At 38.5% G+C, this 71,281-nt stretch overlaps 5 protein-coding genes across 13 annotated transcripts; 2 read left to right on the top strand and 3 right to left on the bottom strand.

Moving 5' to 3' along the window:
- Positions 1–18,709: 18,709 nt before the first annotated feature.
- On the top strand, positions 18,710–21,136 carry LOC116192015 (reticulon-like protein B23). Of its 2 annotated transcripts, XM_031520405.1 has the most exons (5): positions 18,710–18,971; positions 19,088–19,229; positions 19,352–19,450; positions 19,576–19,645; positions 20,841–21,136. In XM_031520405.1, the coding sequence occupies exons 1-5, from the start codon at positions 18,802–18,804 to the stop codon at positions 20,951–20,953; spliced, it is 594 nt and encodes a 197-aa protein (XP_031376265.1). In that variant the 5' UTR covers positions 18,710–18,801; the 3' UTR covers positions 20,954–21,136. The 2 variants fall into 2 exon arrangements, with proteins under 2 accessions (XP_031376265.1, XP_031376266.1); XM_031520406.1 differs by lacking the exon at positions 19,352–19,450 and having other exon boundaries at positions 18,715–18,971.
- A 104-nt stretch (positions 21,137–21,240) lies between these two features.
- On the bottom strand, positions 21,241–24,102 carry LOC116192014 (probable mitochondrial adenine nucleotide transporter BTL1). Of its 2 annotated transcripts, XM_031520403.1 has the most exons (6): positions 23,656–24,102; positions 22,886–22,980; positions 22,605–22,659; positions 22,326–22,529; positions 21,880–22,117; positions 21,241–21,730 (listed from the first exon to the last, which is right to left on the bottom strand). In XM_031520403.1, the coding sequence occupies exons 1-6, from the start codon at positions 23,842–23,844 to the stop codon at positions 21,480–21,482; spliced, it is 1,032 nt and encodes a 343-aa protein (XP_031376263.1). In that variant the 5' UTR covers positions 23,845–24,102; the 3' UTR covers positions 21,241–21,479. The 2 variants fall into 2 exon arrangements, with proteins under 2 accessions (XP_031376263.1, XP_031376262.1); XM_031520402.1 differs by having other exon boundaries at positions 21,252–21,730; positions 22,326–22,659; positions 23,656–24,091.
- A 4,654-nt stretch (positions 24,103–28,756) lies between these two features.
- On the bottom strand, positions 28,757–33,386 carry LOC116209639 (ethylene receptor). 5 transcript variants are annotated; one of them, XM_031543374.1, is made up of 8 exons: positions 33,232–33,375; positions 32,522–32,602; positions 31,406–32,398; positions 30,726–31,094; positions 30,330–30,596; positions 30,118–30,248; positions 29,757–29,954; positions 28,757–29,529 (listed from the first exon to the last, which is right to left on the bottom strand). In XM_031543374.1, the coding sequence occupies exons 3-8, from the start codon at positions 32,312–32,314 to the stop codon at positions 29,172–29,174; spliced, it is 2,232 nt and encodes a 743-aa protein (XP_031399234.1). In that variant the 5' UTR covers positions 32,315–32,398; positions 32,522–32,602; positions 33,232–33,375; the 3' UTR covers positions 28,757–29,171. The 5 variants fall into 5 exon arrangements, with proteins under 5 accessions (XP_031399234.1, XP_031399213.1, XP_031399227.1 ...); XM_031543353.1 differs by lacking the exon at positions 33,232–33,375 and adding an exon at positions 32,692–33,224; XM_031543367.1 differs by lacking the exon at positions 32,522–32,602 and having other exon boundaries at positions 33,232–33,386.
- A 26,808-nt stretch (positions 33,387–60,194) lies between these two features.
- Positions 60,195–61,639, top strand: LOC116192452 (protein SMALL AUXIN UP-REGULATED RNA 10-like). The gene has a single exon (XM_031521007.1). The coding sequence runs from the start codon at positions 60,418–60,420 to the stop codon at positions 61,000–61,002; it is 585 nt and encodes a 194-aa protein (XP_031376867.1). The 5' UTR covers positions 60,195–60,417; the 3' UTR covers positions 61,003–61,639.
- Positions 61,640–62,163: 524 nt separating this feature from the next.
- LOC116192451 lies at positions 62,164–67,471 on the bottom strand. Of its 3 annotated transcripts, XM_031521006.1 has the most exons (15): positions 67,056–67,453; positions 66,812–66,876; positions 66,565–66,602; positions 66,195–66,285; positions 65,845–65,950; positions 65,269–65,339; positions 64,879–64,948; positions 64,409–64,471; positions 64,220–64,291; positions 64,022–64,123; positions 63,524–63,598; positions 63,250–63,363; positions 63,007–63,123; positions 62,813–62,869; positions 62,164–62,497 (listed from the first exon to the last, which is right to left on the bottom strand). In XM_031521006.1, exons 1-15 carry the CDS (start codon positions 67,239–67,241, stop codon positions 62,438–62,440), a joined length of 1,287 nt encoding a protein of 428 aa, XP_031376866.1. In that variant the 5' UTR covers positions 67,242–67,453; the 3' UTR covers positions 62,164–62,437. The 3 variants fall into 3 exon arrangements, 1 of the variants encoding a protein (XP_031376866.1); XR_004154079.1 differs by lacking the exons at positions 62,164–62,497; positions 62,813–62,869; positions 63,007–63,123 and having other exon boundaries at positions 63,290–63,363; positions 63,524–63,900; positions 67,056–67,471; XR_004154078.1 differs by lacking the exons at positions 62,164–62,497; positions 62,813–62,869; positions 63,007–63,123 and having other exon boundaries at positions 63,295–63,367; positions 63,524–63,900; positions 67,056–67,471.
- Positions 67,472–71,281: the final 3,810 nt, after the last annotated feature.

Here is a 71,281-nt window from a genome sequence, read left to right on the forward strand (position 1 = left end):
AAACCCTAAAACCCCTAAAACCCCAAAACCCTAAAAACCCTAAAACCCCAAAACCCTAAAACCCTAAAAAACCCTAAAAGACCCTAAAAACCCTAAAACCCTAAAACCCTAAACCCTGGGGTTTAGGGCTTTAGGGTTTTGGTGATCAATTGAAATACGTTTTTTATATTTCAATAAAATATCAGTATCTTGGATTAGTTTGAGTGATTAGACGCATATTCTCTTAACTAAGGTTTTACATTATTCAAGTATTTTGAATAAAAAAATCCACTCTCTTCGAATTCGACTTTTTTGAATGGAATAAATTTACAATTGAAATAATTTTATCCTTCTGGCTAACATGACTTGAATCTAAATGAGCAAGATTTGAATTCGAATTCCGAGCACATGTAAACTAGAAATATAAGTAATTTGAGTTAATTAAAATGTTAAAAAAGTGTTTAAAATTTACAATATAAAAAAAATGGCGGTTGAAAAACTCATCCACTTGCCACCACCATTTCACTTAAAACGAGAGATGATATGGTATAATATGATTTATATGGTATGATACGATTGGGAAATCATTTACCTTTTTAATATTACTCTTTTAATAATCAATAATAATAATTAATTAATTAATATGTAATTGCCATCACTAATCTTTTATGTCCTCAACCCACTACTTATTGAGAGTGAATTTCAATTTCGTTTTAAATTTATTATTCGATTACTCTATGTCACAGTAAAAGGACAGAATTGTGATGCAATATGGTGATCTGAGGTACAGTTTCGAGCCACCAACGCAAATTATAAAATTTCACTAGACTTATAAGCTATTGCGCTTATATCCAACTCAAAATCTCGAGCCAATAAGTTATATTACTTAATATCTTATAAACCCATAAATTTCTCTTTAATTTTTTCGTGTTGGACAATCACTGTCAGCACCCGCATTCACGTTACACCGTATTGTCTTTCTTACCTTTTACCTACACATGCCACATGAACAGTTAAATATCCGCCCTCAACAACTTACCTCGAATCGAGCTTTCCTCTCTTCCGAGCCCGACCCTTACTAGTCCTATATTTTGTCTCTATGTTGTGGACCAAGGAGAAAGGGGCTCACCGAAAAAGGGGTTGTCTCATGAAAGAATCAACGAGATCAACCTCTTCAAATATACAACATGGATTATGGCAATGCAATGATTTCTCTTCTACACTCAGGCAAGGAGAGTCAAACCAACTACGTTCCGAACTTCCACTTACTAGCCGCGAGTTCCACACTTAAGGCTGGCGTGATGTTAGTCTCCACACGGAAGCACGGAAGTCTAACTCACTTTGATGTCATATAAAATTTCACTGGATTTATAAGTTATTGTCCAATCTCTAACTTAAAAGCTCGAGCTAGTAGGTTATGGTACCCAATTTCTCAAGAACCCATGGTTTTTCTTTATTTTTTTTGGGTGGAACAATTACTCTTAACATCTGTCCTCACGTAACACCATGTGATCTTTCTCACTCTTTACCTACATTGCCACAGCCACGCAAACACTTAAACACAAAACCAAAAACCAAGGGAGAATATCCCTATGCTTCCAAATAACTCTCGTTCAGTTTCACAAAATTTTTTAACTCTACTCCATTTATATTCAATTCAATAATACAATTATTATTTTTCCCTTATTCTTCAATTTTTTTAACCATTCAATTTAATTTTCAATACTAAATTCTATCAACTATTCGTTACCTTTTCAACAATTCAACAACACAATTATTATTTTCTCTCAACTATTCATTACTTTTTCACATTTTTTCTCATAATTCAACAACACAATCATTACAAACTAATTAAAATCAAAATTTAACTTTAGTAAACTCTAAAACCAAACACAATCCATGAAAAGTTTTTGAACAGCAATGGCAACATAAAAGCTCAGGAAACATCCTTAAAAAAATTATTTAAAAAGGAAAACAACTTAAACATAAACATAATAGCCTAAAAGAGAAAAACTACCAATCAAGAAAGGGACATGGCAATAATCAGTACATGGATCTTTCCATTTTTGGGCCCTGCATAGATCTTATCGGCTTAATGGTAAGATGTCTGCTGCTTCCTGTGCACCTCTCACGTTCAAACCCCTTCATCCTTGTGTGTGTGTCTATGTCTACGAATTACAAACAATTCTTGTTCCTTCATTGCTTTTCATCTTCCCATTGCAGGAAATAACCAACCAGAAGGCAACTTGAACCTTGAAAGTCCACAATCAGGACAACAAACACTTCTCGTCGAGCTCCTTGGAACTTCGACACCGATTCCTAACCCTCCCTCCGCAATGATCGCGAGTAATTGCTCCAATAGACAAAGCATGGCCCAGCTCACCCGCCGCGAAAGTCATTTGCGTGGTCGCACCTCCGACCAAAGGATAGGCCCGGCCCACCTTCCACTGTGGCCACCAACTAGCCACCGGGGTAACACGCACACTCTTCCTCAAACTCTCTTTTGTTTTCGTTTAAATGCATTCCCAAACGAGCTCCTGGCATGAACGAACCCTTTGAAGGACCCTAAGACAGTCCCAGAGACGCCCTATTAGTTCTGTCGATTCTGTTCGACTAGCCTATCCTCATGAGACCCGACTCCTCGAGCCTTATCTACGACAGTTGCGCATGCCTACTCGCAACCAGGGAAAACATGCTTATGTAGCCCCCAGTCACGGTCTAACCACTCCATAGTGGTGATGTCCAGATTCCTGGAAACAAATGTCATCCACACGTAACATCCCATAATCGCTTAATACATCATCTTCTTTGTCATCCTTCACAAGGACATGTCGGCCACAGGCGAAAAGCGATGCGCGGGTTCCCACCTCCCTAAGAACTCTTATCGGGTCTTTCTTCCTATACTTTAGTAGGGAAAGGCTCGACGAGGAGGTACTCCCTATGAAGCCGAAAGCGGAAACATCCGAACGAGCCGCATACCTTCAGCGCAACCATCTCAATCAACAGACAAGCATGCCCATCGGCTTCGAGAGCACACCTCTCCAGCATACACTCGACGTTGGAGCCACAAAACACGATCGGGGATGACTATTGCACAATGCGCCCACCACAGGTTACATCAACAATTAAGACCGGGGCATTCACGTTCAACGTTCACACCGAGACCATCTCGAACATCATCCACCCACGATGACCATTTCCAAGCTACGTACACTGGGGCATCCCCGGTTAAAGCTCGCACCAACACATCCTCGGCAAGCGACGTACACTGGGACATCCCCAGTTGAAGCTCGTGACAACACAACCTCGACAAGCAACGTATACTGGGGCATCCCTTGTTAAAGTTCTCCCTAAGGTCACCATAGTAGGTCACTCTAGCAAACGACACCGGAACGCTCCCGGTCATCCACAACAAGAACGGGCGTCTTCCACAGCAAGCACCAGGACAACCTCGAACACACACTCCCTAGGGTAATTCTATATTTTCTTAGATAATAAGGAAATGCACCTGTAAAAGCTTGCAAGGACAAAGGACGCGAAGTTCGACTTCCGAGTGCACAAGAGTCAAACTTCCAAGAAAGTCAGCCCTCACAAAATAGGACTAGGACAACAACACACAAGAAGTCTCCATGAGGCGAAGCACACTAAAGCGACCTCAGCAATACAAAATCGATGAATCTCAAGCAAATTCAAGGGGCATAAAACAGACCCCAGCTGCATGAAAAAAATAAAACGAAAGGAAGTCGAAAAAACCTACCAACAAAAGCAAAGAAGAGAGAGAGAAAAGACGCAAGAAAAAACTCGCCAATGAACAAAACAAGGCAATGCCATGGTGTACCCAAAAACACCGGCATCGCTAATCCAAAAGACACAACTCATCGACGGAGACAGAGCACGACGCACTCGGAGGTTGAATCTTTTGAACCCTTCGCCCTTGCAAACTCAAGAGATTAAAGAATCGAAAACTCCTTTTGGGGGCGACCTAGGCAAAAGCTAGGGCAAAAGAGAAGCACGACTTAAAATCTCGTAAAGGAATGAGCCATGACAAAAGAAGAGTCCATCCCCTTTAGGTTGAGAGGTGCAGCCCCAAGGTGGGTGACCATAGCAAAAGGAGAGCAAAACGAGAGATAGATAAAATTGACCCCCTAGTCCTGTAACACACAGTGCGGACTAGCGATCCCCAAGGGAAATGACCAGGTTATCTACTCCAACACAATCCCTGATCGGCTCTCCTGCATTCCCCAACCGTCCAAAGTAGAGTCTCTCTCGAGCATGATAGGCAACCAAGTACGCCTTCCAAGCAGTTAAAGACAACCTACACTACAGAAGAATAGAGGAAAATAGAGTACATCTCACTGCAAGCGTAAACTCGTGTATTCTTTTAGCCTGGGGCAACATGCTCCCCAAGCTTTCTATTTTCTCTTTGTCAAATTAGAAACTCTAAACGGGTCATAGTCACCCTTCAATCGGCTACCACAAAGCTAAAATCTCAGACATTCCTTTCCGGGAGCTTAATCATGGCACTTTGGAAATTATTACACCGAGGTCTAACCAATTCTGGACATAAATTCTCATACGGGTTGCAAATGTAGCCGCCCTATGGTACCCTGTTGAGAAGGGTTCAAAGTCGACGGACGTGTTAAACAACCGATAGAGCTGTCGAGGCATCGTCAGGGAAGTCTCGATATGCCCATGCATGGCTAATGGGCATCCCCTGGAGGCCTCACATCTAGGCCTCCAAAAACGGGACCCACTTGCACTGTCAAAGCAAAATTCTTCACGAATGATTCAGGGGACTCGAAATTGAAGACTTACATGTCACAATGAAGCTCTTTTTAGTGCTTACCTGTGCCTATCTTACGTTAGTATTTCTCACATGATTTACTAGTAATGCCAAGATCACAGGTACTACAAGCGACAAGAACTACGGCGGACTCTGATTCCCAATTCCATAGGATACGTAGGCGCTCATCTCCAAAGCTCAAGTCGCACGTCGCAAAGTATCAATCTTCGGCAGATCAGCATCCTCTACACAACCTCTTCCCTATGGACACTCAGCGCTCTCCGTCATCACGACTAACGGAGAGTCGTGCCTACCTTTGCAGGTGAACTACCCGTGGTTCTCACTCTCCCATGCGACAAGACGAGTCATAGTTCCGAGAGTCAGTCCAATCCTCAACACTACTGCCTTACACCCACATTCGGAAACAATATAGGGTCATCCCGCGCTTCCTGCGCTCATACTTTAGGGTCATCCCGCTCTTCTTGCGCTCATACATAGGGTCATCCCGCGCTTCCTGCGATCACACTTTAAGGTCATCCCGCACTTCCTGTGCTCTCTGCTTTCATCATGCACTTTGCGCACTCCAAACACAACATGTGTCTAGCATGATAACTGCTCTATCGATTGCCCTTCCTGCACAACTAGAGCATAGTTCAAACCTAGCACAACAGTTGCTTACCCTCGTGCTTAGCACGATAACCCACGCTTCCTGGGCACACGGAGATCATCCTCACTTTACCTTTATGCTAATATGCACCTGGCACATCCGAAATCATCTCGGCATTGCTTGTCTATCAGCTTACTACTTGGACATCCGGAATCATCCCAACTGTTGTCCTTTCGCATCTGGCATATACGAGATCATCTCGGCCTTGTTTGTCTATCAACCTACTACTTGGACAACCGAGATCATCCTAACTGTTGTCCTTTCACCCACGCCTTGCACGACTTCAAGCTTCAACGTCATTCTTCCTGACGTAATCCAAATATGAGGAGAGGAAATGGCCAGCGGAGGTGTCATGGCAACTACCGGGGACCAAAAGAGAGTTCTTCTTCAAGTCTTTGGCCGAGTCATCTATCCAAGCACCCAGTCAAAGAGGGGCAACTGTCAGCACCCTATTTTGGCCCACCAGTTCAAACAATAGCATCAGCAGCGATTCAACCCACGACTTGAACATCGATACAGAATAAGGCTTGACAGAGCAGAAAGTCATCATTCATCCTCAAGTCAGCAAGGACAGACAGATGACCCAGACACACAACAGAAGAACTTCCTTGGTCATCAAGATCTATAGAGTAAATAGAGAGCCTGAATAGGTAGCAAACCGGCATTTTTATAATACAACACCGACAGTATTATTTTTTACTGGTTCACTCGACCATCAATATTGGGCTTAAAAAATCCCTTGCGGTACCAAACAGATGAAAAGTGTCTTCAACCATATTTCGCAGATCATCTGCTCTATACAGAGCAATTTTCTGAGTACAGACAACGTTTCAGAAGAAGTCCAAAAACGCCGATTCATCAGAGAAAAGCTAATGCCTGATGTCAAACACAGTTATACCCCGCAGTTCTACTAATCATGAGTATCGCTTCAGATTATTTCTCGAAAGTCACATAGACTTCTCGAATGACTCCCGAGTGACATAATAAGCATACCTTTTAGTAGAAATCCATAATCAGAGACTGGTTTGACGAAACATCGGCAAACGAAGTTAGCCATGTATTGTCCCGAAAATTACAGCAAACAAACGCAATTAACTAAATTAGACTACTTAACCCTTTTCAGTTTCCCGAGTAACTTCCAAGGAGCAGAAAATGTCGTTTTTAATGAAAATCCATAACCGGATGTCCCTTTGGCGAAAACTTGACGCCGGATGATTGGCCAACACAGTGCTACTTATCCCAAGGCTCAATGTGGAATTCTCAGATTGAACTGTATAAGTCATATAGGCCTCACAGTGGTTCTAGAATGATTTGAAATGCCCATTGATAGTCCTTCGAGATATGCTTTCGACAAACAAAGATCGTAGCGATCTCCAAATCACTCAAGCAATTCATGAAGTAATTTGAGAAATCCAGCTGCGAACTCATAGAACGTCTCCGACTTCACATTTGCAATACCGGCTTATTGGTCAATTATTCAGTCCGACTGACAATATAGGTCAAAACGACTAACGCGGAATACAGACACGAGATACGCTCTCAGAAACGGTAACTTTGCTCTGATCGCCTGAAACGAGCATTATCGACTTCTGAACCTCATGATCACCCGAACATTTCCTCATGCAAAGATGGTCAATCTTAGGCTCATTTGAATCGTTTTTGCACGCACATCGCCAATTTGACGTTTATTTGAGCCACGGGCCTCGAACGCGCGACCAATCGAGATTCGAAATATCCCCGACTCTCCCCCAAAGGCCCGTGGGACCAACAACCAACCATGATCAGCTTCCAAGCCATGGCCGCCTCCTTCCCTTGTCATCTTCTTCATCAAGCTAACAAGTCAATTTACCTTTGTCCTCTTGCAAAATATCTAGCCTACTTCCATTTCCATACTCAACCATCATTATCCATCCATTAATGCTTTAATCCATCCTCATCTTCATTAAGTGGCTGCCATCCTCTAATCCCATCTCTAATCTAGCTTTGCTTTCATTAATCAAGCCATTAGCTTTGCCTATAAATAGCCTAGACTTCATTATGCTACCACACACACGTTGCATCTTCTTCAAGCTCAAATGTTGAGAATTGGTGTATGCCCTAGAGGCAATCTGTCATCAATTCTGTAATATGACATATATTTCATTATAATACAAGGCATTTATGTTATTGTGTGGGTTGCGCTGAATATTAATTTTACACAATAACATCCTTGGAATAGTAGGTTCAACAGGCATCAAGTGTGACTTGATTGTGAGATCTTATAATGACCAAACACTATTCCTAAATGTCCCTAGTCAAAGTATTATCGTTAATTAGGACAACGATAATGCGGTTAGACTAGTGTAGGTGTAGATTGATGACCAAATCTCACAGGTCATAGATGTGGAGACATCGAGTCACACCGCAGGTATACATTAAGAGTAATGTGTACTGGACTGACCCGTCATGAGACTGCTACATAGGTTGTTACGTGACTGTCATTAGCAGATCTCATAGTGACTATGATGCAGTGGTCCTTTGACTTGAGGTCATCATAGTTTCCTACATGTAATGTCGTATACTTTGATACTGTTAAACGCCACCGTAACAAGCTGATTATAAAGACAGTTATTGAGTATACCACAGAGCATGGAGAGGAATGTGAGTGACCAAGATAGGATTTGTCCCTCCTACGTAATGGGAGCGATATCTCACAGCGGCTTGGTAGGCAAAGTCTATAAGTGTATGCATACCCAAATGAGTCGATATAGGAATATCGATCTCATTTGTTCTGATAGACTTACCCGGTAAACCAAGAAAAAGAGATTGAGCCATACAAGGATGACAACGATCATGCCTTGGGCTCAATAGAGATATAGAGGACAAAGGGATTATATTGTACGGTAACATAGGTCATAAGGTTCGTCGAGAAGTTGACTTTCTGATTACTTGAGTAGTAGTGATGCATTGCTAGATGCCGCTCACTGTTTGTAATATTGAAATAGAGATTTCAATATTACTCTCAACGTAATCGGGAACCTACAGGGTCACACACTACGACCAAATCGACGAGATGGTTTTGAAACACTAAATCTGTCTAATTGAGATTAGATGGGTTACGGTGCGATTAGTTAATCTGATATTTAATGAGATTAAACTTACCGATTAATTAGATCCGATTTATTAGATTAATTGGACTCGATTCGATACACGTAATACACAAAATAAAGACACACGGGCCCTAGAACCGGAGCCACTTGGCAATTCCATGAATGGCCATGTGTGGCCATTTTGCATGGTGAGCCATATGGTCATCCACTTGGCCATTTGCATGGAAGACATGCAAAGTCAAACCTCACCCACGTTGCATATAAATGGCAACAAAATGGGAAAGGTTCTGACATGCATATATATATGAATGTATGTGTGTGTGTTTTTCTGACATACATATATATGTATGACATATATATGCGTGCGGATGTTTTGTGTACATAAGGGTGTGTGTACGAGAGTTCAAATTGGATATGTTCGATTTGAAGACGTCCATTAGTCTTATTGTTATCGGAGTCACACCGGTGTTTCCTTCGAGCATTGGCCGCTAGCATCGCTGATCTCGAAGACTCGTTGACGAAGTCGGTGTGGATACCGGTAGAGGCGTCACACGTGGGACGCTTGGTCAACGGTTTAAAAGATTTCAGGTACACTTTATCTATTCCCATTCTACTAGTAAGTCTTGAGATCTAGTTTCACGGGTAGGAAATTTTGAATTTCTATTCCTTTCACGCTTCCGTAAGCCCCGTGAAACTAGCATCAAACACTCAAGCAAAAAGCTCTCAAGCTCCCTTAGTTTCAGCAAAATCGCAGCGGCCCAGCACAGCCACTGAACAAGGCCAAAATCGTCGGAAAACAAACCGTTTTAAGGCGACCGCCTTCCCAACTTAACCAAGCTTCAAACAAATTACATACCCCACATGTATTCAACCTCCCGAGTCCATTTCCGGGGTTAGTTTCAGCATTTGAAGCCCCCAGCTCATCGTTCCAGGCCTGACCAGAATCGGGTCTCTTTGGTGTTTTCCCGGTTTTCCGACGACCACCTTTCCGACTTAACTCGGAACTCAACCAAACTTCATACCCCCCATGTTTTCGACCTCCTGAGTCCATTGGTGGTGTTAGTTTTGCCATTTGGGGCCCCCTTCAGCCTGTTCTAGCTCTGTACAGAATCAAGTCTCCTTGGTGTTTTCTCGGTTTTTCGGCAACCATCTTCCCGACTTAACCCGGAATTCAACCAAACTTCATACCCCCCCCTCCCCCCCATATTCGACCTCTCGAATGCATTGGTGGTGTTAGTTTCGAGATTTGAAGCCTCCAAGAGACACATTCTGAGCTTTAGTCGAGTTTCTTCCCTCCAATGACTAAGGCAAGTCATGCCATCACTTCCTAAGGGTCCCTCATGACCCTCACTCTCCCTTGTGACAAGGAGGTCGCGATCCGAGAGCCGTTCATCCAAGAACAGCTGTGCGCTCAGACGCCCATACACGCGCTCCAAACGCCCATACGCGCGCTCCAAACGCCCATACGCATGAGCAGACGCCCAGTTATGCGTTCAAACACGCAGTCACGAGCTCAGACACCCAGACGCGCTCTTAGACGTCCCAGTCGCGCGCTCAGATGCCCAGTTGTGCGCTTAGTCGCCTCCGACGAGTACTCCAAACGCCCGCCAGCGTGCTCCATACGCCCAAGCGCACGCCCAGACGCCCGAGCGCACCCCAGACGCACGTCGAGCACACACCCATACGCCCGAGCACACGCCAGACGCCTGGGCGCACGCCCGCACGCCTACACCCAAGTGTCTGAGCACCCGTTCGAGAGTCCAGCCGAGTCATCCGACTCTCCAACCCTTCTCTGACTCTTTCCTCGTATCCCGAGGCTAGGTATAACACTCCCAACTTAGAGAAGTTAGGACTTTTACATTATCTTTGTGTTTGTGGAGTAATAAGGCGATTCAAATCCGATATGCATGGAAGATGGCATTTTTATACGTTTTCATGTTATATCATCCATGTCTTTATTATATACTATGCTAGCATGTTGGTAAAAGGTTTGAATCAAAGTCGAGAAAACCTCATTGGCTCGGGTATACCAAGGGAGCCTCTCGGCCTCACCCCAAGGAAGGTGGTCGAGAGCTCCTCTTAAGTATCTCGGGCCATGCGCGGCTTCCTTACCCTGATTTAGGTCGTTTCTCGATTTTTATTTTTTTTTTACATTTTTTCGCCTTTACGAGTCGGTGTCATTTTATCGATTCCTTTAAATATCATGTTTGTGTATATTTGAGTGCTTGTATGTGTTCTCCAAGATCATGGCTGCACCGAACCGAACCAGGTTAAGGTGGCTCACGGCCTCTCCCTTGAGAAGTTGGCCGAGAGCTCCTTGACCCTAGTCAGGTCAAGGGAAGGCCTCCTCTTCCGCTTTAAGATCGATTCTCAGAATTGATTGTAATTGTCTACAATCTGCATGTTGCTTGTTACTTTTCTGTTCTTGTTTGTCTAGGCGAGTCGAGCCCGACTCATAGGTCGCATTGCACTTGGGGTCCAACGCCCTAATCATCAATCATGGGATCCAACATGCCATTCATTGAGAGCACAATTGAATTCAGTTTTCGGTATTTTACTAAACTCATGGTGAGTTAGAGCGGAATAATAACCGAATACAAACTGACTGAGATTCAAGCATTTGTAATTTGTATTTTGTATTATTTTGAGAGAACATTGTAAGGGCTTTACTTTGTATATTCATTTCTGTAAGAATCATGGCCGGTGAGTGAACGGTCCTAGAGCCAAACTAATTGAGTCGATCCAATGCTTGCCCAGATGAGAGTAAGCCCAAGATCTCGCGGTTCCGGTTCACACAGAAATTCAACCATTATGGTTTAATGAACTGTAATGCGAGGATAGTAAATCGATTCCCCGATATATGAGCCTACTTTTCCCTCGGCTTCTCAATTCGCATTGTTTAGTTCATCGAATTTTTGGTGTCAAAAATGTGTAAGTCGAGCGATGCCTAATCCACGCGGTAAATAAATAAAACAGCAAGTCTAGCAAGTTAAAATACCGAAAGGACGTGCGGGATATAGGCTCGCACGTAACGTGAACCCCCGAACTTGGATTTTCTGGTTCCGTAATAATCAGTGCCTTAGCAAAACTATGTGTATCATTACCCCTAGACCCGGGCAACTCACCGGCCATCGACCTTCAGGTCGTAAACAGGTAGTGGCGCCTCCTTCTCACGCATACCCGTCACGCATCCCCAAGAAGGTGGACACTCCTAAACCACGCGATTCAGTCGTGCGTATGCGGGCCCCGACTATAGCACATTCGGGTTTGTACAACCGCCGACCCCCTTCCTCCCTTTGCTCTAGCCCAACCCTTTCCCTTTTTTTCTTAATTTTCAATATTATTTTTATTAAATAAAAAAATATGGGATCCACTCATCGAATAATATGGCGACACATGGCGCCGTCAATGCTTAGTCAGCCAATACCATTAGAATTGATGGAATTTTTAACGGCGTGCTAAATTTGATACTAAAATGAAAGATTGTGTATTTCTATACTATTTTTTAAAGGAAAAAAAAACTCCATGTGGTTTGGGGTCGGGACAAATCGCATCATGTTCTTTTGTTTGGCACAGTTAGCCCCTATGTGGTTTGCTCCGTTAGACATAGGGGTTATGGCACTAATTTTTTTCTATTTTTAGTCCTCAATCTTTAACTTTTTAATCATTTTGGTTCTAAAACTTTTTCCTTTATCATTCCTATCATCAACTTTTCATTTTGTTTCATTTTAATCCTATAAAGAAAATCGAAAGGGAAGGAGGGGTCGGGGCCGCCAATCAGCGACCCCCACCTTTCCACCGAGGTCACCGGTACCCACGGAGGATGCCAGCGACCTCGGTAGAGGGGTCGGGGTCGCCGATTGGCGGCCCCAACCCCGAATCGACCGAGGACCTCCGACTTGGAGTACTGGTCGATTCGGGGTTGGGGTCGCCAATCGACGACCTCGACCCCTCTATCGAGGTCGCCGGCGTCCTCCGTGGGTACCGGCGACCTCGATAGAGGGGTTGGGGTTACCGATTGGCGGCCCCAACCCCAAATCGACTGAGGACCTCTAACATGCGTCCTCCATGGGTACTGGCAACCTCGGTGGAGGGGTTGAGGTAGCCGATTGGCGGCCCCAATCCCAAATCAATCGAGGACCTCTGACTGGCATCCTCCGTGGGTACTTGCGGCGGCCCCGACCTTTCTTGCCTTTCGATTTTCTTTATAGGATTAAAATGAAACAAAATGGAAAGTTGAGGATAGTAATGATAAAAGAAAAAGATTTAGAACCAAAATGATTAAAAGACTAAATATTGATGATTGAAAATGGAAAAAAAATTAACGTCATAACCCCCTATGTCTAACGGAGCAAACCACAAGGGGGCTAATTATTCCAAACAAAAGAACATGGTGTGATTTGTCTCGAATCCAAACCACAATGGGGGTTTTTATCTTTTTCCCTTCCTGAAATGTCGTGCTAGAATTGAGAAATTGAGTAAAAATCGTGCCTTTTATGCGACCCTAATATTTATTGCATCTCCAGGAAAATTAACAAATATTAAAAAAATCAAGCTTACATCTCTTGGCAATTTGACAATAAAAGAAATCTATTAAATTCGGTGCATAGAAGTTCATGTGCATGACTGAAAGGCTGCATATTACAAATTTATACATATGATATAATATATAGATATATATTCCATAAATATGTGAGACAAATGGTATTGTATTCCATGTTTGTCCTATTTAACCGACCACTTTGATGGAGGTTTGTAGCATCATCCGAGTAAATACAGAATGAGATAGTAGAAACATGAGCTTGTAATATAGCTACACCTAATCGATCTTTGCATGAATTATTGCTCTATACGATGTTTCTTTTGAGATCGGAACTTTCTTGTTGAAAGAACTCAATTGTACAGAAAACTTGGAAAATGATGACATTTCAATTTCCATTTGCTTCAAATTATAAATATATTGGTTTATGTAATGCCATTTAAAAGTCAATTTAATTCACATTTCTTGACGTCTATGCTCAAGAACGTTCTTTTAAGCATCATCTCAAATTTGCAATTCACATTTGTTCCCATTTTAAGTTTATTATAACAAAATAATAAATGTCAGAGAGAGCGATATTCATATACTTGACGACTACAACAGAACGCATTGACTATATGTGTTAACTAATGATATCACTCGACTAGTTATAACGTTTCTTGCTAGCTACTAAAATGTCACTCAAGGATGAGCTACAGATTTGGCAATTTGACAAATTTCGAGAAACGATATTCATCTTCGTCTCTCTATCATCTCGGCATTATATTAAAAATTTGTATAATGAATTAACTTTTGTGGCTCTTTGTTTGAGGTTTTTCATTAATAGTAGCCAATTATTCAAATTGTGATATACTCAATTTATTCAAATTGATGTAAAAGGAAAATATTACAATCGAAGCACTGCTTTTTGATAAATTTGTATTCTAGTTATTTTAATAAAATATTGTATGCATAATTTAAAGTTATAAAATTAACGTATGAAACAACAATATGAAAATATTACTTTTAATTCGTTTACCAAGTGATTTTTCTAATGAACACCCAATACTTTCAATTGAAAGTCAAACATATTGGCATAACTAAACCAATTATCATTTATTTATTTAAAATAAATATCACAAATAAATAAATAATATACATAATAAACTATATGAGATTAAACTCTATCCTGATTGACATTTTAATGATATTTATAGATATGTAATTTTAATAAATTCATAGATACCTACAGGAAATTATAATCATAGATACCTACATGAAATTATAATGAAACTTATTGTCAATATTCAAATAATTTTTCATATTTAAGTTTCCTAATAAAATTATTAAATATTTTAAATTTTCTATAAGGAACTATAGAAAAAATTAAATAAGTTGTAACCGATATGAATTTCTTCATTATTAAAATATTGCTATAAAACTCTATATATATTTAAATTGATGCAATATTAATAAGAGCAAAAAAACTATATTTGTCTCTTTAAAATATTTTAGAATGTCAAATCTATAGCAAAATCTTTTATATATATGGCGAATAAAAATTTTAAGATTTTATTTTTTACAAATCATTTCATAGATGATAAATTAAAATTGATTACATTTCTATAGAACCCAAATTTAATTATTTTATTTTATTACATTTAATACATAATTTGGGCGGATAGTACCCGTAAAAGTTATATATATGTGTGTGTGTGTGTGTGTGTAAGCACCCATTTCCGGCTAAGGCTCGATCATTTGCAAAGCAAGCTCTAAGCACATCATTAGTCTAAGAGCATGCGTAAATAGATCGAAAGTATAAAAGGATAACTCCATAAGACAGTTCTCAAGATGCGTTGGATAAATCCTTCAGTATAATCCTTAAGCATTTGCTGACATAAGGTGCCATCTTAAAATTGGTATGGTGGTTAGCCACATTTCCCTCTCCAGGTTCGCAAGTAAGAAAAAAATCATTTCCTAAAATATTGTGTATTTCTCGGAGATTTTTGCCTCAAAACCCGATTGTCCGTACTTTCCCTCGAAATTTTGGTACCTTGTTTACTCTCGACTTATGAAAACCCAAATGTCTTTGATTCACGCATTTTATCCAATATGGGAAGAGTTCAAGACTGAAAAAATCAATATTCTTGCGTAGCGGATAACATCTGTCACGGGATGTTTTCAGAAATTTCTTTCAATTTTCATGCAGGAATGGTGTAAAAGGAAATATTTCTCATGGTCAAAAATATTTTCAAGAGGATTTTCAAGAGAAATATTTTTCGCAATTTATAAAATATTTGCAAATCAAATTACACCGAAATATACATCGGAAAGGGCGAAAACGGGTTTTCCATCCATTCTGGAGGCAAAAACATATTCGCAAATAGAAAATCTAAGTTAAATTCAAAAAAACTGCAAATTATGAGGAAAATGACTGTTTGGGAGGCTGGGCGCGGGTAGTAACCGCTACAAGTGTGCATGGAGACCGAGTATACTCGGAACTGGTTGGAACATGCCCGTTAGGGTAGGGTTCTTGTAACTCCAATTGAAAATATGGTTGAGTTCATGTGGCAATTTAAGGAACTAGTGAAAATAGGTTATCATTCCAGTTCCAACATACAAGGTACCCATGGAACCGATACTCGGGACCTATATATTTTTTTGAAAAAAATTATTTTATATTTACATAATCCTCTATCTGCGATGTCAATAGCTACAGAAACCTAAAAGGAGCTTATTTGCTTTGTCTATTAAAGAAAAGTACATCATCCTTTTTTTTTCTCTAAATAGCTATATATTCTTTTAGTTGCTTATTTACTTTATCTACTACATAATCCTAAGGAGAGTTATATAATCCTTTAGTTCTATGGTTGGATGGATAGATGATATTCGATTAATCTATGTCGATATTTATCTATTTTTCATAACTGTGAATGAGATCTTTTCAATTTTATTTATTTCATTTATTGTGTTTAAAGATAAAAAAAAATATAAGAAAAAGTTACAAGTTCCAACAGGGTGCCTAGAACCTGTAGTATAATTCAGGTTCCGAGTAAGTTTCAGTTCTAGGTCCAAACGGGGAAGGATCCAGTTACAAAATCTTGAAACTTGTCCATTACAGGATAGGGTCCGGGTACTGTTAAAAAAATAGGGTACCCGGACCCGCATACTCCTAGTAACCATGCAGCACTAGTATTACCCGCGTCAAAGTACGGAAGCGCGGGGTCATAGGTGCGGTTAGTAACCGCACCCATCAGTTGGCGTCCAGAGCAATTAAAAATCATTTTTCAATCTTGAAACTTTTAAAAACGTTAGAAAACGACCCAAACCTCTCTTCCCCTATAAATAGAAGATGAATTTTCAGTAATGAGGACTTTTGGCTCCCCTCATGTGTTGAGAAAGAGCTGAAATTCACCAACGTTTCCTCCCCACACACCCGAACACTTGGTTTTCTTAACATTTGCCCCGATTGAGGCGAGGTTTCGGAATCCAAAAAGGAGGTCCATTCCCGATCCTTGGAGAACCCACACTCAAGCCCGACTTCACATCCTAGGCGGCCCTACATTGACATCCTTTGAAGGATTCCCAAGTCCCCGACTTACAATTTAGGTATAATTTCTAAACGCCAAGTCATGATGTGAGTAACACGACTTAACCGCATTTCATGTTAAACACCTAAAATAAAGTCATGGGGCTAATAATCGGGTCTAGGTTGTTACATACGGGTAGATAGGCCAGTACGAGGTGTTTGTGCGTGTTGTATGCATATGTCGTGTTCGGTTTCCTTGGTACGAAAGCTGAGAGATGGGTAACGAGAGTAGGTTATCATGCATAATCACTAGATCTGACCTTTAGGACTCGATAAAAGTTTATACATACCATGCTTCTGTGTTTTGGTGCCTTGAAATTTGTTTTTCCAAACTTTTTCCGTGTTTTCGTTTTAGTCCAAGTGTGTTTTTCAAACCCCATCCATTTCGACCTCAGCCCAAATTTTTTCCCACATCTCCTCATGAGTTTTGAAGGCTATATACTCAAGTTTCGTGAATTTCTGGGAGCTGCAACTCTTTTATAAATCTGTTTCAACTAGGTCCAGAGGCATATTTTGAACATTTCTGAGTTTCCAAATCAGCCCAAATGCTTTCCAGGGGTTTAAAACATGTTTTTGCATCCGCAAAACTCGATTCCTACTCGTTTTGGACTCAGCCCATAACTTTTTCTGACTTTACAGATGGGTACCCGAATTTTCTGCAACCCAAAATGACCCCAGAACGTTTGGGGTCCTGATCTGTGAGTTTCGGACCCTCTGGATAAGTTTCGGGCATTTTATGTGTTTTCGTAAACATTTCCAGTTTTTACAGATTGGCCCCTGGGACTTTACTGAGCTGTGAAACAGCCCCAGGATAGGTGGGACATTTCCAGAATGGTCCCAGGGCTGTGAGCTTCAAGTATTGGGCCTTTCGAGTGATTTTCGGGTGATTTTCGGGCATTTTACACGCTTTTTAGGGCATTTTCCAGATTTTACAGATTTGCCCCAATCTTTCCAGAATCAGCAGATCAGCCCTCAACCATTTCCAGCATCTTCAAATCAGTTCCTCGACATTTTAAATCGAATTTCAATGCTATGTTTGTGTGATGGACAAAATTAATCCGGTAATTCACATGCTCAGGTTAAATGGGTGTGTTCATGACACGTGAATTGAGAGAAACGTAAGGATGACCATGTATTTAGGATTAATCAATTCTAAAAAATAATAAAATTGGCAACTTAGACGATTAGAGTACCGATTAGGGCGGGTTATTAGCTTCCTAACTTCTAATCCGTAATAGAATCCTCGAACTTGGTGTTTTTGGATCAAAGACTAACAAAAGCTTAGGTGGTTAGTGTCATGCTCCATTTAGGAAATCTATTTTTCTAGTTAGCCTAAAATTAACTTGTGGCGACTCCCATCAATGACCCCTCACTCGATTTGAAAGCCCCCCGTTGGGTTGGATTTTCGTTTCAACAATATATATAAAGTTGTATCTCATCCTATAGAATTAGAATAGTCAATGAAGTTATCTCATATCCTACTCCCACCCTATTAAATATGGTTTGAATAGTAAATATAGTTATTTATCACTTTACTAATACTAAATAGGATTAAATAGCAAATATCAAAATTATTTTAAAATTATTTTTTATTAAAATGTTATAAAGAAGAAAAAAATTATATCTCACACCCTATTAAATAGGATTGAATAATAAATGTTAAGATAATATTTAGGTTAATTTTTAATAAAATATAATCAAAATAATAAAAACTTAATAATTTATTAAAATAAAATTTACATTAAAATTTACTATTAACAAAATACACTAACTAAATTTTCCTAATTACTTTTATCTTCATCCTGCGAAATCAAACTAAATCAAATTAAAATAAACTCTAAGCTTGCATTTGCATTTGATTTTCAAGTTGAATAAGTGATTCAATTCAACTTAATTTCGTACAATGATCGTAAATGTTAATATATATGTTAAAAAATTAATTATAAAAAAATATGAGTGAGAAATGATTATTAAATAACATAAAAAACAAGACAGTGATGATTATTATATTGGAGAATTTGTCGAATAACATAATCGAGTTGAGTAAAGTTATAATTTGAAAAATAAACAAAGTCTCCGTTACGAAACGCAACATAGATGAAGACGACCACGGGGGAGAGAGAGAGAGAGAGAGAGAGAAAGAGGTGATGAGAAGACAAGAGGAGGAGAAGAAGAATGGGGAATGAGGTGGGGAAAGCGGTGATAGTGATGATATGTGGGAGCCTCGTCTATTACCACTGCGCCTTCCGCAATTCTAGCCTCCTCTCCCTGCTTTCCGATGTCCTTATCGTCCTCCTCTGCTCCCTCGCCATTCTTGGCCTCTTCTTTCGCCAATTGAACATTGCGTATATTCTTTTCCTTGATTTGATTATCTTTGCCTGATTGATTGATTGATAATCCATTTTCCATGCCCTGACCAGTGATTTGCGCATAACATATTTCTTCTTTTGGAACCATCCAGGGTTCCGGTGGATCCGCTGGAGTGGCAAATCTCTCAGGATGCCGCTAATAGCATAGCGGCCTGCCTGGCTAATACAGTTGGGGCTGCTGAGTCCGTTCTGAGGGTTGCTGCTACTGGCCATGACAAGAGATTGTTTCTCAAGGTACTTCTCATGCTTGCATTCCCGGGGATCAAATTCTTGAATGTCACCTTTCGATTTGTCTTGTCCCTTGCAATTGGTAGTTGATTGGTTAGTTCATTTCAATTTTCATGGATGGCATGCAGTTACATTTGTTTATAAGTTCTGAGAAGTTCTGTAGTAGGAGCAGATTTTTATGGATGTTGGGCACACGTCATCTCTCCCCATTAGATGCTGATGAACATGTACCTATTCTTGTGCCAAATCTTCAATATGTATCCTTCTGCTGCCCCATGTTGAATTACTCCAGAACAATATTATCCTGTGTTCTGGAAGCCTACCCAAATCACCGTGTTGGCTCTCTTTCCAGGTGGTTGTCTGCCTATATATACTATCGGCTATAGGGAGACTGCTGTCAGGTGTAACAGTGGCGTATGCTGGTAATATTCTGTTCCACTCAATCTGTTCTCTTACGCAACATGTTTCATCTCCAATAAGGAGGACTTATTCGTTGTTAGTTTCTCCACATGGTGCATCGTTAGGCACTGGAGATCTTGTGGTTTCACCACTTATGTACTTTGATTATGTTTGGTACATCAAAATCGAAATGAATGTAATTGATATTTCATCATTTTCTCCATTTCTTTCTTTAGTGTTCTTTTATGAGTTGGAAAGAACATTCCAATAGGATGATATTTTTTCTCAACTTAATGAAATTATCTTCCTTCGAAAAACTTAAATAATGTTTATTCCATCATTTCTACTGGTTTTTATTTAAGTATGATATATTTTAGGGTTAATAACTAAAAAAAGTACAAACTTTTTAAATTTTAACAATTCTAGCACGAACTTTTTTCTTTAACTTAAAAATGGACAAACGTTCGATTTGATAAAAATTCTAGCGCGGCGTCAAATTTTCCGTTAATTCGAACGCAATTGAGGCCATAGAGGGCGTCAGCGATTCCAACTGGGGGGTGGTGGCTGGAATCGAGGCCCCCACCACCTGTAATCGGGAGAGCGCTCCTCAATTCCGTCCAAATTAACGGAAAATTTGATGCCGTGCTATAATTATTATCAAATCGAAAGTTTGTGCATTTTTAGGTTAAGGAAAAAAATTAGTGCTAAAATTGTTAAAATGTGAAAAGTTTGTGCTTTTTTTGTTATTGACCCTATATTTTATTTGAGGTTCTTATATCTGAATATATGTATAAATCAAAATCTTGATGGAAAAAGATCATTTTTCTCTCCATAAAATTATATTTCACATAATAGAACCCATTCAATTAATTTCCATTCAATTCCGGCGTACCAAATGTGACCTTTCTGAAGTGTCTGAGAATCCTATTTAGTGGATATAATATTTTGAGAGGTGCTGTGAATTTGGCTTGCAATGTTGCGAAAATAGTGACGTAGAACTGTCACAAGCTAAAGATGTTAGAAAGTTAAATAATTGTCTCTAATCAATAGCATGACATGATGTCATTTAGTATATGTATGTATGTATACTAAGTGACATAAATGTCCCATATGAAGTTATTTATCACTATGTTTACTGTGCTATGATTACTGTTGTGTCAAAATAAGGTCTGTTGCAGATCCATGATTAACTCGGATGCTGTTACCTCCATGGGACAGGGTTGTGCTTGTTCTGTCTCTACATGCTGGTTGAGAGCTTTCCATCAAGCAATAGCAGCATTTCACGGCTCTGGAGAAGTGGTGGTGCTGCAGCGGAGCAAGATAACCCTTAGCCTACTGCTGTGATAATGTTCCTGTAAACTCATCTGTTGTATTTTTGTACACTAGACTCTTCTTCTATAATTAGATTCTATTTATTCAGTGAAGCCATTCCATAGATCTTGTTTTATGTACCTATGTACTTTTGGGTGAATGAAGACGGCTGCCTGAAGGCGGACTTAAGATTGATGGAAAAAGTTGGTCAATAAGTTGCTGCATTCTGCATTGAAGGATTAGAGACACATCAACATGAGGAATAGTAGCAGACCTCATTGCTGCATGCGGTTCAGATGTATCCTGCTTGATTGCAAGTGACAATAATCTATCTATGGCTGTAAAAAGGGAATATGAAAGGAGGTGGAGGAGTAATCTCTCTCACCCCCTCTGAGACTGAATCCCCACCTTCTTCGGTCTTTTACATCAAATAAGCTTTTCCCCCAACCAAGAACAACAAATAACATGTGGCGGTGGGATCCACTAAGTGGCTGCGGCGATGCATTGTAAGAAATATAAAAACGAATGCAAAATCAATTACATCAGTTATTGCAAGGGATGGTCAGAAAGTAAGATGTCCTTCCAAGCTTCGTAGAACATCCAGGTGATGCCAGAAGAAGGCATAACTTTCAAGCAACTTGCACCCCATCCCCTGTACAGCCCCATCAATCCCTGCTCCTGAACCACTTCAGCTAGAGCCGCTGCCATGTGAGGCGGGCACTTCCCTTGCAGAGCTCCCACCATTAGCCTCTTCCTCGCCACCTCCAAGGGAAAGCTTAGAGTGCTCGCTGTAAAACCTGTCCACAACCCCCAAGTAAAGTTCCAAAGAAACTCAACATCACTCCTCCGAATTGGAACAATATGTGTTTGTTAAAACTAATAGCCTCTTCCACCCATCAATGTGATGCATAGGAAAGAAATCAGCAAAATATATATAAACGCTCACCAGCTAGAGCCCCAATTAGAAGCAACTCCGGGCGGTTCAAGGATTTCTTTTTCTTCGCCGAACAGTAAGACTTCTTTGCAGTCTCATAAATGAAGTAATAGCTTGTACTATATGGAAGCATGCCAATCAGTGTAGGAGATATGCCGGCATAAAATGCACCGATCCCTCCATCCTGAAATATCTTACTAACAGCGACCCTCAGACTCGGATACATGTCGGGGCTCACAGTCAACCGATCCTGCATTCCCATTCCCCCCAACCAATAACCAGGATCAGCAAGGAATTCATCAGCATCCAGATAGTTCAATGCTTTGCTGCTAACAAGGAAAAGGCGAGCTCAGGAAGCACACCTTCATGATATTTGGACTATGTAAATCTTAATACAGCTCATAGCTCCTTGCTTCTTGACTCAGAATATGAAGAACTAGTTTCCTGGAATTATTTACCTTCAAAACCTCGAGGGGGTGGCATGCAAGAGTGCTAGCAATCCCAGCAGCAGCACCAGCAACAGCAACTGGAGAGACCCATGAAAGAGACAGGTTCAACGTGAGACCACCAATTTGCAATTTGGGGCTCTCGTCCTCATTCCATTTTTCTTGAGCAGATGTCACTGCTCGTTTCACACACTCGAATGTTCCAAGCTCAATTGCCTGCGTGGGGATTATACGGAGAATATTGATTGTGTTACCAGCCCACAACCCAGACAAGCCCTGCTGTTCAATTACCTCCAAGAAACTACCAGTGATACTTTTGGATCCTACACCGACCACCATCCTTGTCCTGGACAACCAAGTAATAACATAACTCGAATCTGGACAAATATATCAAGGGTAAACTATGGATACGATCACCAAAATTTGAGGAGTCAAAAAGCCATGCTCTAAGTAATCAATACAATGGAGACTGAGATTAGCCACAAAGAGGAGATGCGGTGCGGCTTAACAAGAGAAGTGCATCAGCAGAATGGCATTCTGAAATGAAAACCAATTGTAAGAGTGAAATGAACCTGATTGTCTCAAGAGGAGCAAGAACAGCTTTCGTCATAGCCCCCGCCAAAGCACCGCTAAGAAACTCACCAACTTCTCTTGCCCTGAAGAAATCCTGTTTTACATGAGAAATAGATAATTCACATTACATTATAAAAGAAGAACAGATAATTAGCCAGGATTAACGACCGCATAAACATTGTCCAATCGGTAGTAAAGGGATGAGCGATCCATTGAATAATACACACTTTGTGAAGAATTGCAAGATAGATCATTAATCCAGACACTCTGCTCTGACAAGGGCCACAGTTTCACGAGTGATGTAAGAGGATAGGGACAGGGCAAGACAGTTAAATATCTACAAGGAGGATGCTTATGCATCAGCGAATACAATCCTCATCTTGAAAATCCACGTGGTTTTACAGTTCTACATCGCAAAGTAACATAATAATGCCAATATAATATCGCACTGCCAATCATAGTGACCAGTAACCCGTGAGATGAATAGGCGGCCAATCTTTCATTGCAACACAACACAACGAAGCCAAAGGTCTTTGGCTGGCTAGTCGCCCACTTTCTCCTAATTTTGAAATGTAATAGCAGCGAAGAAAACAGATGCAACTCACAGTGAAGGAGCTCATATTACGAATGAATGAATCACGAATGAATTAATGAATATTCCAGCGAGCAGACACTTTATCTTTTCAGCTCAATGACAATGACAAGCAAGCAAATGCAGAGAGAGAGAGAGAGAGAGAGAATAAATTGAGATCCGAAAAGGGAAACGCACCCTGAGGACGGGCCTAAAGTCGGGGACTTGAAAACGGAGCTCCAAGGAAGGGGGTTCCCTGCCCCTCTCCTTGTCAAGGTCAAACATCTCCTTAGGGAGCATCAGCAGCAAACCTGAAACGTCTCCGAAGCCCCCATTACCGCCGCTACCGACGAAGCTCTTCTTCTGCGACTGTGATTCCAAAGCCATGTCCCCTTCTTCTTCTTTTTTTTTGTTTTGGGGTATCAAGAAGAAATCCCAACTTATATACAACCCTTAATAAGCAAAGAAAGAGAGTCGCGTCGTTGGGTTCAAGAGAAGAACCGGGCTCCCCTTCGAAATTAAAGCATAGATACATATTAAAAACACACCCAGAAAAATAAAAAAAAATTAAATTAAATTAAAACCTAATTTATGGTAAAATATTGATAATACTTTGCAGTGGTACAAGGAAAGAACAGTCGGACGGAGGGATGCGGCAGATATTTTAGTTGCCGCTTTTTAGCTGCCCCGGCCCGACCCTGTCCTGCCCTTAATCCATTCCCTTTTTTTGTCCCTATGTTGGGACTACGGATTCAGCATTGATTGGATTTTGTTTGGATCGCAAGTTATGAAGAATTATTAGAATAAAAGTTGCGATCAAAGTGAATTTAAATACAATTTAAATTTTATTTTTTATGTTTATATTTTTGTCTTTTTAACAATTGTAAAATTTTCAAACTTTCTGAAATTTTGTGAATATTTTTCTTTTTTCCTTGTATTTTTCAGATTTTCTTACTTTATATTTTGTTTATATTTTTATCCTTTTTTAAAAAAAATTACAATTTATTGTTTTTCTATAATTTTTTTTTATTTTTCTGAGTTTTTAGATTTTTTAACTCATCTTATATGGACAACACATCTTTTAAAATACAAACATGAACCTCGTGTGTTGACAAAGAAACATGAGATATAAATATTGAAAGTTTAAAACTCAAAAGTTCAAGAAACTTCCAATCCCAAATGGCATAGAATACAATCACATCTTACAATCTATCTGTCTGTCTATCTATCTATCTATCTATCTAACGAACTAAAACTCACGTTTGGGATGGCTTATAGTATATTGTGCCAAGTGTCCTTTCATATTCTTTTTTTAAAAAAAAATCCCGCATAAGTTTCTTTATTTTCAAAAATTTCTTCAAACTTATATAAATTTTCACTTTTATCCTTCTAATCTTTTCCAATATATTTAATTAGAATCGTCATATTTTTTTTCTTCCCTTTTCAAGCAAGTGCTTCCTGAAAATTAATTTCGAAAAAAAGAGCGTATGTTATAAAAAAAGAATATTAAATTCTAACTATTTTCAAAAAAGCATATGTTAAAACTCAAGTTTGGGACGGCTTATAGTATATTGTGCCAAGTCTCCTTCCATGTTCTTTTTTTTTTCTTTTTTAATTTCCCACACACGTTCTTGTTCTTCAAACTTATATAAACTTTTACTTTTATCCTTCTAATCTTTTCTGATATATTTGATTTCAACACTCGCATATGTTTCTCTTCCCTTTCTAAACACATGCTTCCTGAAAAAAAAATCGAAAAGAGCATATGTTGTGAAAAAGAATAGTAAATTATAACTATTTTCAAAATTAACTTCAAAAAAAGAGCACATCTTTCAATTTCAAGGTGCATGTGAGCAAATTTTAAAAAAGAAACAAGTGGCATGTGAAAATATTAAGGAATGATTATACATATGAGGAACTGGGTAGGATACAATGTGGCAAAATGAGCTTCTATAAGATTAATCATTGGAAATTAAAATGAAATAATACGAGAGTATACGAGGATTTATATTATATATCATTTTAAAATTATATTATTATACTTATAATAGTAGAATCATGCATACGTTTTCTTAAATAAAATATCATATAAATTAATGATTTTACTTACAACACTATTGGGGTTGATAGTAGTAGACGTGACTCTATTTCACTTCAATCCTAATTTAATTATAAAATATTGATCTTCAACTATAATCAATTTACGACTTATATTAAGTAATATTTTCAAATTTTTATATGAATTAAATGAAAGTTTCATCGACACTAATTAATTACATATAGTAGAATATTTGCCTCTCAAAACAAATATAACTTAGGCAAGTGTCTCAAATAAAACTTAAATATGCTCTAAATGATAAAAATCTAAAATGAAATATCGAAATCTCTAATTAAAGAAATGTATTAAGCATTTTAAGAGAGAAATTACAATGTACAAACTAATATGATTGTAATGAAAGAATGGAAAACTACTGGAGATAGAAAGTGAAGAGACGAATAAGAAGTACAAGACCACTAGATTAAGATGGGGAGTAAAAGAAAGGAAAAATAACTTACGTATCACAACATTTACATGTTATCTTAATTTTATTTCAACGTTAAATTTTTTTAGTTATCTCACGTTAATAGTTTGTTTCAAATCTATTCCGCCGTAAAGTTCGTCCTTTTTTTTACGGAAATGCTAATGTGATACGTTAATTATTTAACGGAGTTGACCTTGAGAATGCATGGGTCCCAATATAAGGAAACAATTACACTATATATCCTAACATTTTTGTTGTTTCTCAATTTTATCCTAACCTTTTGATGTATTCTCAATTTTTCCCAATATTGCGATAGTTTCTCGGTTTCATCCCAATCCTTTACTGTTTTCTCAATATTATCCCAACGGTTGGAATAACTTTGAGAAATTACGAAAAGGTTGGAATAAAATTGAGAAAAAAATAAAAAAAGGTTGGGATAAAATTGAAAAAATGTTAAAAGGGTGGGATACATAATGTTATTTCTTCCTTGTATTGAGACCCACACATTCTCCATGACAACGTTGTCAAGTAATTAACGCGTCACATCAGTATTTTCGTTAAAAATGGACAGAATGTTTACGGCATGATAGATTTGATACTAAACCATTAACTTTTGGATATCTCAGGAAAAAAAATCGACGTTGAAATAAAACTAAAAGAATATGTAAAAGTGATATATAGAGCAATTTTTCTTAAAAGAAATGGGACTAAAAAATAACAACATAAAACGAAGGAAATATTTATTTATTTTTATCTTTTTACATACTTGGTGACTGAAATGCAATTTCAATGTATTCTGATGTTAATTAAGTATAAAAGTTCGAATATATACCAAAATTATTTTTAAAAAAATTATTTATATGTGCGGATAATAATATATATTGGATCTATATCATTATGGATCATGGATTGAATATAAATTTATTTTATAAATAATTATTAAAAAATCCACGAATATATCACATAATCTTGAATTATAATACAAGTTTTCTGAAAGCTATATCAATATTGTCTTTCCTCGCCATTAACCAAATCATCCTTTTCAACCGCGAAATTTACATGGGCAATTCTCCTAGTAAAATATCAAACATTAAATACTAAAAAATTCAATAAAATTTCAAATAGTCGTCTGTTATCACATCAAGAAATATTTACTGAGATCAGTCTATAATAATTAACAGATATAAACTATATCTGACATAGTCGTATATATATGGGGAACTCGTACATTAATAAACTATATACCATTGTTAACAGAACTTGGCTGGACCGGCCGACTTGAACGGTCAGATCGAGAATTGGCACCATGTCCGATCCGGTTCGCCTGAAAATCCAAATTGTAGATTTGAACCGCCGAACCCATTAACCGGCCGATTTTGAGCAAAATTCCATTGAATCGGTCGATTTTATGGGTTTTTTATTTAGTGTAAAAATTGATTAGTTGTGTAAAGATTTGAACTCATGACCTCTTGCTTCCCATACTAGCATACTACTAGCTAAGCCACCACTACTTTCTTGTTCTTTAAACTCTACTTTTAAGTACCCATTAAAATCCAATATTTATTTTGGAGTAAGAAATATTAAATATAGATATTTTCTTACGCTATTATTATATTTCTTTGAAATCATCATATTTATATCTTAATTATCATAATTTTTTTAATAATACGAATATTTATTTTATTTTAATTAAACGTGCGATTCGGCCCATCGAACCCTCGGTTGGACCAATAAACTCATGAACCCATACCCCTTTTGGTTCATCATCCTGTCCGGTTCTAATAATACTGCTATATACACAACTAGAAATAATTAAATAAAAATTGAAAAGTTTAAAATTCATAAAATAATCCTCATTATTGTTATAACTCTTCAGAAAATGTTGAAAATTGAAAACTCGGAAAATGCACGTTATCCTCCAAAACAACTAATCTCAAGCAATATTGAAAATTCAGAACTCATGAAATAAATAAAACTTGAGAGCTCAAATTGGAAACACTACCAATCTCATCAAAACTTATAATTATTAAAGGTCTGAAAAATATTCTGTAGATAATATGTTTTGTTCAAAAATATTTTCTTAGAAAACTAATTCTAAACAATATTAGAAATTGAGGAACTCATGAAATATGTAAAATTTGAGAGCTCAAAATTTGAAAATTTTCTAATTTCAGAAAAAATTTTAAATTGTTAAATATTTGAAAAATATTTTGTAGATAATATATTTTGTTCAAAAATATGTATTTAGATTTAGACTATTATATGAAAATTTAAAATAAAAAATTATATTCTTTTAAAAGGTATTACATCATAAATTTATAATCACCTATGTCTCAATGCTTTTAACACCTTTTTTTCAACTACTGTTGATGTGTGATATACGTTGAGTTATATAGAAGATTTTTTAAAACTAGAGAGCTCAATGAAAGAAAGGAGTCCCCGCCTAGCAAAAGTCGTTCATTTGATCTGATCTGCCTCTCTTCCGCTCCCACTTGCGTCAGTCGCCCTTTGTTGGCTTTGGCTGCACCTTGGGATATATATGTATATATCTTATGCGTATATACCCATCCCAAACACGTGCTTGAAAAGAGGCCAAAAAAAAAAATAGTGCTGGAAAGCAGTCCGCAAAAATATTGGTTTATACTTGGATCGATTTATTACTAATGCAGTCTCATCGACCGACCATGGCAGAACAATAACTCGTCCCTTATCCCTCGGATAATCCATGCATACATCTTACTGGTAACATCCAAGCCAGGCCTAATGCCGATTGTAACTAAGCCATGTAACAAACCATTATGTATTTCTGGTAAGACATAAAGGTCAGCGATCGATCGTCAGTGCCACTTGACCTCCTGATTCATAACAGCTAACAGGGATGGAACAAACTTATGTTCACGATTCAACAAGATACTCTTTCGGTTTCAACAAACAAACATCTTTTCCACTCTACCGGCCATAACTTGCTTTAACACGTACAAGACCAATTCTTACAGAAAAGTATTCATATATGGCCGCTTTTTGCAGTAGTTGTAGCACCCCTCATCTTTTCTGCTATGTCGTTCCAATGCTTTGTTGTGATATGTAGTATGTACACCCCAGAGAGAGAGAGAGAGAGAGAGAGAGAGACAGAGGACCACCTTGAATTGGGACCCTTTAAAGTTGCTCCTAGAAATGGTCAGAGCTCACCCCCTAGATAGCCTCAAACGATACTCGGTGTTTCAATAAATCTGACAGAACAGTCCTCATTTTATCAAGAGAAACCGGCTTTAGGATCACCCCATCCATCCCTACCCTCATGCAGTTCTCCTTGGTCATCTTATCCACATGTCCAGTAAGTGCAACTATAAGCGGCCTTTCATGTCGCTTCGCAAACCTCTCACGTATTTGTACCGCGACTTCATAGCCATCCATGCCGGGCAGACAAATGTCCATGAAAACCACCTTCTGCTCTTCAGAGACAGCATGCAAGCACTCACTGCTCGAGCTAACTGTCGTCACATCACATCCCAAATGCAAAAGAAGTCCCTTGGTAACTGCCCTGCTAACGCTGCAAATTTACCAGTGCGAGTTCAGGAACCAACAACATAACATAAACAAGATGATCCAGTTAGTCGATCAGGAATTAGAAAAATAGAAGACAAAATCACATTCGCATCGTTTAGTTATGAACTGTTCATAGACGATTAGCATGGCACCTCTCCCTGCCTCTTAAGCAACATGGAAGTCAAGGGTCTTCTGCAGGGATTGAATCTGAAAAAGAAACCTATCACTAACCTGTTGTCATCCATGACAAGAACTTTGAGCCCTGCGAGATTGGCGTGGACATGATTGCCAGGCACCTTGGGCAATACAAGGAACTTTGATTCCTTTAGTTGCTCAGGGATTCCAAGTTTTACTATGAAAGTGGCAGTGCATCCTTTACCAAGACCTTCACTTTCAATCCAAATGTATCCATCCATGAGATTCACAAATCTAGCCACCATAATTTCCAAAACAAACAAAACAATAATGTTAGTTCCTTCCATACAAAATACTAATATAGAAAATGTAGACAGACTTTTAGATGGATCTGTACTCAAGATAGTCTATGCCGGATTTCGCAGAAATAGCTAATAGTCAGTATTGGAAGTCATACCTCTTACAAATAGCAAGACCAAGCCCACTTCCGCTGGAACTCCTAGCAGCTAACCTTGCTTGATTTTGAGCAAATTTCGTGAATAACTTGGGAAGATCTTGAGGGCTAATACCTGATCCCGAATCTTTCACCTGGCCAGACCAAAATTGATGTATGAAACCAGGGTGAAACAAGATTGAAGACAATGTCGATAAGCAAAAGAAGAAATGCACCTGTACACGCAGATAAAAGTGAGTATCACTTGGTACTGGGAAAAACTCAGGAGTTTTAGCATCTCTCAGATATTCTGCTTTAGCAACAAAAGAAGTAATCGAGATGGTTCCACCCTTTGAGAACTTCACAGCATTGCCAACAATATTTAGTATAATTTGCATGAGACGTTTTTCATCGCCAACAGCAACTTCGGGCAAATCTGGAGCTAAATTGAGTGTGAGATGCAATTTCTTGACAGATGCAACAGGTTTGATCAGATTAAGGACCTGCAAATCAAAAGAAAATTTAACAAAAGTACCAAAATCTACCATAAACTGAAGAGTGTGCACCAAATGCACATGCTCGGAAGGAATCTGAACGTTTTAACAATATAATGAAACATTTTTCACCATTACCTCCCGGAAAAGAGCATGAAGATTGAAAGTTTCATCATCAAGTTGGAGGCTACCATCTTCAAGCCTTGAAAGATCCAATACATCATTTATAAGAGTAGCCAAAAGATTACTGCTCTTCATTATTGTTTCAACCATCAACCGTTGCTCGGGTGTGAGCTCAGTTTCCTGCAGTAAGGAAGAAAGAGCAATAATTGCGTGCATGGGAGTTCTCATCTCATGGTTCATAACTGCCAAAAAATCATTGCGAGCACGTATTGCTGTCTCAGCTTCTCTCCTGGCTAGATCAAGCGCAACATTTTGCTCCATCAAGAGATCCCTTGCCCTCATTGACTCTTCTAATATTGCTGCGTGAGAGAGAGCCACTGCAACCTGAGCAAATATTATGAAGCTGTAAATACACGCTCTCAATCTATTATTAGACCTGGATAAACACAAAGGCCATTTTACATTATACACCACAGAAGACAGATTTAGTCTTGTAGCGCCACCTACCTTCAGTAAAGGATCAATATATCCTTCACTTTGGTAGGTCCAAAGGCTTTCATTTGATGGTAAAGGCACATAGTACAGAATATTAATCAATTTCTCTCAGTACCTTTTTTTTCTTTTTCTTTTTTTCATTTTGGCCAGTCAAATGAGATAACTGCTAAACTTGGAAGAGACCAGAGGGAGTTTCATGCCTGATCAGCTACAACTTCGACAAGCTCCAATTCATGGACATGCCACTGCCTGGCACTATCTGAAGGAAGCATAAGAACCATCAAAGCGTAACGCTTGGTTGAAAGTTCTGGCCAATCATTGATCTGGAAATTGGAGAGATGCAAGAGAGGGACACGAACTGCAACGACCTCCCCGGGCATGTATTTGCCTGCAAGAGGTCGAATTCTTGCCACCGGAGAGTTAGGGGATATCTTTACCGCACGGTTGCTGCTGAATACTTGATTGATTACAGGAAGATGGATGGGCACTGTGTATCCAACTGGATTCTGCTGATGAAGAGTATAGGAGAGCTGAAGCTCCAACCCTGTACGGGTGGGCATCCACAAGGCACACTCTTCTAGTGCCAAAGTTCTTCCCAGTTCCACCAGAGTAGTTTTTAATATGGTATGCCTGTCAAGGGTGCTCCTGATTTCATGAGTCAGCATCCTGACATGTCTACCAGTTTCCTCCTGTGTGCGAATGAGGCCCATTTCTCGGTCAAGCTCAGCAGCTTTATTCTTCAGAAATAATTCCCTAGTCTTCACACTGAGCAGGTCAGGAATAATATGCACAAGCATGAGGGCAGTAACACAGGACACTGCTGCAGTTAAAACTTTGGCACTGGTCATGACTACTTCAACGGTTCTCGAGTGCATGCTGAAAGTCCATAAATTGATAAGATGTGTTGCCCCACATAAGACTATGAAAGCACCAAACTGAACAAGGACCCATCTATATGGAAACACGGCGGACTTCTTCACGAAGTAGATCAGTTCCAGGGGAATTGAAAAGTAGGCAAGAGCAATGAAGAAATCCGAGATGTACTGATACTTCATTAACAGTTCATCAGCTGGCCATTGTGGTTCAATGCAGTTGCAAGACTCCATCATAATGACTAAACCACCACAGCAGCTGATAGTACTACCACTACTAACTACTACTACTTCTTATTCTTCTACTTCTCCTTCACATTCCTGCAAATTGAGGGAGCTTCAAGACCTCAGAATCAGACAATACCACATGCATCAAAACTAAGAAATCCACAGAAAGTGCATGAGGAGGCATATGCATTAAGCGGCTGTGACAAAAACAAATACCGCTTGCTCAGTAAGGAGGCCCTGATGGGTTGAATGGTCAAGGAAAGATTAGTGGAGTTACGATTCTACAAATTCCACCCACTGTTCGAGAAAAAACCGTTTACAGGTTAGTTCCTCATCTCAGTTCACATGGTCAGCATGCAAGAGTTGCCACAATCAAATCATATTACCAAGGTGAAGATGATCAGCGACACTCAAAGCAACCAAACGGACACATATATACATGATAAAGTCAAGGCACACAGAGACAACCAAGCGAGTGTGATCCTCGAGCCGAGGGTCGTATAGCTCGTTTAAGCACTCAATCCAGTTGCCTTCAAATCAAATGCCTATATACCTCGATTTGGCCAAAAAGAGTGAATAAAAGGATGAACAAAAGACCCAACCACCAGAAACTCCTTTCGAGATGAAAGATCGCTGCTAATCAGCTGGACCCCCAACCAATACTAAAAAGCAGCAGAGAGAGCTAGCTAAGAAGAATCAGGATCCACTCCAGAAACGGAGATTTTCAGCAACATAGCAAAAAATTTCAAGGGTCTCTCCTCTTGCACGAAGTGACAGTGACGGGGAAAGAGTCGGTTTTCTTCAAACCAGCGAGAAAATCGAGCTCCGAGAATGGCAATTCAGGACCGAACAGGGGGAGGGAGAGCCTAAGGGGGTGAGAGGGAGAGGGAGAGGGAGAGGGAGAGGAGGGGAGAAAGCACCAGCACCTGGTTTTCTTTTCTTGGCGGTTTACTGCTCGATGAAGCAGCCCTCTCTTTCTCTCTCTGTCTCTCTATCAAATTTTGCTGCAGCCGCAGGTGCAGGCGGGCCCAAGAAAGGAAAGCGGTGGAACTTGCAGGCCAGGCGCAGCTGAGGCGGAGGCCGACCAAAGTCAACAAAACTTCTGCCCCTATACATTAATTAATATATCATTATGTTATGGTGGCCAGTCCATCTATCCATTTCCTTTCCTTTCCTTTCTTTTTTTGGATTGTTGATCGATTGATGATTTTTTTTTTAAGAAGTGGTGGGACATTTTATTGATCAAAAGTAACCGAATTTACATGTACACTTATCCAAGAATAACCATTAATAACGGTATACATTGAAGCTCAAAAACTATACATTAGAGAGCTTAAAAGTATATGAAGGGAAGGAAAACTTCAACTTTGCTTCTATGTTAGGAATGGAAACTACTCTCATATTCACCATGGCCAAAATCTGCTGCAGCAAAGAAGAGACAGAGCTCAACTTCTTCTGAAATATCCCGAGGTTTCTTTCCTGCTAAATATGATACATATAACAAGTCCAAAGCAATCGAAAAATGATGGAATCAAGCTTTCGACTTTTAAGCAAACAGACCCAATTTAACTCCGAATTCCAATCTTGAACCTCTTTGTGAAGCCCAACTCTGATTAATATGCTAGCCAATTAGCATGAGTGTATGTACAAGAAAAAAATAAGTGATCCCAGGATTTCATTTCAATACCACAAAACTCACACTCCGGAGCATTGATGGAAGTATCCCAACCTAGCGGCTTACTCTTCGTGTTAAGCTTATCCTTCATCGTCAACCAACAAATAAACAAAACACGAGGGATATGCCAACTAAACTAAATTGCTTTCCACCATTGCACTCTAGACTCCTTAGACCTGAAGAACTCCCAGGCATTGCAGTAGAGAATTTACCATTATCAGCAGCACACCAGATAACATTATCTCGATCATGTAACTGCAAAGTAACTACCAACTTTGATTTCTTCAGCTAGGAAATCAGCATATCAAGGCCAGATCCAGCTGTCCTACTTCAACACATAACTCCCCTTGGCATTTCTACTAATGGTGGGAAAAAACAACAAACCTCGTACACAGAATTCAGACAATGGCTTATCAAGAGCCAGGGATCGATTGATGATTATTACATTACAGTTCATGGAAAAATCCACGATCCTTCTTGTTCTTTCATTCTCTTGCAGCTTTGGACCTCTTCACGGATATCATATTTACTCTTGGATATTTAAAACTTATCTCAATATTATTCCTTTATTGTAGTGTTAGTCCACTAAAATTTGACCAGTGACGATTAGCATGTGTTTATTTCAACTTAATCAAATAAGTGCTTAAAAGTTAATTACAAAGTTAATTATAAAGGAAAATGAATGAGAGAGAGAGAAATGTGAGAGATGAGATGGCCTTGTTTGGTTTTCAAGTATAATATTTTATTCTACCCAACTCAACTCTATTCTTCCTCAAATTCAACACTACAATTATTACTGTTTTGTATTTTTCTCCATTTAATAATAATAATTTACTCATACTTTTTCCTAATAATTTTTATAATCAATTTTTTAATAATAAATTTCACATCTACTTTCACATCTATATATATATATATATATACATATATGTATATATATATATATTCTCACGTATCCATATATTTATCAACATTTGTAGTCATTACACAAAATCAAGTTAAGTTGGATCACGATCCAACTCAAAAACAAAACGTAAGCTAAATTACTTAATCATTAAGTAAAAACAATTTAATGAGTAAGGTGATATTTGGTAAATTAAGTGCTTAAAAATTAAGCACTTAATTAGTTAAGGGAATGAATGTATGGAAAGAAGGGATGAATGATTATGTGAAGAAATTTTATGAGGGATAAAGAGTACCAATGAGTAAAAATGACTTAATTTATTAAGTCAAAATTTTCTACTTATGTCATTAAGTGATTTTTTGCTTAATGGTTTAAAAGTGTAGATCCTCATCTGTCATCTTTTCTTATTGCTTACATTCATTTTCTATTATAATTAATTTTTAAGCACTTATTTAATTAACTTAAAACAAATATAATCTAAGTAAAAAAACTTGATTTAATGAAATAAGTCATTTTTCACTTATTTAAATTTTTCACCTCTCACAAAATATCTTGTCATCTTTATCATTCATCATCAAACGCTGCATTGAATACACTTCTTCCATCTCTTAATTGGCCTAAATACTAACGGTTGGTGTATGAATGCACGGGTTGTATTCGCATTTTTGAAAGACAAAGTAGTTCATTACTGTATTACACTAATAATAATAATAATAATAATTTTTTCTCTCTACCTCTGCATTTTCATGGGCAAAATCAGAAAGTGAACAAATGATTTCCTATGAAAGAAAAGTTATTAATGAGTTTGAAGTTCTTTTCATATGACTATTGTACGGACCCGAATGTGCTTTCCTTGGGGCCCGCATGCGCACGTCAATACGCGCGGCTTGCGAATGTCCACCTTCCCGGGGATTCATGACGGACACACGTGAGAAGGAGTCGCCACTACCTGTTTACAACCCAAAGGTCGAGGGTCGGTGAGTTGACCGGGTCTAAGGGTAATGATACACCAAGTTTTGCTAAGGCAATGGTTGTTGCAGAACTGAAAAATCCGAATTCGAGGGTTCATGTTACTTGCGGGCCTATATCCCACACGCCCTTTCGGTACTCTAGCTTGTTAAGCTTGCCGTTTTATTTATTTATCGTGTGAATTAGACTGCACTCGGCTTACACGTTTTGACACCGAAAATTTGATGAACTAAACGACGTGGATTAAGAAACCAAGAGCGAGGTAGGCCTATGCATCGAAGAATCGGTTCAATATCCTCGCATTGCAATTTATCGAACCGTGATGGTCGACTCTCTGTGTGAATCGAAACCGCAAAGCTTAGGGCTTAGTTTTCTCCAGGTAAGCATAAGCTGACTCGATCGGTTCGACGCTCGGACCGTTCACTCATCGATCGAGATTCTTACAGAAATGAATGCACAAAATAAATGCTCTTATAATGTGCTCTCAAAATAATACAAATTACAAATTACATATGGTTGAATCCCGGTCAGTTTGCGTTCGGTTATTATTCCGCTCAGACTCACCGTGAGTTTAGGGAAAAAACCGAAATATGAAATTCAACTGCGCTCTCAGTGAATGGGGCGTTGAACCCCGTGATCAATGGTTAGGGCGTTGAACCCCGTGATCGATGGTTAGGGCGTTGGACCCCAAGTGCAATGCGTCCTATGGGTAGGGCTCGACCCACATGAACAAGCAAGAGCAGCAAAATAACAAACAATATGCAGATAACAAACAAGGTGTTTGTTATTGTCAAGTTTATGTGAATTAGCAAATTATTAGCCCGAGGTATTTTGGCATGCAAATGTCCTATGCTAAGTAGACAAACGCGTGCAAAGCATTTTGCATTCGACTTTGTTTCAATGATCTGACAGACATGACGTCTGTGGTCAAGCCTCATGTGCGTAGATTGCTTTTAGAGTTGTTCTGTATTGCGATACTGCAATACTTACAGATTATTACAGAACAAGTCTTTTTGCCTAAAAAACCTAGAACCTAAGGTCTTAACCCACTTTTGCCCATATATGCTTAAGTCGAATGCATGCTTAGTCATGTAATTATGTTTTAGTCCAGAATACCCGACTAAATACCCAAAACTATACTAGGATGGCAAAAACTCATCAGTCGAATAAGAAAGGCTATGCAGATGAACCCGCACCTGAACTAGTAGCCCATTCTTATTCTGATACTATTGTGTTTTTGTCAAGCTAATCTCTAGGGTGTTGCTAAATTGCAAAATGATGATTTTGCCATTGACTTAAACATTGTTTTCAGAAAAGGGAAACAACGCGATGCGGGCCACCTCGGCCTGACTATTTCCCTGGATCTTCCAAGGTTATGCAAGAACCCCGAAAAAGCTGAAGAACTAGTCGATCTGCCTGGAAGTGATCTAGAAAGATATTATATATCCCAACCTGAGTTACCTGAAATCAAGTAGAAACTCAAGTCAAGATACACATGCTCTTCCTAAACGTTCATGCTACATCGGACCACGCGTCTCGGGATTTTGGAAAAGGCAAGTTTTGAAAAGGGCACCAACATCCGTTTTGTAACTTGTCGACGCGAGTTACTAGTTGATGGCCAATTGGTGCAAGCTTGTTAATGTCGAGTGAATTAATCGTGTGAACGTCCCGATTAACCCTTTTGTGGGATTACCGCTTAAGGATTATTGTCGAATGCATTAAATGTGCAGGTTACAAACAATCAGACAGATCATGAATTGATCGCCTGAGTGGAGTCTGAATACCAAAAAAGCTTAATTTGATGAAAACGATTCATGACACAGCAACCAAGAAAGGTACGAGAAGGTCGAGGAAATTTTGGTCAAAATGACCAAAATACCCTTGGATCCTTATGGGCCCATAAAGGTCACTGATACATAAATCCATGCATGTTGCTTGAAAATAACGTTTTAAAAGGCGTCTTAATGCTCGATTTGTGACAATATTAAAAATAAGATTACATAAAATCCGAGAAAAGGATTTCATCGAGGTAAAGAGGCCGTCATTGACCCGAATAAGGTCGAGGAGCTTCAGCCTTTTCCCTTTAGGATGACCGTGAGCCTCCTTGACCCGTTTCGGGTTTCAAGCGGTCTCCGTAACCCGATTTTGACTATTTCTCGCATGCTCAAATATTAAACACGATAAACAACATGGTTTTGCAAAGCCAGTACCGTTATGATCTGGGAAAACATGTTTCAACATACAAACATGCACAAACATGATATTAAAAGAATCGATAAAACGGTACCGACATCATGGAAGGGGGAAAAACATAAAATTCGAGAAACGACTTAAATCGGGGCAAGGAAACGGGCCATAGTCCGTTCCCGACATGCTTAACGCGTTATATGATGAAAACATGCATAATACGATGTAAAAATGCATAAAAATGACAACTTTGCATGCAAATTGGTCTCGGACCGCCTTATCGCCCCACAAACACAAAGAAAACGTAAAAGTCCTATCTCCTCTAAGTCGGGAATGGTTATACCTAGTCCCGGGAATCGAGGATTAGTTGCGAAAAGTCGAAAAATCGATTTCTAGAAGTCGGTTCTGCCCTCTGAAGCAACAGACCCGACTCGGTGCAATTGACCCGACTAGCAGTCTAGTTTGTCGGGACTGTTTCGATCGATTGGGATGGCTTCTTTGCGTCGTTCTGGTTCCGTTGGACTCCTAATAAGCTGAGGATCACGTCTGCGGTGGTTTCGGAAGGAGTGCACGCCTAGATTTTCTCGGAAACACAAACAAAGTCGGGTTAGTTAGAGGAAAATAGACCCGACTGGGCATCCGGAAAGAAACGACTTTCTCGGAGGCTCCCGGTGGTATTTTGCTGCAAGGTCGGTGGCTCCCGAATCCTAAGAGACCTTGGAGGTGACTGCGATGGTCATTTGGAGAGCAAGGCCTCGGATTGACCAGAATCTGTAAGGAAAAGTGAAACTGCCCAGAAAAGCCGACCCGACTGTGCAATCGGGATGAAACGCCTTGCTGGGCTTAAACGAGCGAGTTGGCACGGAGCCTCTCGACTCCTGGACGCCCTTAGGTCATGTGTGAAGGTGGCTGGTGGATCGTGGTGGCTCCAAGTGACCCGTAGAGCCTGAAAAAGTCGGGTGAAGCAAGCTATACTCGAGATAGTAAAATTGTTTCCATTCTGGTCTGAGTTGGTTTGATGGCTTAGAGGCTTAAAATGGAAAATCTAAGCTTGGAAATGGACTTAGGGGGTCTAAAACAGGTGGGATATGAAGTTTGGTTGAGTTCTGAGTTAAGTCAGAACGGTGGTTGCCGGAAAACCGGGAAATGGCAATTTTGACACGATTCTGGTCAGGTCTGGAACGATGGGCTGGAGGCTTCAAATGCTGAAACTAACCTCAAAAATGGACTCGGGAGGTCAAATATATGGTGGGTATGAAGTTTGTTTGAAGCTTGGTTAAGTCGGATGGAAGGTCACCGGAAAACGGTTGAGTTTTCCGACAATTTTGGCCTATTTCGGGCTGTGCAAGGGCTGTGCGATTTTTACTGAAACTAAGGGGCTTGAGAGCTTTTGCTTGAGTGAGAAAACTTGAGAGAGAATGCAAGATGCTAAGTGATTAGCTTAATGGTGCATAAGGCTTAAATAGGCAAGCTTAATGACAAGATTAGTGCAAGTAAAGTGCAATTAAGGGCATGCTTAAGAAAAGGCAGCTGCTTAGCCAAAGAGTCGGTCGATCTATTCAGAAGTGATCCAGAAAGAACTTTTGTATTCCGACCTGAATTACCTGAAAGTAGGTAAAACTCAAGTCAAAACACACAAATCTTTCCTAGACACCCATATTACATCGTATTGCATGTCTCGAGTTTGAAAGTATGTGAATTTTAAAAAGGGCATTAATATCGTTTTGTAATTCGTCTATGCAAGTTATCGATTAATGTTCGATTCATGCAAGATTGTTAACATCAAGTGAATTAATCGTGTGAGCATCCCGATTAACCTGTTGGTGGAATTAATGCTTAATAATTATTACCGAATGCATTAAATGTACATGTTACAAACAATCAGACAGACCATGAATTGATCCAGTGAATAGAGTCTGAGTACCCGAAATGCTTAATTTAATGAAAATGATTCATGACTTGGCGACTAAGACGGGTCCATAAAGGTCGAGGATAATTTGGTCAAAATGACCAAAATACCCTCATAGCCAAATGGACTCGAAAAAGTCACCGTTACACGAATCCATGCATGTTGTTTGAAAAATAACATTTTAAAAGGTGTTTTAACGCGGGATTTACGATGATATTAAAATTGCGATTATACAAAATCTGAGAAATAGACTTTATTCGGGAAGAGGAAGCCTCGAATGACCCGAAACAATTCAAGAGGCTCTCGGCCACTTTCCTTGGAGAAAGGCCGAGAGGTCTCTTGACTCACATCGGGTTTTTGAGAGGTTTCCTCATCCCGTTTTTAGTCATTTCTCACATGCTCAAACATCAAACATGCTAAATAGCACATATTTGACAAAAGCCGGTATTGCCATGATTTGATAACACGTTTAAACATACAAACATGCACAAACATGTTAATTAAGGAATTGATAAAACAATACTGACTTAATGGATGCGGGAAGACATAATGAAACTCGGGAATCAACTTGAATCGGGATAAGAAAACTGTTTCTTGCCCAAAAATAGTAGGAGAGCATTCGGTCACCTCACTTGGAGGTGAACCCAAGAGCTCTCTTACTCTCTTTCGGTCGGAATGGTCTTCTCAACTACAATTCAAATGTTTCCCGACATGCTAGCACGTAGATCGAGGATAAACATGCATAATATAACGTGTAAGTGCATAAAAATATAAACTTGCAAGTGAAACATGCTTTATATACCATATTACTCCAAAAACATGCAAGAAATGTAAAAGCCCTAGCTCTTTTAAGTCGGGAATGTTATACCTAGTCTCGGGATACGAGGAAAGAGTCGGAGAAGGGTTAGAGAGTCGAGTGACTCGGTTGGATCCTTGGAAGGATGTTCAGGTGCACAAGTAAGGCGTTCGAGTGAGCTAGGATGCGGACGTGGGCGTGCGCCGGCGTGCACAAGTGCGGCAAGGGTGCAGGTAGGCGAGTGAGAGCGGGAGCAGGGGCGGGCGCGCGCAGACGCGTGGATGGGCACGGGCGGGCACTAGGGACGTAGGCGGGTGCGCGAGACTTGGACGTGCATGCACATGTATGCATGCAAGCAAATGGACGTCCGGGGTGCACGGGCGTAGCGCGCAAGAGCGGTGACGGGAGCAGGCGTGCGCGCGGGAGCGGGCTTCTGGGGGCAGGAGCAGGCGCGCGTGCGACTGTTCACCCGAGAGCACGGGGTGAACCTGAGATCACGAAAATGGACCTAAAATGATGAGCTAACAATTTCAAATAAAATATATAAGTTCAAAACTGAACTCTAAGGATCCAAAATATGTGGGAAATATATTTTGGAAAATTTTGAATTTAAGTCGGAATAGTGAACGCCAGGATTCTGACTCAAGTTTGAGAGTTTTTGGCTTGGCTTTTGGTTTGCATGAGCTTATTACAAGTTGCCGATTTCTAGGGAGTTGAGAGCATTTCCTAGAGGGAGAAAACTAGAGAGAGTGTGCAAGAGCAAAAGTGATTAGCTTAATGAACTTTATGCAATATATAGGCAAAGCTTAAGTGCAATTAAGGAAAACAAAGTGTAATTAGGGCTTGCTTAGCAATAGTCGTTTAGCTTAATGAAGATGAGGATGAATGTTAACCAAGTATCCTTCATGAAGAAGAAGCCAAATGCATTAACGGTTTGGATGGTGATGGTTGAGTGCAAGAAGGATAAAGCTTGATATTTTGCATTCAACTTAGCTAGCTTTGTCTTGAGCAAGGGGAAGAAGATGTCGTGGGTCCCGCTTGGGTTGGAATTGAGTCGGGAGGAAGCTCGAGTCTCGATTGATCGTGCCTTCAAGGCTCGTGGTTCAAATTGAACGTCGAATTGACGATGTACATGATAAAACAATTCAAATGAGCCCAAGATTGCCATTTTTCATGAGAAAATGTCTCGGGTGGTCATGAGGCTCGGAAATCGATTTTGCTCTTTTTAAGTGATCAGAGTGAAGTTAACCGTTTCTGATGGCATATCTTGCATCTGTGTTCTGCGTTGGTCACTTTGATATGCATTGTCAGTTGGAATGAATAGTTGACCCTTAAGCCGGTATTGCAAATGTGGAGCCGGAGACATCCTAGGAGGCCGAAACTGGATTTCTCGGATTGCTTTCTGAGTTGCTTGGGCGATCCGGAAATCACTGCGATCTCTGTTTGTCGAAAACAGACCTCTACGGACTAGAAAAATGCATTTGAGACCTTTAATACACTGCTCAGGAGGCCTAGATGAGTTTTAGCAGTTCAGTCCGATGATTCCACATTGAGCCTTGGGATGGCTAGCACTGTGTAGGGCAGTTGTCCGGCGTCAAGTTTTAGCAAAAAGGACCTCCGGATATGGATTTCCACTGAAAATGGCATTTTTGGTCCTCGAAGGTCACTCGGGAAACTGAAAGAGATTATGGTGTCTGATTTGTCCAATTGCGTCTGTCCGCTGTAGTTTTCAAGGCAATGTAGGGTCAACTTTGTTTGCCGATATTCCATCAGACTAGTCTCCGGTTATGCATTTCCGAAGAAATGTTATACTTGTTATGTCACTCGAAAGCCATTCGAAGTGTCTGTGTGACTTCCGGGAGCAGATCTGCTGTGATGTTCATGCTCTGTATGTTTATGGGACATGGTTGTATCTGACGTTTGGCATTAACTTTTCTTTGATAAATCGGCATTTTTGGACTTCCAATGAAAAGTTGTCTACATTCAAAAAATTGCTCTGTATAGAGCAGATGATCTGCAAAATGTGTTTGAAGATACTTTTCATCTGTTTCGCACCGATGTGGACTTTTGAAGTCCAATATTGGATATTTTCTGATGGTTGAGTGAACAATCGGAAAATAGCATTGTCGGCTTTGTATTTTGTAAAATGCCAGTTTGGGGATTGTTTGGCTTCTGCTCGCTCTGTTAACTCTTGATGACCAAGGAAATTCTTTTGTTGCCTGCCCCTGTCATCCGCTTGATTCTACTGACTTGAGTATGAATAATGATTTGTTGCTCTGTTGAACCTTTTTTCGCATCAATGCTTAAGTCATGGTTTGATTTGCTATTGAGGCGGTTGTTTGGACTAGTGAGCCAAAATGGGGTGTTGACAGTCTGTATTCAGGAAATTGCTCTGTATAGAGCAGATGATCTGCGAAATGTGTTTGGAGACACTTTACATCTGTTTGGCACCGCGAGGAATTTTTGAATCCCAGTATTAGTCATCTTTTGATGGTCCATTGAACCGGTGGAAAATAACACTATAGGTGTTGTATTCTACAAATGCCGGATTGGGGACTGTTTGGGCTCTCTGGTTGCTCTGTTAAATCTTGATGAATAAGGAAGTTCTTCAGTAATGCGCCCAAGTCATCTGCCTATCCCTGCTGACTTGAGAATAAATATTGACTCGCTGCTCTATCGAGATTTCTTCTGTATCGATGCTCAAGTCATAGGTTGAATCGCTGTTGATGCGCATTACTTGAACTGGTGAACCAAAATGGGGTGTTAACAACGATCAATCAATCAGGGGTTAATAATCTTAGGAAGCAAATGATAAGTGATTGGCTAAAAGGGCAATAAATTGCCTTCACATTTTCTTTCCTATGTAATTAGCAGGGTCCAAGCTCGATTAAGTGGTTGGGCTGCTACCTCTTTATCAATGGCCGGGCGTGTTACCCTTGTGAGGTCGGTCCTTCAAGCAATCCTAGCTTACTCAATGTAAGTTCTTAAGTTCCCAAAAGAGGAGTGCTTAGAGATCGACCGCCTCTGTAGGAACTTCATATGGGGCATTCGCAGTACCATAGGAAGCTTTATTTAGTCAATTGGGAGACTATCACTCAACCCACATCTCATGGTGGGCTAGGCCTCCGCATAACTGATAAATTCAACGATGCTCTACTCGCCAAACTAGGCTGGGGTCTCCTCACTCGACAAGATGACCTTCAGGTTCGAGTATTGAAAGGGAAATATTCTAGACAGATCAGTGATGGTGTCCAACTCTGCTTTATGTCTTGCGACTCTGGCTTTGGAAAGCCTTAGTTAGGGCCTGGAATGAAGTCTCCTATGGCGCAGCTTGGTCACTGGGCAACGAGTGCTTGGCCCATTTTTTGGAAGATTCGTGGATCCCGAATTGCAGTCCCCTTCGAAACCTTGTTGTAGGACGCATTGGTGAGGATCTTCTTGGGAAGGTGGTAGCAGAATTCGTTGGCCTAGTGGTCAATGGAATTGGTCGATGTTCAGCTACTTTATTGATCATCGCACAACGCTTTTATCGGTGGTGTAAGACCACCACAACCTATTGACGATGATGATCAGCTCTGCTGAAGATTGGAGTCCTCGAGTAACTTCTCGGTTAGCTCGGCTTATTGCTTGCTAGTCCAAGATGATTGGGACGATTGCCTTACTCTTTAGAAGCTCATATGGCGCTGGAAGAGGCCTCAAAGGATCCGTAATTTTCTCTAGTTGGCCGGCCATGATCGATTGATCATCAATAGTCTTCGAGCGAGGGTGCATCTTACCACTTCTAGTCTATGCCTGAAGTATCTCTCAGGAGAAGAGATGGTGCTACATGTGCTTAGAGACTGATGGGATACCTGCGTCATGTGGCTTTCCATTGTTCCGCAGGTTCTTAGTCACTCCTTTTTCTCATTTCTTCTTTCAGATTGGCTTGTCTTCAACCTCTCGAAAGAGGGCCGAAGTTTGTTCCCTTTTCCTAGGCCACTGTTTTCGGGGTTGGTTGTTGGTGTTAGTAATATACTCTAGAGCTGGTTTATGTATTTGGATAATTTCTTTTATGGCAATGGAGTTTATTCTATTATTCATATATTGTCCATGTTTATTAGAATAAAGTCCTTCAGATATTTTGAATCCTTCATTCTTAAAGAGTTAAGAATATGAGCAACGGAGTAATTCAGTAAGAATATTTTTAAACTGTTCACGATCGTAAGAAACTTAATCGAACATTATCTCTCCGAATAGATCGTCACCTCTGTCTGTATCCATGATTAGTATATAGATACTAATAAAGATGGAATAGTGAATCTCATGCTATCTGATAACTATTATCATGATAGACATGTGGATACTTGTTTGATAAGTAATCGAATGCGACGTTCAGATAATATTCATATGGTAATTTACTAATGTCAATGAATATTATCTAGACCGTATTAGTGCATATAGTCCTTAGACCTAAAATGGAACGTTATCTCATGTATAAGTAATTAGAATTTGCTACTGCTAATGTATTTGTACTTAGCATGAGTATTCAGCAAATAGTGGTTCTTGTTAGTTATACTTGCAGGTAGGTGTCTGATCAAGACGGGATTCACTAACTTGAGTGAACAGGGAAAAACTCCTATGGATGTGAATTTTATTTTGGATCGAGAAATCATCGGCCGAGGTAGATAGACTTGAATAAAAAAGAGTTTTTGTTTAAGTTCTACAAATCTTAGAATGAAATTAGAGAATCCATATGATTAGGTAATAGGTTTGACATTTACTGTAGCTTTGGCCAAATCGGGATCTTGTAGTGAAGGGACTCAGTGCATGGTGTGTATGGTCACATGCTCATTAGAATGTTTTAATTATCCATTCGTCATCATTCAAATTGTCATGATATGCTACTAGGCGTCACTCATGAATTTTGGGAACCGAAGGCATTTTGAAAATTATGTTTTTGGTTACGGAAAGAGTTTATGATAATGTCAAATAAGTTGATATTACAATACAATTTCCATTTGATTATGAACCTAGTTAGTCACACACATTAAGCAAGTTTAAACCGAGAAAATAATTAATTTTAATTTAGGAAGTTAATTATGAATTAATTACTGGATGAGGCTTGCAATGTGGTTGCAAGGGTGCTAGCGTATCATGAAGCCGAATCCAATATCGAGGATAAATCTAATTAAGGAAATATGAGAGTTTCTTTATTTGAAGAGTTTCTATAAATAGATTGCCTATTAATGGAAACTTGCGTCAAGGACAAGATTAATCTTTCTTACTTGGAGGGCAAGTCAATGACTTAAAGTGCAATGACTAATTTGTGATTAATTAATTAATATAAAATAATTAATAATTGCAATTAGATCCCTTGGGTAAATCTAAGAATCTATACATAGATTTAGTGTCTTATGATTAACCCTGGGTGTGCCTTTATTATCAAGACCCGAAAAGTAAGAGGAAGAGATGAGAGAGTCAACTGAAATACATCAAGCTCAGTCGTGTCCTGGCCTTGCCAATCAAAGGCAATCTCGATTTTCGGTTTGGCGAATCGGAGTTGTCCAAGACATCCTTGAAACAGTTTTCTCCTTCCGTGGCGATTTTGTTCGAGTTTGGTGACCTAGATTGGAGTGTACGAGTCGAGATGAGGCTATACTCGATGGTGACACGTTCCTGTTGACAAGTTAGAGATCGGACAATTGGACAATTGCTTTAATCGACTCGAATTCGACAAGAGTTAAGTTTAAAGATAGTAACTTTCTTGTGGATTCATTATGTATCGTTATCTATTCGTTAGAATGTGTTTTCTCATGTCACGATTCGATCTTGAGTTTTTGATTAAAACGAGCATGGGATAAAAATTTGATTTTTTTACCAATTTTAAAGTTTCTGCTGTGCAAGTGCTCAATTTTCTACCAGTTGGTTGCTTTAGGCGTGGCAGAATAAAGGGGTTTGGAAGATGGGTTTCCCCAGACCAAGCAACGAATACAGATAAAGGGCGAAAAAGCATTGCCTGTAATTCAAAAAGTATGTGCTTACTTAGTATAATTTCTTAAGAATGATACAGTATAGACAAAGAAAGTCTGTGTCTTGAATGAATACTTATAAAAAAAATTAAGTATATGATATATGTATAACTCTTCATAAAAAGGTAACATGGATAGAGAGAATAAAATAAAATACATGGTGTTAAATCTTATAATGATCGAGAAAAAAAGAGAAAAACTCATACACTAAATGGATATAAAACATGACATTATATTTTTTAAGAAATAACTTGTCAACTATACTGATTGGTCATTTGACCCGGTAGATCAATTAAATTACAACACTACCTTGCCTGGCCAAGATTAAAAATATTGAACAAAAGAAGAAATTACAAAAAAAGAGAGGAAAAAAGTTTCGCACTTCCAAATGGGTCTTGATGTTGTCCTTAGTTTTCTTCTCAATATTCATCAAAGTGGACAAAATATTTTCGTATATATTTTTTCTATGTGCATGACATCCAAATTGTGTCGCAGCTTTAATGTTTTCCAGTAAGGCAATTCAAAAAATATGCTTCTTTTTGTCCAATTCAGTTCACCATCTAAACGTTTCCTCTTCCGCTGATTAGGCGGCTTTCCAAATCTTACATTCTCAACTAGCCTCAATTGTCTTAACACATCATCTCTGGATAATTCTTCAGGTTTTGATCGGTACTCTGACTTACCATCGATTTTTTTACTTTTTCTCCATGAATGTTGCGAATCTAAGAACCTACGATGACCCATATAACATTATATCTGTCCATTTTTTAGTGTAAATGAACAAGTGTCCTTATTGCATATTGGACAAGCTAACTTCCATTTCGTACTCCACCCAGATAACATTCCATAAGCCGGAAAATCATTTATGGTCCATAATAATATAGCATGCAACTAAAATTTCTCATCCTTGTATGAATCATATGTCTCTACACCTTCTAACCATAACTCTTTCAACTCATCAACCAATGGGCGTAAATATATATCAATTTCATTGCCAAGAGAATCCTTACCGGGTATGAGCAAGCTTAACATGATAAATGGCTCCTTCATGCATTTCCAAGGAGGCAAGTTATATGGAATTAAAAACACCGGCCACATATTGTAGGTCGTACTCGTTACCAAAAGGATTGAACCCATCGCTTGCAAAGCCTACTCAAACATTTCGAGGATCTCGAGCAAACCAATCATGTTCCTTATCAAACTCTTGCCATGCTATAGCATCAGTTGGATGTCTTATTACACCATCTTGAACACGCTTCTCTTTATGCCATCTCATATCCTCTGATGTTTCCTTAAACATTAATAAACGTTGAAGTCTGGCCTTGACAGGAAAGTATCGCAGCACCTTATGGGGAATCTTCTTACGTTTAAGAACACTATATTTCCATCGAGGCGCTTGGCAATTTGGATTTGGACACCTATCACGATTTTCATGTTCCTTCCAAAATAATGCACAATCATTTTGGCATGCATCGATCTTTATATAACCAAGACCCAAATCACGCAATAATTTTTCACATCATAGTACGATTTTGGAAGTGTCTCACCTGCTGGAAGGGTACTTTTGAACAATATCAGCATCATATCAAATGCTTTATTGCTGCAATTTCCCATTGATTTGGCATGAACCATTTTTAGAAGGAATGATAACTTAGAATATTTCAAGCAACCAGGTTATAACTCTTGGTTGGCATCATTTAGAAGTCTAGCAAATTTCTCCACTTCACCTTCATTACCCGATGCATTTTGGTCAGTGGAAGTCTCTCCAAAAGATTCTGCAAATGTACCTCTTTGTAGATCCTCTAACAGCTCTGGAATATCATTATATATATTGTCGCCTTGATCATCAGAAATTTGTTGATTATGAGTTTTCTCACTAGCAAGATTATGATCAGCAACTTGGATTGTTTCACCATGATGAATCCAACGAGTGTAGTCTTCCAAAATTCCATATAAAAGGAGGTGCCTCTTAACCTCTAACAATTGTCTAAAATAGCAATTTTTGCAATTTTTGCAAGGGCATCGAACTCTATTACCAGATCTGGCATGCTGAGTTGCGACACGCATAAACTCTCGAACTCCTTCCACATACTCCAGGCAAAAATGATCCCTGAGTTTCATCCAACTTCTCTCCATCTATTTTCTGCACAATTGGGAAAAACAACTTGGTTAAGATCAATATAATCAACTAAACCAAAGAGGGGAACTGAGCACCACGGTGACTTAAAGAAGAAAAATATTAACTCATGGAACATATAACAATTGCCTAAGTAGTCTCCAAAATTTTACGAGATTGACTGTCATCACTCCAATTGCTTTTGCAGAGAATATCAAATAAACATGCAATATCAGGAAACAACCAAACCAAAATTCATTTGGCAAGAAAATAGTTCATCGAAGTTTTTAAGTGAACAACAGAGACAAGTAGCACATATAGATAACTCAGAGCAAAATTGAATATAAATCATCCTCAAGTAAGTCAGATTTCAAGGACAGCTTAAGCTTAATTTCTCAGCAAGCAAACATGGACATAAAATCAGAAAGCCCCAATTTTGAAGTGTACCTAGAAAGCTTCTTGGCCGATCCGTCTCCGTGACGTCGAGGAAGGGGACCCGATGAGAATTTACGAGAGCAAGATGCAAGAAGCTAAAAACCATAGCTATGAGAGACAATAGGGTAGGCAGCAAGGTGTGGCTGAAGAGAGAGAGCTGAAGAGGATGAGACGAGGCAGCAGGCTTCTATGATTTTCTCTGTTGAAGGCGCAGATGGGACTAAGAGAGGGCTGCAACTAGGGAGGAGAGGATGAAAAGAGAGAGACTGGGTCTAATTTTCTCCGATTTTGGGAGTTGGAGGCGGGTAGAAATTGTGATTTTTCTGTTTTGACTTTTCCCATCTCATTTGGCCTTCTAATGCTTATCCTGTTTCTTTTTCTTTTTTTTTACCATCAACATAAAGGATTATTTTCTTTTTTTTTCAGGATTATTTTATTTGTTAAAACAATGTACAAGATCTCATATAATTATGGAAAACACAAATTTTTTTAAAGTCATACATACAACCACATTTACATATATATCTAATAAAAACTAATTTACAACATAAAAATTCATTATTTATTAAATGAGAATTTAATATTTGAAAACTTAAACATTTAAGATTAATATATCATGAAAAATTTAAAATGCTTTAAAATTTTCACTAAGTAATCACATAATATATATTGTGAAAAATAATTTGTAGCTATTAGTTGAAAAATGAGATTATCGAAACAGAATACAATTGTCATAATATAACATGTCATTAGTGACACATATCTTTGTCATTGTATATTCTGATATGATTTTTTGTGATAAATTTTTCACAATGAAATAATTTTGTCACAATATTACAACTACGAATCGTAACGAATTGTCAACCAAAGCAACCGTGACAAACTATTGTGATAAAATCACATTTTGTCACCGTAAGTGTATTATTTATGACAAAATGAAATGACAAATTATTTTTTGTCGCGATTTGACAATTATTGTGACAAACTTATTTTTTATCATTATATAACTGTTTCTTTTGACAAACATTTCTTTGTGGCAAGAGATTTTGTCATAATAAATGAACTTTCTTGTAGTGATGGGAAAAGCCAACAATGAAAATTAATTTCGTTGTTAATTTATTTTTCTTAAATTTATAAAATGCAAACATCTTCGTTTTTCTAAAGTCCATCATACCTTGTTTTACATAATATTATTTTTAACTCTTCTTCATGGCTCTCTTTTTATGAGCAAAACTAAGCTTTACATTCAAGAATTAGCCCATTTAACACATTCAAAACACACTCCATGAAATAAAAAGAAAATGACATCATATGTGATAATATGATACCATTTTAAAAAAAAAAATTAGAGTACTTACTATTAATAGAGAATTCATAATTTTTACAAATAAGTAGTTTTATTATTAGTTTTAGTTAGAGGTTATTACCCCATATATCTTATGGTTTCACCAGATTCTCAAATATATCATATGCTTTAAAAATTACCCAAAGTATCCCATGGTTTTACATTTAATTCCAAATCTATCACGTCGTCAATTTATCAGTTAGTGAAATATAAGTAGGCACCAAACATATCCTATGATTTTTAATTTTTTTCTCAAATCTATCTCATGATTTTAATTTTTTTTCTTAAATTTATCCCGGATAAAAGGGCCACAACGGTAAAAATGGGCCCACTTACGTTCCACGTCAACAATACCGTTAAATGTTGACGAAAGATATAACAACGGGATAGATTTGTAATTAAATGTAAATCATGAGATATTTTTGATAATTTTTAAAGCATATGATAGATTTAAAAATCCAGTGAAATCATAGGATATATGATGTAATTTCCTTTTTCAGTTATGTATTATATTAATTATTACACAAATCATTATAATGAATCAAAAAATTTCAACTCGTGGCGACGCACAGGATCACCTCTAGTATAGATAAACATAGAGATATGTATCTATATATATTGATATGTACTTGGACAGGGAGAGGCAGGTGAATTGGGCCGGGGAAGGATGGAGAAGTTTTAGAGAAAGAGAGATGTTCGACAAACTTAGCTTTTTTTTTTTTTTAGATGGAGTCCTATAAATTTAGTACAATAAAATAATGATCCTAATAGGTAATAAAAGAGTATGAATAGTTCCATTAAATATTAAATTTAAAACCTCTTGATTAACTTTATATACTTAAATTGTAACGAAGATGATTCTATCAATGTGCGTTATAAAAATTTTCATATCTTGAAATATCTTTTTAAGATCTCGAGTAATAGTTTTTTTCCAAGAAAAAAGTTCAATATGAAGAAATAAGTTGGACTAATTAAAGATAATTGGTTGATTTAGTCCAATTGAAAGATATGATCAAATTCATTTAACCAATTACAAAGAGAGAATAAAATAGGTATATATACGAATCTCATTTGAAGAATTAAATTTTCCCAGTAATTCAAAATGTGATTAATCATGAGTTAAGAATTTTCAAAATACGACATCTCATAAGTGCTTTTCGACTTTTATATAGGATAATATAATAGATTAGTAGTATTCACTCAGTATCAAATTAAATAATACTTGTATAAACACACTGGCGTGCATGGGATGATGATTCAACAGTATATATACATGCGTACGCGTAGAGAGAGAGAGAGAGAGATCAGCACGTACTTACGTACGTAATTGGTCAATAATTGATTTGTTTTATGGATGATCAGAGAGCTCGCGTATGCATGTGATCAAGATCCGAATAATTAGCGTTGCCCTCATCACGAGAGGAGATGTATCCGAAGTCCTCCATAATCATATGGTTTGAAGACTGCACTCCACGAGGCAAGGCGACCCCGTACCATCTGTATATATGTTTGAATTTTCTTCATGTCTAGATATATATATATATATATATATTTGGAGAATTACAAAATATAGTCATATAAATTTATTATTTTTGACATCGAGTCTTATAAGTTTCATTTTGACTTTTGTGATTCTAAACATTTAATTGCACCGTCAGACACTTACAATTCAAATCATGATTAACAGTTAATTGGTGTTTACGTAAACATAAATGACATTAAGTTTTATCCACCTGTATTTAAAATACCTATATAGAAATTTAAAAAAATAACGACGATGGTCGTAAAAGTTTTAAATTTTTGAATTTGAGTCATATAAGTTCAGTTTTAAAAAAAATCCTAAATCATTTTAAAAAAAATGATGGTTTTAGTAAAATCCGTACTATCCTTAACGGGTGATGATGTCGATTTAACGTCATGATATTTTTAAATTTATTTTTTGATTAAAATTTTTAATTTTAAGAAATTAATTAAAAATTAATATTTTGAAAAACTTAAAAAATTATAAAAATTTTATAAAAATAGAAGAAAAGGTACATTAAATTCAAAAAAATTAAAATTAAATAAAATTAATTAAATCTGCAAAAATTCTTAAAAAAGAGGGGGGAGGATAAAAAAGGGGGCCCTTAAGGCCAGAACCTCTGACGACCTCGCCCTATTCTATATCTTGGTAATTACACAGTCCCTTCTCATTTTTCAACATATTTGAAAATTATCTTCCACTTTTTAATTTTATATGGTTATTTTTTAATATTAATATTATATTCTTAACTTTTTATTTTATTTTTATCTTTTAAAAATTTTGATCTTTTTATGAACTTTCCGTGATTTTTTTGAATTTTTCTGTATTTTTTTACTTTTGAAAATTTCCAAATTTTCTGTAAATTTAATAAATTTATGTAATTGATCTGAATTTTTCCTCTATTTTTCTAAAACTTTATAATTCTTTTCAAATTTTTTAAAATTCATGAAAAAATTGCTTTTTGTAATTTCTTTAATTTTCTACTTTTTAAAAATTTTGTATAATCTTATTCATTTTTCTAATTTTTATTTTTTAAAAATATTTAAAAAATTTCTAGAGTGATGTGCGATGGTTGGTCCACGTTCGCCATATAAAATGCCAGTTGTAAGCCTTTTAGAGGCATTAAGTCCACGTCATTGTTTGCTAATAGCTAATTATGGAATTGATCGAGGCTGTCACCTTTTTGAAATGATTCAAACTATTTTTTTTTCAAAATTGAACTTATAGGGCTCAAGTTCAAAAAATGAAAAACTTTTAGGATTATTGTTGTAATTTTTTAAAAGGCATTTTCAATACAAGTGGAAAAGATTTAATGTCGTTTATTCCATATTAGCACTGGTTAATGGTCAATCAAGGTTAACTGTTTGATGGAGCAAACATTTAGGACTGAAAAAAGTCAAAATAAAATTTATAGGACTCGATGTCAAAAAATGACAAACTTATAAAACCATATTTGTAGTTCTCCCAATTTTTTTGGTGAATTCGAGCGCCAAAGCTGTATGTCTATATATATATTGAAAATTTCTAACATGACAACAAAAGGTTAAGCTTTGAACTATGAGAAAAGTACAAAATGGAAATTGAACATAAATTTTACTTTTCTAAGCAATTAAAGTATGAGAAAGAATCATCTGCATCAATATATACACACACATATATATATATATATATTTATCTATACTATTATTATGAAGTCAAAAAAGAGACTCTCGTCTTACTTTTATTTTTCTAAAATGCTCATAATACATATATTTTAATTTTACATGCCATTAAATCAAGGGCAAATTGTAAATTCAAACATACAATTACCCACCTACCCATCTTTTTCTCTTCATTCACTTTTCTCTAAGGGGGCGTTTGGTTCGGTGTAAAGGTTAACTTCACATAATATTTTATGGCATTTGTTTGTAAATATTGTAAAAGTTAATCGTTGTAATCATTCGCTCGGTTTAGAACTTTACATTGGTAAAAACTCAAAATTCAAAACAGTTGGAATTATTAGATTACAACGGAGATTATGGTCATGGGACCCATAATCATATCTACAAAAATAAATCATATATTATCACATACATTTCCCGTAATCCAATATAGTTTACTAAACACAAAAATCTCACATTTCAACTTTTAATTCAGGAAAAAAAATTCCATAGTTAAATATTTCCTCCGATCTTCACATTTATTGTAATCTAACAATACTCCAACAAAAAGCAACCTAACTTTCTCTCTTTATCCTCCAAATCCAACATGAAGACTTCCTTTTTTTCTAAATAGTTTATTAATATTCTCATAATTTATTACAATAGTTATAATTTTTATTACGAAAGAGTCACACGAATTTAATTGTGGGTATGATAAAAATAAAATAAAAGAATTTTATGGTAATGATCAACATAATTTAGTAAAATCTGTGCGTAGCGTTGACATTCAGCTAATTTATATATATTTTGAGCCTCCTTTATAACAATATATATATATATATAATTATTCTCTGTTTTCGGATGGGTTTATATATGTATGCATCTATATATATATATATATATGGAGGAACAAAGGAGGAGGCTGTACGAATATATTGTTCTGTTCTGACGTTTGACCTTTGGCTCTACATCGTCATCAATTATTGCAACTTGGGCAAGTGGATGTAAATATTTATCTATGTAAATATTTATTTTTTTAATTAACTAATAAGCACTGGATGATTTATCTCTGTAAATATTTATTTTTGCTTTAATTAATTAATAAGCACTGGATTATTACCATCATATGCGGAAATAACTACATGATCGATGAGCCGCCACTCGCGGGTCAACCATCGATAAAACAAAAAGAAAGGGATGCACTCTCCTTTCCAATTTGCATCATTATTATTATTAGTATTTTTTGCTGAGTCCAATTTGCATCATTATATTAATTTTAATTAAGGCCCGCCCATTAGCTTATTGTTGTACTCTGGTAATCGTGATTTGCGTGTGCGTGATTCATTAAATTGCCGAGCTAGCAGATGAGATTCTAAATAATTAAGTTTTTTTAATAAATAGTTACTAAATAAATCGAGCTGACAGAGACTTCATCATTCATTAATAATTAATTTTTCTCGTATATTCCTCTTTTTCTTTTTTGAGCTTATTCCTATTTTGACGTTTTCATTAATTCCATCTTTTCTTTATTTTCAAAAAAAAATTCCATTCCAAAAACCTTTTCTTCCCCATTTTTATGTGTTTTTTAGTTCATTTATTGCAGGACCCATGTCAATTTTTTTCAATTTTAATTTTTAACTGCAAATGTACCGTAGGGGTACATTTCCCCTTGTCCATAATTTAAGAGGTAAATGGTTCCAAAAAAAAAAAACAGTCGAGGTAAAAATGGCCGGCACCGATAGTTTAGGACGAGAAAGGTACTTTTCAAAAAGAAAAGAAAAGAAAAGCCATGAGCTATAACTAGTCTGACACAGGAGGTAGCATTAAATAATAAATAAATAAACAAATGTAGCTTAAATTTTCTTTTTGGGTGAAACATGATCTGAAAATTATTTTCGATGGTGAGAAATCCAACTCAAAAATCTAATTTTAATTCCAATTCAAAGCTGGCACAAATGCTATTGCTATTCCTAGGAGTGGGCACAGGACGGGATGGTTCGGTTATCGGTGCTTACAGTAATCATTCCGAATTTTCGGGATTGAGATTTTCTTAACCGAATCGATCCCAAAACCATATTACAATCATAAAACCATCCCGAAAATAAATTAATTTCCTATTCAGTTAACCGAACTGTCTCAAATTAAGAAAATTAACATGATGTCTAAATTAATAAAGTCTGAGTTCTACAAGACTCGAGAGTGCAATCAAGATAAAAGAAGATAAACAAATAGACACGTTTGATTATATATTTATCAAATTTCTATGAGTTCCAATTAATATATATATATATACACGCATATACAACAAAATATGTTATATTATATATATATATATCCGGGACACAATGGTTAACTGTAATTTTTGAAATTGAAAACCATAATCATTTCCGAAACCAAATTAGTTGAGAATTTAGGAACTTTTTTTTTTAGATCGAAAAAAATTAGTTATGTTTTGGAATGGAATGGAACGATTATCAGGATGATTCGGTATATATATATATATATATATATATATATTTTTTTTTTGGCGCACACCTAGCTATTCCGCTAAAACTTTCTTCTGTCATTTCATTCTGTCTTTACCCTTGGAACATGTTATAAGTGATTGCAATTGATTGCACGCGTGGTAAAGGAGAAATTATTATGTGGGGATACCTTACCAAAATAAACACTTACATAAATTGATATAACTTGAATAATAAATAATTAACAAAAAAAATTTCTAGACACCACGGCATCTAGCGGGGTTCCGGGCTAGTGTTAGAATGAAAAAGAAGAAAAAGGGCACTTGTCTTCGTCTAGCTTAAGGTTATATATCTAACCAACAGTTTTAATTTATTTAGATTGGAAGATTGTGCTGAACTCCATTTTTTTTTCAAAAATTGCCGAACTTTATTTTTGTTTCGGTGAGCTTTCTTTTAGTAATGCTAGCATTTTGATAAAATTATAAATAAAATAAAAAAGTAAATAATAATAAAGCCACTGACTTTATTACAATTTGAATTGCCTTGAATTTGAAATAATATGTTTTAAGTCAAACAACATATTATTTTTACGTATTAACTCCTCTACAAGCTGAAGCTGAGGCCGTGTTGATTGCCTTCCAGATAGCTCTTGATCAAGGTTGGGATCGTATATGGATTCGAAGTGATGCCCCCTTTTTTTTTTTGCTAAATTAAAGGTTAGGTTTGGTTATTGGCCTGTTATGATTGTCCCAATTAAGGGAAGTTAACCGTCACGGAATGTTTCTTTCACCATAGCTCGCTGAGACTTTAGCTTAACTTGGTCACCGCAACCCTACTAACATACTAGTGGATTAAGTTTAAAGCCCACTGAATCAAGCATTATGGGTCGGCTACCGCCATCTCATAATACACCCACATAGTGGCGATCTCAACGTCCTCAGTGAGGTTCGAACTCGTGACGTTCAAGTGGAGCACTTGGAGCTTAACCACTAGACTACCGTGCTGGTGGTTAGTGATGCCCATTTTGTTGGTTGATGCTATTCGCCGACCCCACACCCCCTTGTTAATTAGGAGCACTATTTCGAAAATTTTTACTCTGTCTAGTCTCTTTATGGAGTGAAAATGTTCTTGGATTCCACGTATTGATAGCTCTCCGGCTCATGAATTAAGCTAATACGACCTTAAGTCCGATTTGCAAGACCTTTGTATCCTCAAGGGTTATCTGGATCTATATAATCAGCCATTAATTTAAGGTTGTCATAAGCTGCTCTGCAAATCCATCCCGTTCCTTCAAATTCGATTAAAATACTGCTCGTTTGACTCATAAAGTAGAACACTAAAGAAAGCATGATATATTAAAAGAAGATGCTTGTGCTGGTGTGTTGTAATTTGCTTAATCCACTATGCAACACTGCAACTTGCTTCGTCATTTGCTTGAACACTAGCTCCCCTTTCTCTCGCGCAATTTGCAACCCCTCTACATCAAAAATAGAGTTCTGCAACTGCATCCCACTGTCCTTCCTCCGATCTCTGTAAATCTGTAACTTTTCTCTTCCACTCCTATGCTCAAGTTCTATATACAAAAGCCAACAAGACCAACAATTTCTTGAGCATTTATTCCTTCTTTCTCTGGGCCAGTAGAAGCAACAATTGGGTTGATTTCTTTAACTCGGTCATGAATTGGGTAGCGTTGTCTACGAGCTTAGAGATGCTGGCCTCTCCAATAAATCAAGCCCTTGTTTCTTGATGTTGACAGAATTAAAGCAACCCATGCTCTAGCTACGATTCTAGGGATTTTCTAAGTTGCCCCACCTTCGTTTAAGGCAAAAAGGCATGGCCTCCATAGCATCTTGGAAAGAACAAAATACAAATCAAGAGAAAATAAAGAACAAAAGAGATAGAGAGCCATGAAGCCCGAAAGAACAAAGGAATAGAGAAAGGACACAAGTGGAAAGAGCTTCCCTCTTTCCATTGTTGAAGAAAAAGGAGAAGAAAGATAAATTTTATGGTCACAGCTGGTCTGGTAGTTATTATACAAGCTGGGACTATTGTCATCAAATCAATAGTCGGTTCGGTTCAACAATAATAGGAAAATTGCCATGTGTTTGTTATTTATTGGCTTTCTCTGATGCGGGCAACTAAGGCACTACAACTCATTATCATTAACAGTAAAAGTTACAGAAGGTTTGAACTAGAAAAGGGAGTAAAGGAATAGGACCAAAATAGGAAAAAAAAAAGGAAAATGATGAAAAAGAAAAGTGAGTAAAGCCATAGGACTAAAAGTATAATTTTTCCCAAATTATACATAGAATCTGATAATCAAAATTTCGTATAAAACTATGCGTAGTGCGAGTATAAAGTCTAATAATATTATATTAAAAATAGCAAAATAAGGAAAGGGAACATATATTATTTATATAAAAAAACAGAAAAAGAGTTAGATGAAAATGCAGAAACTTTTAATAATAAAATTATATATTACACAACAGCCCGACAACAATTAATTTCTTATTGTTACTCGATTGGTGCATTTATAGGCCATCATATCCTAACTAATACAATTCGAATCAGGTTGGCTCATAATGAGTAAAACTCTGACATAGTGGATTTTTCTGTCTCAATAGTTGAATTTGAAATGTTACTTAATGGAAACAAATGCCAAACTATTTGAATAAATTCACATCTGATGTTGATTTCATCATAATTTTCTGAACAAAAAAGTGACATTTTTAACGAAAAATCAATTAGAAGACTGAAGACAAGCACTGCAGATGAAAGGTTGAGGACAAACTTCGACCCAAAAGAAGATCTGAGACGAAAATGTCAAAAATCCTGAAGGTTGAGAACCATTGGATGAATAACAATAATTACCCATTTCTAAACGCCCTCTATTTTTTCTCATGTTACACCCAGCCACTTGGATGAATAACAACTTTTTTAAGTATTTAATCTATAGAAATGTACATAAGCGATGAATTAGGAGTACGGATTCTCAGAGATTTCCATTAATTATTTATCGTGGATGTATAACACTTTTAAGTATTTAATCTCACTAATCTCGCTTTATCCCCCAACACCAGGGAAACACCATTCTTTTTTCTTCTTTTTTTGGTGAGAACAGTGAAACACCTTTTTTCTTTTTTTGGTGAACCAAAATTATATCTTTATTAGAGTTTAATGTGTCAATTGTTCAATATCCTTTACGGTAATTATTTCGTCAATATACACATTCATTTTGTGTCAATAGTTCACTTTTTGTCCACGAATATATTTATCTTAATAATAGTTTTAGAAGGGTGAGTAACACTTTTATGTGTAACACGGCAATGAACGCTCTACTTTATAATAAAATTAATATTTATTGAAGTCAAGGAAGGACGACTTGATTTAATTTTCTTAGAACGACTACGAAGGGGAAGGCAGTTGCACCATAGCAACTTCCATGACTCATTAATCTAATTATTAGTGGCATATATATGTGTGTGTGTGCTGTTTTTATATATCTATTACGATGGGCTGGTCCGGAAGGCTTTAAAAAAATTTTTTTAACTCAACTCTACTTATTTTCAATTTAACAACACAGTTATTACTTTTATCATTTTATTCAATTTTTTAACCATTCAATTTAATTTTTAATACTAAATTCTCTCAACTATTCATTACTTTTTTCACACTTTTTCTCATAATTTAACAATACAAACATTACAAGCCTATTAAAATCAAAACTCAACTTAACTCAACTTTAATACCAAACACAACTATCTTTCAATAGTATTAAATTTTTGTGGGTGGAGGTTTAATAATATTACTTCATTTCTTTTTTAGGAGATTTATTAATTATTATTGGATTGATGATTGTGATATATATAAAGATTAGACCTTTCCCTCCGTCAGTCTCCCCCGTATATGTATATTAACCCCCGCCCTAGCCCCAGCCCCCACCTAATTAAAAACTGATCGAGAGAATCAGTCGACCTGAGCTGAGCTGAACTCCCCATTGATTCCATTTTGAGGAGACTCAGAGGAGGTATAGAGTACTTACGTACATTAAAAGTACGTACGTGCTTAAATTGCAGGAGAGTTGAGAGACCAGAAGAGACCAGACTAGTTGATCTGATCAATCGGGGAGGACTACAACGACATGGATTCAAGGAAGTCTAACAAAATCAGCGACATCGTTAGGCTTCAGCGGATGCTCAAGAAGTGGAAGAAGCTCGCTAAGAATGGTAGTGGAGGCGGTACCAGCACTGCTCCAGCTGCTTCTTTGAGCGGGTTTTCCTCTGCCACAGCTTCTGCAATTAGCACGAGCAACGGTGGCAGCAGCAAGAGCATCAAGTTCCTCAAGCGAACCCTCTCCTTCACGGACGTCGTCTCGGGCTCCTCGGCTTCTTCTTCTTCTTCAAGTGATGCTGTTGTCCCAAAGGGCTTCCTGGCGGTCTGTGTAGGGAAAGAGCTGAAGAGGTTCGTCATCCCTATGGAGTATCTGAGGCATCAGGCGTTCGGGATACTCCTACAGGAGGCTGAGGAAGAGTTTGGGTTCCAGCAGGAGGGAGTCCTTAAGATTCCATGCCAAGTGACCGTGTTCGAGAAGATCTTGAAGGCGGTGGAGGAGAAGAGTGATGTCTTCTTTGGGCACGACTACACAACGGACGAGGATACTGTCGGTTATTGCTCATCATCTGACTGTGAGCTTCCACCATCTCATCATGCTCAAATGTGCAGATAACTAACTAGCTAGCTAGCTACGTACTTATTCCTCGATCGATGCAATGCACCTTCACCTTGCAGCTTCCTCGGATCCACAGCCTATAATATATAATGCTAGTCTGCTAGTGTGTTAATGCTGATTAGCAACCCTCTCTCTCGATACGTACTCTATCACCCTACCCCACCTTCTTCTTTTTTTGTTTTTTTTTCTTTTCTATTTTTTTTTTATTTGCCAAGTGTATCTAATTGCTTCTGAGTTTCGAAAGTATGAGAAAATTAATAGAGCAAGCAAGAGTAGACTTTCTAGCTATAGCTAGTGTACGAGATGAGAAAACCCAGCCCAGCCAGCCAGGCGCCAGCCAACCAACCAGCTCGTACTTGCATGAGCCAAGGTGGAGAGATCAGAGAACCTATACCAGTGAGTAGTGACAGTCAGCAGCTGAATGAATAATAATTGAGGTGGAGAGTGGAGACATGTACCGTAGGCACGGTTGGGTTAGCTAGTTCTTTCCCCAGGAAGAATTTATTTATTAAAAATAAATAAATAAAGCCAGACAGACTGTCTATGTAGTTTGTGCGTCTTTGTTCCTCCTCCGGTTACCTTACGGTAATGAAAATTACTTCGCTGCCAGCAGCAGTAGCTCTGCTCACATATACTTCGCCAGTACTACTACTACTACTATAATCAATTTTTATTTTTCTTGGACTCCACAAGCCTCTTAAGGTTATTATTTTCCCCGATGCGAGCATGCATGCATTCTCGATCGATGTGGTCAGTTAGTTTCATGGAATATGCACAACGGAGATTGGGTTTCCTACTTTCATGGAATTTTCTTCAACTAAACAGCTAGCGTTTCTTAATAAGTGCTAAATACAAGCATCTATGACCATGAGTTGAGGAGGAACTCAATATACTTTTCCATGCAACACTTTCTTTGTGCTATTCATGCGGGAGGCATAGTCCCGACCAAGTCAAACCAACAGCGACAATTGACTGGAAGCATTCCACCTTCGAATGGGTTTAAATGCAGACTCCCAGGCCCAGTTAACAGTCACAGGACATCAGATTTGTTTTTTCATTATTATTATTATTATTTTGGTGCTTGGTGTTTGTGGGTGTGCGTGCGTGTGTTTTTTATTTTTTTGGCGGGGGGGGGGGGGGGGGGGGGGGCGCGGCATGTTGCTGAAGGAGGAAGGGCAACAATACGTATTGATCCTCAAATAGTTGGTCGGTGCTACGGACCAAATATTTTTGGTAGGCCATACACAGTTCCAGATCCTCACATCACCTTGAACCCCATGCGTACAGAGGGATGTCAAGGAACCGAGGACGATATCTGCCCACAAATAATTGCCCATCTAGGCATCTCACAGCTTGGAAGAAAATGCTGTCACGTTATGTTGAAGAGGATCAGATCCAATTAACAGTAAGTTATACCAGCTAATGCCCTTGCTCATCTTCTTGAATAACGGTCCACCAGTGCCTTCGCTTTCTCTGGTGCAAAAAAACGAGCCTGCAGTGCACCATTTATTAGATGACGAAAGCAAACTCAAGATCTACAGATTCCACAGAAGCACTCATTATGCAAGCCACAATCAATACTTACGGGAAACAAAAATTAAACATTCATGCTTCCTTGTGATGCCAAGGAATAGGATAGCTCAATGTTCTGGACGTATATATATATATATATATTTAACAATCTGTCAAGCGATACAGTTTAGTACCCCACTCACTGGCCACAAGATTATCATCCTAATTCATATCCAAACATCTGTTGTGCTGTATCAAAAGACTAAAACTAGACTGAGTTTCATGATCCAGTCACCTGTATAAACATCCTCTCTGCATCTCCAGCATTTCCATTTTCTTTTAATATAATTCCCTGCATCGGATGTTTCATTGGTATTGCATGTCCAGAAGTCAGTATGACAAGTGCAGCCTCTCTTTATCAATTGACACATAATCTAATGCGCATCATGCAGCAAACTACAGGTATATGCAACAAAGGAAGAGGCATACCTTTGCCAAGTAACCCCGAAAATCGTCTGGGTGACTTGAGATGAGTCTATCATAGACAGATACTGCATCACTCACATGGCCCCATTCTGAATATGCTTTCCCTAGGAGTAGATCAATCTGAAAACAAACCAACACAATAATCCCAAAAGAAACGAAAAAAGAAAATGATGCCATGCCTCTGGCCCTCTTCCAAACATAAGTGAAAACTGCACAGATGTTATCCAAGTGATTAATACAACTCACTTGTACTGGGTCCAACATCTGTTTTTCTGTTCCCGACATATTATTCCCAGCTTTAACACCACCTGACTGCTTTGAACTCAGGAGGTCGCGAGAAGCGAGAATTACTTGAACAGCCTGTCTATAACCCAAGCAGAAATCATATTCTATGGATTTCAAATTCCTCATGCACACAATGAACCACTCAGCATCCCTCTATGAATATCATATATGCACATTTTCTTAAAAGTCATTATTTTCTTTAGTGAATTAATTTATATATGAATTAATGGATCACCTCATCTGGCCTTTTTGCAGCAAGCAATGCGTCTGTGAGACCACGTAGAACTTCAAAATTCACCTCTTTTGACAGCTGCAGCCAATTAATTAAAAAAAATGAGACAATCACAAGCCAAAACTTGATGCCTTAGGGGTAGCATACAGATGGGTACTGATGAAATTTCAGTCTCTGTATCTGAAAGCAATTCACACAATTGTCCAATCTGCAGTACTTCCTCCTATTTCTATAACATTGAATATGTTTGGATGGAGGCCTTTGCAGGAAGCAGTTTCCTCTATTTGGGAGTTTTCTTTTGAAGTGGAAGGATTTTGGAGGGAGACGGAATTCCATAGAGCGAAGGAAAGGACTAGCATTCTTTTCTTTCGTTCTTTCACCTGATAGAAGTGCACCAAAAAGATAAAAATAACTGAAGAAAAGATATTACAGTTTAAACCAGCAATATATACTCCCAGTTGATGATGTACATGCAATCCCACATTTCTGAAGAATACTCACTGCTGAAGATTTCTTGTATGCCGCCACACTCCCCTCATAATCCTGGAGCTCAGTTCTTACTTCCCCAAGCACACGATAAACATCAGGATCATTCGGTTTTTTCTGTAGGATGGGAAATATATTGTTGAAAACTTTTCAACCGAATAATTACATTGGCCCAACAAATTTCTCAATGTAGTATATGATAGAAGAACCAACCTCAATCAAATTTTCAAGCCTAGACGCAGCCTTAGTATACTCTCCTAATTCTGCCAGGGTAACTGCAGCTCCCTGCAAGAGGATGTCTTGAATGCATCAAATTTTTTAAACAATAATTTCCTACCAAGTAGATGGGTCTCTTTATATAACAACTGCATAATGGAAAAGAAAAAAGCTGCTTTCACCCACTTCAAGGGCAGTTGGATCTTTAGGGGACGCAACAAGTGCTGCCTCAAACTGTTTCAGCCTACTCTGCCACAGAATAAAAATGAGTTGAACATCCACACAATATTCCACCAGAACACAGGAGGAAATAACCACCTTAACGCAGTATAAAATGCATTTACTCGAACATGCTACTATAAAAAGCAGAGATATGGACCAGATAACTTCAGGCTTAGGTTTTCTATAAAAGAGAGATATACTCCGAACTTCGAAAGGCTAAATTTTATAAGCATTTCAGTTGGAACTAAAGCAAAGTCAGCAACCTTACAAGTTCAAGCAAAATAGTAAATATATTTAAAGTAAAGCCAGTGTAGTGTTTCTTACTGAAGACGGTACACCATATTTTTTCATGAAGAAGGTAATGACAATGGGAGATTTGCAGTAAAATTTAAAAATCATTACAATAAAAACATGGCAACAGCCAATTAAAGCACCTGAAGAATAGCTTTTTCTCCCTCTGGGAGATCCTTTCTTGACACTGGGACTTTTTCTGAGGGGCTATCACTGAAAAATGAATGAACAAGCAATCACAGAAAGGGCCATGATAATCAGAAATAGAAAGTACAGAGACTTTGGTAACACTCTCTCCTCAGTCAGCATGGATGCATTGGCAATGATGTGAGGGACATAGCTTAGATAGGACTTGGACCACCATCCAAAAGCTTAACATTAGATCTAGGACAGATGTCCATGGACAGGAGATCCATAACCAACAGGAAAAGCAGGCTCATCCCAATATAAGTGGATTGAAACAGATAGCTGGAGATTTCATTTTACACTTCCAAATAATAGAAAGGGAAGAGCATAGTTTGTATTGCGCATACCTTACAGAAGGAAGATAGTCTCCCAGAGCAAAAACCAAACCGAACACCACAACAGCTACTCCAATACCAATCTGTTCCGCAGACAAAACTCTTAGACTTGGAGATGAATGAATGGCCACTGACAACAATTGCAATTATCGACATTCTACACTGTGTTTGGGGAAGTGGTTTTGGAGGGATTTGGAGGGGAGGGATTTGGAAGGGAGAGGACTCACCCTTGTTAGGGAGATATCCTTGAGGGAGAGGGAGGGACAAAGAGGGAAACAGTTTCTCTCCATTTTGGAGGTACTTCCAATCCTCCAAATTGGAGGAATTTGGAGAGATAATGTGAAGCTTCTACTCTCTCTTCTACTCAACTCTTTTAAAATATATATATTTCTAAAACTTTTGTATTAAAATTATGTTCTCTCCTCTACTACTCTCCTCTTCTCTCTCTTGCTAACTAATCCCAAACAAGGGAGACAACTCTCCCCTCATTCCCTCCATTTCCTTTCCTCTCCTTTCCCACCCTAAAAAACTCCCAAACACAATATCAGCGAACAAGGGTACTGAAAAAGACTTTTTTTTTTTTTTTACCTTAGTACCTACTCCAATGGTTTTTCCCTCTGTATCGGTTGGAGCATCATAGTCAATCACTCCAAATTCTTTCATCTCATCTGCTTTCTTCTGCTCAACCGCTGACCTGACAAGTTACGAGATTTTTCAAAGATTTTTTTTGGGGGTACTTTTCCAACTAAATTGATGGATCATGCAGATGGATTAAGATAAGAAGCTGACATCTCGTGTCTCGGAGGAGAAGCAAGTGAAAAGAAGCAAAAATAAGGAAGGAGGACTACAACAATTGTCTGGTACAGGATCTGTGAGGCCAAAAAATTGCTTGCCAATGATGTAAGAGGGGGAATGTATGTTTGGTTGAGAGATTTTACCTCCTAACCGCTTTGAGCCGCTCCTCAAACTCAAGGTCTCCAGTGGTTGTGCCGTAATTTCCACTATATTGGGAGCTCAAACCAGGTGCTTCTGCATAGGAAGAGCAGGAGTCATCATGTGGTGACCAGGCATTCTTTAGAGAGCAACGGATGAGCTTGTCATCACAGGATGTCAGCACAGGTACCAGAATAGTATATAATGTTGCGAATGGTATTTCCATTATGGTGGCAGGCATGAAGTCAAGGAGGAGGGGGGGGAGAAGGCGGATTTGAAAGCAATTTTCAACCATAGGCAGCCAAGTGCTAGATAAATAGATAAGGTCAGTGCAAACATGACATGAGACGATCACTTTGCAGTAGTAGAACTTACGAGTGGGTAAAGGACCAGACTGCTTCAGTGGGGATTTCCTGCACCGAAAGAGAAGGCAATCTCAGACAGTCAAATGGAAGGCAAGGCAATCATCAATCATCAATATAAACTAAGTTGAGATATGCTGCTTTCATTACCGTAATCAAGTAAGTTAAATATATTGTTGTAATCATTATATAATATTGAAATTGGAAGATAAGGGAAAGAACATGGCAAAACAAGATAACAAAAGAAAGAAAGGTGGTACCTTTTCTGCAGGGCAGGAGGAATAGGAGGAGGAGGTTCGTTCTCATCCTCGGGGACCTTGCTGGTCTGAGTATGACATGCCATGCCATTTTTAATAATGAAAAGAAATCAAAGGATCTTAGCAGAAAAGGCAAAAAAGAGTCGCTCAATTTTGTTTCGAGGAGCCGGCCAGACCGCCTCAACAACCCAATTATAGAAATTGAGAGAGGGATGGAAGGGTGCGTTTTAGGGGGAGTGATTGATACCTTTCTGCTTCTGGCTCCGAAGCCGCGCCTAGGGGTTGAATTGGAGCATCTAAATCGAGTCAATCCAGCTGGAAGAAGAAGAAGAAGAGTAGGAGCTCTGCTGGAAGTGGAACGGGAACGGGAACGGGAAGTGACAGTGGCAGTGGTAGCGCCGGCTGCCGCTGTAATGGCGTTTATAAGAGACATCGCGTAGCAATAGATAGAAGACGAAAGAAGAAGAAGAGGAGGAGGAGGAGGAGGAGGGCTATAAATTAAACAGCGGGAAGAATGGTATGGAACGGATGGATGAAGTCCGATGAGTCCTGTTCTTTGATGAAGATTGAAGAAGAGTGAATGAGTGACGTGGAATGGAGGAATAAGAATTCGAGAGGACAGTACTTGAAGAGGCAAATATTATTCTTTGTTCAGTGCAATACTCATCAAAACAACAATTCTCCTCAGGCTCCTGATCACGATGAGCATATCAATAGCCTTCCCGAGGCTCTTAGAGCAGTAGTCCGGGCCATGATCAAATGTCAGGAGGATGTTATGGCCAAGATGATCATGGATGAGATGAGAGGGTTAGAGGAGGATGCTCCTAATCGTCCTACAGGCTCGGTCTGCTCGGAATATTCGGAGTCTCCTGAGAAGCAAAAGACGGTGTTGAAGGAGAAGAGTGCTTTCCAGCCTACGAAGCTATTTTCGGCCATGACGACGCCACTGACCCCGCTGACACTAGAGGAGGTCAATAAGATGATTGAGGAACGCTTCACAGAGATGGAGAGGAAAAGGATGGGGGTCCCCGTGATCAACTCCAATGTTGCCCTCTCTCTATCTACGGAGATCCAAAACACTCAGCTGCCGCCCTAATTTTCCTTCCCTCAGATCATTGCATATGGTGGTAAGACGGACCCCCATGACCACGTTTGAAGGCATGTTACGTCCCTGCTGGGGAGGACAATGGATGAGAATATCAAGTGCCTCCTGTTCCTAGTCACGTTGTCTGGGAATGCCATAAAGTTGTTCAATTCGCTCCCGACTGGGTCCATCAAAAGCTTAGAGTAGCTGCATGATGCGTTTGTTCAGAGGTTCATAAGGACGCAGAGGATCAAGAAGGATGTGAACTATTTGTTCAGAATGGAGTAGTGAGATAGAGAGATGCTCCGCGCTTGGTATGACAGATATTTCGAGGTCATCGCGGAGGTACATGAGATCACTCCTCGCTAGACGATTTCCACCTTCCAGAGGGGTCTGAGGTATGTGGACCTGAAGAAAGACCTCATAATCACACCAATGGTAGATCTCGTTGACCTGGCATCAAGGGCTAAAAGGTTTATGATGTTGGAGGAAGCCTTAGCGCCAGATAAAAAGGCGAAGGAAAAGTTTAGGGAGAAACGAAAGGAGCTACCCAAAGAAGAGCGAAGACAAGGTTTGTCGAGAGATTCATTCATCCTTCTGACAGCTCCACAGTCCCTAGTATTGAACGAGATAGAGAGGCTACTAAAGCCACCTCTTCCCCCCAAGAAGGGAGAAAACTTTGGAAGGGATAAGAGAGAAGCCCGCCGCGTCTCCTAGGATGTCTCTGCCTGCAAAGTGCAAAGGTTTGGATAAAGGAGTTGAGAGGTCAAGGGGTGGATACCATCCATATCGCTGAGAGGAGTGAAGGGGTGATCGAAACGACAGAGAGCGAAGTGTCAGACGTGAAAGTACTCCCCACGGAGGGGTGATCGATGTGATTACCGGAGGGAAAGCTTCGGGCAAATCCTCAGTAGTGCTAGAAAAGCTTACGCGAGGCAAGCCATGTCCGTGGACACCACGAGGAAGCATGTCCGGCTAGGGGAGAATGAGGAAGTATCGCTGACGTTTATGGAACTTAACGCGGAGCATGTCTGGTATCCACATGATGATGCGTTGGTTATCACTAGGGGTGTGCACGGGTACCGGGTATACCCGGAACCGGTCAGAACCTACCGTTAGGGTAGGATCCGGGTAGCTCGTATTGAAAATAGGATAGGCTATGGGTATTAAAATCAGGAATCGGTGAAAATCGGTTCCGATTTCGGTTCCAGTTCCTGCCTACAGGGTACTCAGAACCAGTTATTTATTAAAAAAAAGAGAAAAGAGTAAAGTTATTGTATCCTCTAATGAATTAAAACAGAGGTGTGAGACCGTAATATGGATATTTAATTTTGTCGATGGATTGATGAGATTTTTTTTTTGAATTAATCTAAATTTTGTTGATATTCTATTTGGCGTGATTACTGATTATGTATGTGACATTTTCAGTTTTATTTAGTAAGAGAAAAAAATTTATAGGTTCCAACAGGGTACTCGGAACTTGTAGTATAATACAGGTTCCGGGTAGGTTCCGATTCCAAGATTCAACAGGGTAGGATTCAGTTCCAAAATCTTAAAACCTATTCCTTACAGGGTAGGGTTCGAGTATCGTGAAAAATACAGGGTACCCGGAACCGATCACCCCTAGTTATCACCGAAAGTATTAGTTTGTTTGATGTGAAGAGGATACTGAAAGCTCCGCTGACATCCTATTTCACTAGGCCTTTGTTCATATGTAGCTCCTATAGGAAAAAATAAGGCAATTAAACACCCCTGCTTTTTAGCTTTATCGGAAGTGTAATTGTTCCTATAGGGGTGATTGATTTGCCTGTGTCATTTAGGAAGAAGCATCGTAGGGTACATAGGATGGTTAGCTTTTTGGCTATGAACTTGCCCTCTGCCTATAATGCTATTATCGGGAGACCAACGCTAAATGGCATAAGGGTTGTACCCTCCACGTTTCATTTGAAGTTGAAGTTTCCTACAAGTAATGGTGTAGGGGGGACATGTGGAGATCAGGTAGTTGCATAGAATTGTGTGAACTCCTTGAAGGGGAGGAAAAAGGCATAAGAAACCACGGCGTTAGACTTTGATCCGCGAGAGGAGGCTAGACGTCCTGTGCCGGTGGAAGAACTTAAGGACATGATAGTGAGTGCTTAGGCCAAGAAATTGAAAGTTAGGTCCTTGCTTTCCTCGGAAACCAAGGGGCAGATTGTGGACTTCTTGAGACAGAACCTAGATGTCTTCGATTGGGAAGCCTGACATGTCGAGAATTGACTCGGGTGTGATTACTTATTGACCAAGCATCAGGGAGGGGATAAGGCCCGTAGTCCAAAAGAAGAGACCCCTACTAACTAAAGGCACCACACTTCGTTTGCGAAGTCAAGTTCTAGACTTGGGTGGCTAACACAGTAATGGTGAAGAAAAGCAATGGGAAAGGGAAGAGGTGCCTAGAGTTCATAGATTTGAACAAAGCATGTCCAAAGGATGCATATCCTCTGCCACGTATTAACTTACTGGTAGATTCGACAGCAGACAACCAGCTCTCGAGCTTCATGAACGCCTACTATGGGTACAATCAGATCAAGATGAACCCCACAAATGAGGAGCACACAACGTTCTTTACAGATAATAGGGTGTACTGTTACAGCTCATGCCTTTTGGCCTGAAGAATGCAGGCGTTACATACCAGAGGTCGATCAACAGGATGTTCACGGAGCAATTAAGGCGGAATGTTGAAGCATATGTGATGACACGATCGTGAAGTCCTGCCTCGCAAGTGGAAGGAACAGAGGGCGTGTGGGAGTCATCAAGAACCGTGAGAAGCATTGGGGGAGTTAGCGGCTCAGTTCCTGTGGAGGCCTCATGAAGCCCTTGAGCCTCGCCAGATTATAGCCTTAGGGAACCAGTCTGGTGAGGAGGGGAGGCTGAAACACTGTTAGAGTCCAAGAATGCATAAATTACTTGGAAAGTCTCATATTCGCGGACCTTGACCTTAGAGTTCTTTTCTTTGATCTCCCCATATATGCGTTAGCGAACTCCATGACGGCCCAGCTGTTGTTCTCCTCCACCAAGTCCTAGACTTCGACACTACGCTTGTAGCCTGCCATCACCTCGACCCTCGCTTCTATCTTCCCCTCATCAACCCTTTGGATGAGCGCTTGACGTTGCTCCACTGCAGCCTTGACAAAATCTAAGTGAAGACTTAGATTTTTCTCCTCGTCGCTCCCTTGATTGTCTAGCTCCTTCTTGAGTTGGACAATCTAGTTTTGGAGGGCGTCAAGGCTCTCCTTTTTTTGAGCGGAGCTTCGCCTCGCGCTCATTTCCCTTCGCTTTCTCCACCTTAAATTTCATCTTTTAATGCTCCTTCTGCTCAAGGGCCTCCTTTAGTTGGGAGGACGAAGTTCTTG

This window comes from Punica granatum, chromosome 1, assembly GCF_007655135.1.
Source record: "Punica granatum isolate Tunisia-2019 chromosome 1, ASM765513v2, whole genome shotgun sequence".
NCBI classification, from domain to species: domain Eukaryota; kingdom Viridiplantae; phylum Streptophyta; class Magnoliopsida; order Myrtales; family Lythraceae; genus Punica; species Punica granatum.

Bases quoted from the DNA above. Each gene is read 5' to 3' on its own strand.
- LOC116192015 (XM_031520405.1), top strand. From the start codon at position 18,802: ATGGGGAATGAGGTGGGGAAAGCGGTGATAGTGATGATATGTGGGAGC. The intron at 18,972-19,087 runs GTATATTCTTTT...GGAACCATCCAG, and splicing joins TTTCGCCAATTGAACATTGC to GGTTCCGGTGGATCCGCTGG. The intron at 19,230-19,351 runs GTACTTCTCATG...GATGGCATGCAG, and splicing joins ACAAGAGATTGTTTCTCAAG to TTACATTTGTTTATAAGTTC.
- LOC116192014 (XM_031520402.1), bottom strand. From the start codon at position 23,844: ATGGCTTTGGAATCACAGTCGCAGAAGAAGAGCTTCGTCGGTAGCGGC. The intron at 22,118-22,325 runs GTAAATAATTCC...ATGGGAATGCAG, and splicing joins ACCCCCTCGAGGTTTTGAAG to GATCGGTTGACTGTGAGCCC. The intron at 21,731-21,879 runs GTGAGCGTTTAT...GGTTGTGGACAG, and splicing joins TCTAATTGGGGCTCTAGCTG to GTTTTACAGCGAGCACTCTA.
- LOC116209639 (XM_031543367.1), bottom strand. From the start codon at position 32,314: ATGATGGAGTCTTGCAACTGCATTGAACCACAATGGCCAGCTGATGAA. The intron at 30,597-30,725 runs GTAATGGTGAAA...TTTGATTTGCAG, and splicing joins TTCATGCTCTTTTCCGGGAG to GTCCTTAATCTGATCAAACC. The intron at 29,530-29,756 runs GTTAGTGATAGG...GTAAATTTGCAG, and splicing joins CTTGTCATGGATGACAACAG to CGTTAGCAGGGCAGTTACCA.
- LOC116192452 (XM_031521007.1), top strand. From the start codon at position 60,418: ATGGATTCAAGGAAGTCTAACAAAATCAGCGACATCGTTAGGCTTCAG.
- LOC116192451 (XM_031521006.1), bottom strand. From the start codon at position 67,241: ATGTCTCTTATAAACGCCATTACAGCGGCAGCCGGCGCTACCACTGCC. The intron at 65,340-65,844 runs GTAAAAAAAAAA...TCTGCGGAACAG, and splicing joins CCATTGGAGTAGGTACTAAG to ATTGGTATTGGAGTAGCTGT. The intron at 63,364-63,523 runs GTGATCCATTAA...GGTTATAGACAG, and splicing joins CTGCAAAAAGGCCAGATGAG to GCTGTTCAAGTAATTCTCGC.